The 57,029-nt window shown below is 42.9% G+C and overlaps 1 protein-coding gene across 2 annotated transcripts; it reads right to left on the minus strand.

Moving 5' to 3' along the window:
• Positions 1 to 4,943: 4,943 nt before the first annotated feature.
• PIK3CA (phosphatidylinositol-4,5-bisphosphate 3-kinase catalytic subunit alpha) lies at positions 4,944 to 42,654 on the minus strand. 2 transcript variants are annotated; one of them, XM_075268604.1, is made up of 22 exons: positions 42,488 to 42,654; positions 39,105 to 39,265; positions 33,774 to 34,196; positions 30,465 to 30,674; positions 28,711 to 28,961; positions 26,438 to 26,683; positions 26,261 to 26,346; positions 24,765 to 24,870; positions 24,277 to 24,429; positions 22,806 to 22,940; positions 22,128 to 22,252; positions 18,092 to 18,173; positions 16,959 to 17,123; positions 14,590 to 14,693; positions 13,814 to 13,985; positions 12,437 to 12,543; positions 12,231 to 12,352; positions 11,534 to 11,612; positions 10,196 to 10,366; positions 9,577 to 9,694; positions 8,087 to 8,238; positions 4,944 to 6,378 (listed from the first exon to the last, which is right to left on the minus strand). In XM_075268604.1, the coding sequence occupies exons 3-22, from the start codon at positions 34,123 to 34,125 to the stop codon at positions 6,108 to 6,110; spliced, it is 3,207 nt and encodes a 1,068-aa protein (XP_075124705.1). In that variant the 5' UTR covers positions 34,126 to 34,196; positions 39,105 to 39,265; positions 42,488 to 42,654; the 3' UTR covers positions 4,944 to 6,107. The 2 variants fall into 2 exon arrangements, with proteins under 2 accessions (XP_075124705.1, XP_075124704.1); XM_075268603.1 differs by having other exon boundaries at positions 42,456 to 42,654.
• Between the last annotated feature and the right edge of the window lie 14,375 nt (positions 42,655 to 57,029).

The following is a 57,029-nucleotide window of genomic DNA, read 5'->3' on the forward strand; positions in this document are numbered from 1 at the left end:
GAGCCGGGGGCCGAACCGGGGGTCGGAGCCTGGAGGCCCCTTTCTGGAATTGCCTTATAAGAGGATTCTGAGACAGTCTAGTCCCCAATAGAGCGGATAACGCCGAGACATGTACTCTCAAGGTGGCTGGGGACAATCCCTTGTCCAACCCTTCTTGTAAAAACTCCAGGACTGATTCGATAGATGTTGTATCGCACTGCCTCCTGGCTCCCCAATCGTTAAATACTTGGGCGATCCTCTGGTAACTACGATTGGTTGAGTCCGCTCTAGAGTGGGCCAGTGTTCTTAAAACGGCCTGGGACAATCCTCTGTCTCCACGTACGGTGCGGTCAACCTCCAGGCAGTGAGGTTGAACCTGTCCAGATCCTGGCAGAGCTGACTGTTTAGAGTTACCAGGTTTTGGACACACGGAAGCCTCCAGTAGGTCCCTCGACTCATTAACATGAGGTGGGTAAACCATGCCCTTTTCGGCCAGAACGGCATGATGACAATGGCCGATGTCTGGTCCTGCCTGAGTTTTGCCAACACCCTGGGAATCATTGGAATGGGAGGAAAAACGTATACTAGTTTGAAGCTCCAGGGTATTGACAGGGCATCGATCGCCAAGGGATTGCCGTCCCGGTACAGGGAGCAAAACCATCCCACCTTGGCGTTGTGTTGGGTGGCCATCAGATCCACCTCGGGGAGACCCCATATTCTGGTAAGCTGTTGGAAAATTTCCGGGGACAGGGACCATTCGGCTGTTGTCACTAGTCCCCTGCTTAGTTGATCTGCCAGGACGTTGAGGTGGCCTTTGATATGTACCGCTGACAGCCGGGACAAATTCTTCTCCGCCCATGAAAATATCAGGTCGGTCACCCGCATCAAGGAGGGGGACCTGGTGCCCCCTTGTTTGTTGATATATTGGACGGCTGTAGAATTGTCTGTTCTTACTCTGACAGCCTTCCCTTGGAGATGGGGAGTCAGAGTCCGTAGTGCCAGAAAAACTGCCGTAAGTTCTCGCCAATTGGAGGAGCGAGTTCTCTCCTGCGGGTTCCATGTTCCCCGTATTAGGGTCTCCCCCAGATGCGCTCCCCAGCCTGTTAGGGAGGCATCTGTGGTCAACAGGGTCCAGGAGGTCTGGACCGTGGACCTCCCGTCTTTGAGTTGGGACCACCATTGTAGTGATCGACGGGCACTGATGGAAAGCTGGATAGGCTTCTGAAGTCCCATGGGACTGTGGTTCCATACTCTCAGGATCTCGAGTTGTAACGGGCGCATATGCCATAGAGCCCAGGGAACTGCCTCGATGGTCGCGGACATGAGACCTAGGACCTTCATCGCTGTCCTGATTGTAACCTTCCTGGTTCGGGATAGGTAGTGAACCGCTCGACCAATCTTCTCCTTTCGAGGAGAGGGCAGGGAGATCGTCATACTGAGAGAATCCAGGTTGAACCCTAGGAATTGAATCCGGGTAGATGGAACCACTACTGACTTTTGCCAGTTTACTAGCCAGCCCAGTTCGCTTATGAATGCCACTGTGATGCTCAACTGCGTGGCGAGGAGCTCCCTTGACTGAGCTTTTATTAGCCAATCGTCTAGATATGGGACAATAAATATCCCCTGGAGGCGCAGGGCGGCTATGACCGGGGCCACTACCTTTGTAAAGGTGTGGGGGGCTGAGGTTATACCAAACGGGAGAGCTGTAAACTGGAAGTGATGTAATCTTCCGTTTAGATAAGTGGCAATCCGTAAATATTTTCTGTGTGGAGGGTAGATAGGAATATGGAGGTATGCGTCCCTCAAATCCAAGGTGACGAATAGATCTCCTGGCTGCAGGAAAGGGAGAACCGACCTTATGGTCTCCATCCGGAACTGGACCTTGCGGATAAATTGATTTACATACCTTAGGTCGATAATCATGCGCCACCCTCCGGTTGATTTTGGCACTAGAAACACGGGTGAGTAGACGCCCTGCCCTTGTTCGTTTAGGGGGACGGGTTCCAATGCAGCCTTGTCGATATACTCCAGCACAGATCTTTGCAGATGAAGTTGTTTGGTGCCCTGAAGAGGGCGGGTCCTCCTGCATCTGTCTGGAGGAAGGGAAAGGAAGTTGATTTTGTAGCCTTCCCGTATAAGTTGGAGAACCCAAGGATCCTGGATATGATGGTGCCAGGCGGTTAAATGTAAGGAGAGACGACCCCCACCTTGGCCCTGCAGGCAAGGGGGTCGTGACAGTCAGAAGGTGGATTTTTTCTCACCACCACGGGAGGAACCTCGACCGCCTCTTGGGCCCGAGGGGCGCCTACGGAACTGGCCTCTAGACATGCCTCTGGAGGGGGCGTAGCCCCGAAAGGATCGTTGCCTGGATCCTGTGGACTGGGGCAGGTTCTTACCCTTTGAATCGGCCAGACCCTCCATTATCCGGTCGAGTTCGGTGCCAAATAGCCTGCCGGGCTCGAATGGCAAGGCGCATAAATTAAACTTGGAGGCATTATCTGCCCTCCAGGGCTTAAGCCAGAGGGGGCGCCTTGCGGCGGTGGACAATGCCATGGATCTTGCGGCCAGCTTGACCTGGTAGAAGGCCGCCTCCGAGAGATAGTCAGACATGAGGGAAATATTTGTCATGGCCGACAGCAAGTCGTCCCGATGGACCCCGGAGTCAATATCTCTCTCCAGCTTAGAGATGTCTGACCGCAGTTTAGCGACCACCTCGCTAGCCACAATGCCCACTGAGGCCTGTGCCGAGGAAGAGGCGTATACACGCCTCAGGGACCCCTCCGCCCTGCGATCCATCACATCTTGGAGGTTAGAGCCATCCTCCGCTGGTACTACCGTGCGCTTTGACAGTTTGGAGACGGCTATGTCAACCTTGGGCGGAGGGCCCCAGGAGCTGGATTGTGCCTCGGATAGGGGAAAAAGAGACCTAAAGCGTCTAGACGCAATGAATGGGCGTTCAGGGAACCGCCATTCAGCCTCCAGCCTTTTTACCAAGTCTGGGTCCGCCCTGAAGGCTCTGAGAGAGGTAGATGGAGCCTCCTCAGCCGCCTCCTCCAACTCCTTAGCCCGAACCACTCTTAGCAGTTTGGGCATCCTATCCACCGAGAATACCGGTTTAGATGGGTCCAGGTTGTCCTCTCCCGAGGATACCTCGTCCAAGATCTGGAGACCCTCCATCGGTGGGAGAGGAGGCGGCGAATCCAGCCGTGGTCTCTTGGCCAATTGAGAGATTGAGAATTTCATCTCTTTCATCGACTCCTCGACGAATTCCCTTACCCAACCGACCACGTCACGGACAGAAGTGTCTTCTGAGGGGGGACCCCGACACCCGCGACAACATTGATAGGCGTAGCCATCAGGTAAGGGGACTTCGCATTTGGCGCAGGCAAGGTGGCGACGCTTACTGGAAGCCTTCCTTTTAGGGTTATCCGCCACTGAAGAGGAGGATGACATCTAAGGAAAAACATATTACTCATTATTTCCCTTACCTTTGCAGCCTCTACCCTGAGGGCCCACCAGGGGGCATACATCACCTTTTGAAAGGAATTTCAGAGCACCTGTAGAGTCAGGAAATTTCTTCTACCTTCTGGTTGCCCAGGGAGAGTAGGAACCTGCAAGCTAAGCAGACAGGCAACCTACTCTGGGCAGACCAGGAAGAAATAGGGAGAAACGGGGGCGGGGCGAACCTTAGCTCCGCCCCCTTCCAGCGCCTCGGCCAGAGCCAGGCTTGGGGGCACCATTTTATTCCTAGCCTAAGCTGGCTAGGAGGATGGAGCGGAGGGGGACACTATCCCCTTAAATCCAGTTCAAAGCGGGGTGGGAGCGCTGCTCAAGCGCTCCCAAAGTCCAGCCGAGCGGGGACGACGGTCCGCGCATGCGCGAACCGGATTCCCGCGCATGCGCGGGAAGAGAGGAAGTCCGCGGAGCACCGCAAGTAGTGCCCGCGGCGAAACAAGGAACTGCATCTACAGTTCCTCCCCGGCAGCCGGACGAGTGGCGCCGCAGCGCCGAGAACAGATACGCTGCCTCACCATCTCCCCCCCCCCCCCCGCAGTAGCACGAGATGGGGCCGCGCCAGACCGGAGAAGGGAGGAGGCGCCGTGAGGAAGGCAAAGAAAGCCCCAAACCCCCGGTAAGACCCTGACAGCAGCAGCACAGATGGGGGGAGGGGGGGGGGGGGCTAGAAAAGGGAGATTTCCTCCACAAAAAGAAAGAATGTGTGGGAGAGGAGGAGACCTCTCCCTCCACCTGTCCTGGTAACAGGACAGAAAAAAACACAGGGAGGGGGAGGTCTCCTGGACCTTTTATGGGAGGGTAACTAGTTAGTTTATTAAAAGTTCCACCTGTCCTAACAGTACACAGGGGCAGGAATACCCCATCTTGTGCTGCTGTTTGGGCGTAGGGGGAATTACCAGCTCCCTGCTGCTCTTGCTCTAATGCCTCACACGCCGGTTGCCCTTTTACCGAGTGCAGTCTCTCAATTCTTGTGTCAGCAGATGTGGACATAAAAAGCATTGGATGGGAGTAGTCGAAAATTTAGGGAGCTATTACTGCCATTTTTTTGGTAACCCTTTCAAAGATTTGTCAACATTTTTGTTTACCAACTGAACAACCTCTTTAGCCTGATGGCCAAACTTCAAAAATGGGCAGAATCAATTATTAGACAGCACGTGTATTAGATACTTTAATAACAGTAACTAGTGGGTCCTACTGCACTCATGGAAGAGACCCAAAATGGATGAAAAAAAGCTTAATGATTGAATGTCCAGGCTTTCTGCTGCTGTAAGGTTTTTTTTTTGTTTTTGTTTTTAAATTGTCAGTGGTCATCATACATCCTCAGAAATCATTCATAATAACGCATGCTGGATAAGGCTCAGATACTGCATATAAAAAAAATGCTACAATAAAACCTTGTAAGTGTACAATATGTAGATTTGGTTACCAACTTTTAAAATGTAGGAGTTTTATATAGTATAGAAAAAGTAATCTGTAAATTTATTTACGTACATCTTAAATGGATAAATGAATCTGTGTGCAAAAACTGTAGGCATACATATATAAACTCAGGTACACTCAAACCTGCAGGCATCAGAAGACAGCGGAAAATAACAAATAACATAACTGCATAACCTTTATAAAAACAAAACATCCATACAATTTACATGGATACATATTACACATAAGATAACTTCAGAAACAAAACAAAAAAAAAAAATTGGGTTTACAGGTGAGGTTTTGAAAAAAAATAAAAAATAAAAAATTCTTATGATAGCCTAGGAAGACTATTAAAAAATAAAACAAAAACAAAAAACATTCTTCAGTGCAATAAGCAGTTAACTTAAAACAATGCAATATCCTTCTGGTCTCTTATTTTGTAGTATTTGAAAAAAAACAAAAAACATATAAATGCGTGTGTTTATATACAGTGTATATATATACACACACAATATCTGTTATAAAGTTTCATGATGAAGTGCATGAGCGAGCACTGACCGCACACATCACAGTGTGCATCTCCGACACATCAGGAAAGTTGTGTTCTTAACAATGGTGCAACTTTTGCAAAGTATAAAACGTAGGCTTAGAAAAACAAAAATATTGACAAAACAAGACCATTATGCTTATTTCACAAGACTTGTATGGTATCACATTTTTCAAGAAAACAAAAAAAATGGACACTTGTCAAGCGCGTCTAAAGTTGCATTGCAGTTAAACAATACTGTGAGGCATTTGGGAAGGGTTGTGCACCCTTCGGTTTCCTAGTTATTACTGCACCAAGGTAGAGAAATCAGCATTCCAAAACACACATGGGAATCACAAAAATATTCTCTATGCCAAACTTCTATTTGTATCAAACAGACCATGACCATATACATTGGGTGCTAAAATGCAGTTAAGAGGGTTAGCCTCCTGTTTGACCTTAAGGCATAATATATGAAATCCAGACGGTAGCTCTTGAAATGTTTTCCTTTAGTGTTGTAGACCCTGTTAGTGTTAATGGTTCTGTGATAGTAATGCTCTTTGTGCAATTCCCATGCAGCTGGTCTTTGCTGCTTGTCTATAGTAACAGTGCAGTGTGTGACCCACAAAGTGGATGGCAAGACCACAGCCTGTGCCCGGCTTCCAGCTCAGTTCAAGGCTCGCTGTTTTATTGTGTGGAATATCCAGTCCACTTTCGTGGTCCAGCCACCGTGATGTGCGTCATTCATCTGTTTCATGAAATACTCTAGAGCTTCTTGTTCAGTTTTATCCAGTGCCAGTGTCTTTCTAATGTAAGCAATGTCATCAAAAGATTGCAGTTCGGGCATCCCAGAGCCGAGCATCATTGAAAACAGATTGATGAACAGATTGGCATGCTGACGAATGGCCAGATAAGCTTTGTAACACATCTCTTGAAACCTAGGAGGAAAAGATAGGAAAAGATTATCAACAGCAACTTCCATAGTTTCACTAGAATATAGTCAAGTACTTGATGCCAATGCAACATTTCCCCAAAAGCATCAGGTTACTAGAAAGAGCGTCTGTCAGAAGCTTTAACCACTTACAACTGTGGCTACTGCTACAGACATAAAGCACATCATGGATGGTCATACTGAGGAAAAGCAGCTTTAATCCACCTTATGCCCAATCCAAAAATGTTCCCGGGGCAGTCCTTCTGAAGTGTCCAAGCCTTCTGCAGACCTCTCCTATGGAATGACTGATCTAGTGTCTAAAGCAGTCACTCAAACCCAGATTGCAACAGGGCTTATCAAGTAGGGAACACCCAGGAGACACTTTGTATTGTGACGTGAGAAGGACTAAGGGCTCATTCACACGGAGCAAGAGGGGGCAGATTTTGATGCTGAATCCACGTCAGAATTCGACCCCTCACAATAGAGGTCTATGTAGACGGCTACTTCCTTTTTTCCGTGAGTGGTTTGTTCCTGTTCACAGAAAAAAGAAGTGAACTGCCCTTTCTTCAGACGGATTCCGCGGCTGATTCAGCCCCAGTGTTTGCCTCGCTGCAGCACCCTCCGGACTAGGCCCATTCATTTGAGCCTACTCCGGAGTAGGAAGCCGCGACAGGTGCATTTTGGCCCTATTCTGACACGGCTTCCCGCGTCACAATCAGGACAAAAATCTGCCATTCCATGCCCCGTGTGAACTAGCCCTAAAAGGTCTCGATCACAGAAGTAGTGTGAGCATCCATATAAGTGACAACAAGTTGTGAGAATTGTACCAGTAGTACGGCTCTCTTTACAGTAGACTAGGTGGTTGAAACTGTGGCATAGAATAGACAGATTTTCAAAGTGACTACAGATAAGAGATGCTGAACAGTTAATGGCTGTGTGACAAACTGTTTAACTAAAAAATGGCGCCGCCACTTACAATCCAACTGTTTAGAGCAGCAATCAATTAGAAAACCACTTTGATCTGCATGGTGGTGCGGTTCAGCCACAACATGACATTCTAGCCTGCAACTAATTCCAGATACATCTCACTAGCAGAACAGGATTTCTCTGGGCAGTGTAAGAGTAACGTTCTACTTCCTAAATGTTCAGATCTCAAAAACTATTGAATGCAAATTTTGTTTTCCTGCTTTTCTGGGACATTCATCTGTGGGAGAAGGAGCTGTCTTTACACAGCATCAGAATGGCAAATGGAGTATGTGCTTCGATTTGGCCAGGAGTCCAAGTGAATGAATAAATCTGACAAATATCAGACCTGGTGAATCTATTTGTCACTGTATTCTAATAAGCAGTAACTCAGAACAAACCACAAAATACAACTCCGGTGCAAAATAAATCTCAGCTTGCATAATGTTTTTAATGGTCATGTAATAAGACTGTCCTGCGTATTGTGCGGTCCACCTATGAGAAGGCGATGCTTGAAGGGGGTTAGTCTAAGCTTCTGACTACATACGTAGAGGGCCAGCAGTATCCATACGAACGGTACAGTGCATGAGAAAAACCTGTCAGTGACCTACTTTGCATATACTAGGTAACAGCGGTGACTCGCTCTCCTTGATACTTTCTCTCCCTTTAGGAATTGCTTTGCTTAGGACACCCCAATACCATCATGAGATTGCGCTGTGTAACCTTGGCCTCACTTCATCTTCATAACTTACCTTTCAAAGTCCCTGGTCTTTGTGCACTCTTGGATTCCCTTACTGATGACAATTAAAAAGTCCTGCGTTAAGACAAAGGGAACGCGCTCACGTTTGTAACCAAACTTTTTCTTCTTATGATCCAGAAAGTGCCCAAAATCTATGTGAAACAGCTGAGAAAAGACCAAATTGGTATTAATACAGGAATGCAGGCCAGAAACAGAAGAGCTCATATTCTATTCCTTTTTTTTCAAGTAGCATCTGTTCACTTCTTATCACTCCTTTTCCTTAAAGAGGACCTTTCACCATTTTGCACACAGGCAGTTCTATATACTGCCGGCAAGCTGACAGTGTGCTGAGTTCAGCGCACTGTCGGCTTTCCCGCTCTGGGCCCGGTGTGAAGAGCTTACTGTCCCGGTACCGTAGCTCTTCTATGGTCAGAAGGGCGTTTCTGACTGTTAGCCAGAGACATCCTTCTTCACAGCACAGCCAATCGCGCTGTGCTGTGAGAGCCGGGAGGAACGCCCCCTCCATCTGCTCGCAGTACTCGTTCATAGACGAGCATTATCAGGGAGGGAGGGGGGAGTTCCTCCCGGCTTTCACAGCACAGCGCGATTGGCTGTGCTGTGAAGAAGGACGTCTCTGGCTAACTGTCAGAAACGCCCTTCTGACCATAGAAGAGCTACGGTACCGGACCGTAAGCTCTTCACACTGGGCCCAGATCGGGAAAGCCGACAGTGCGCTGAACTCAGCGCACTGTCAGCTTTACGGCAGTATATAGAACTGCCTATGGGCAAAATGGTGAAAGGTCCTCTTTAAAGGAAAACCTTTTCTAAAAAGTTCATGTGTCTTATAGTCCAACATTACAAGGGCCTACCAGTTCCCGACTTCCCCTCTGACTGCTTCCTGTCACTTTTGTAGATTTGCAGAAAAAAAAAAAAAAAAGAGACAGGGCGCGGGCCTTCCGTCCCTGGCGTATACTTCTTTTGCAGTTCAGACCCCTGCCTGCACCACCTCTTCCAGTGGAGTTGACCCTTCCACTGCAGTGACATTACCCGTTCTACCCAAGCAGCAACAGCAGAATACCCGGCCCCAGTGCACCAATCTGCAGAAAACTTCAAAGCTGTTTTTCCAAATCTACAGACATTCTATACATAACAAAAGTATGGTGTTTATCAATGTAATGTGGTGGAGGCAGTATATGCTTGGGTAGGTGAGACTCCCTTTATGATCAGTAGAGGTGCTGATAAGGCGCGTTTCCTGATCAGTGAAAGCGATCTCTTCCCGCAACAGAGCTGGGACTGATCAGTACAGGACAGGAGAAAGAAGCTGCACCCTCCATATTGCAGCTAGGAGGCCTCCGACAACCTGGTGTCTAGTCCCCTGCCTCCTAGTCCTTTATAATGACAGTGGTCGGGAGAAACACTTAACGCTCCCCCCCCCCCCCCCAACAGAATATTGGTCCCTAATCCCTGCCATATAATATAATGCTCTATTAGTACTCAACATACCTGTCCATTGTCTTTCACCATAATGTTACTGTTGTGACGATCACCTATTCCGAGAATAAAAGTGGCAACACAGTAACCAGCACACGATCGCGTGAATAAGTCAATGGCAGCATCATACCTAAGGGGGGGAGAAAGGAGGAAGGATTAAAAGCTTAATACTAATTGCTATTACTAACCACTATATGACAATTATTATCCATGCCACACAATTAAAAAAAATAAAATAAAGGTGTACACGTGTACATGGAAACACAAAGTTTGTGTCCCATGAATGCTAGCATGCTCCAATGTACTGTGCACTACACAACAGCTTCTACACCTGCTGCACAGACCTCATGTATACCAGCAAACTATTACAACCGATTCATTGGGAATTTCCATCCACCTCTGCTATATGAGCTGTTGCGGACATTATTCGTCTCAGTGTGTTCAGCAACACAGTGTATAGTACAAGACCTGTCATCCAGGGCAGCTTCAAAGTGGTTTATTACCTTGATGGTTATAGCTGGCCTTTATAGCAACCTGAGGCTCAGTCATCTCACTCATTCCAAAGTCAAAGCAGTATATGTAACAGATGTCAGAGGGTCAAAGCCTAACTAGTTGTAATATTGCCACTCACGTTTCTCCCTTGTTTTTATCCCTGAGCCATTGATGTAACGTATGACTGTTGAACTGCAGAGCACCTTTTAATCCTCCTTTACACTGTATTTGCATAATGGTATGAGAACATCTGACCACTTCAATAAGTCCTACACAGTCTCCTATAGAGAGGCATCCATATGGTAGCATCCTGAAGGAAGAAAAACAAAATACACACGATAATATTATACACAATGGTAAAAGACTGCTACACGTGTGCAAATACGCTTGTTTGGGGTCTCATTACATTGGCCACAAGTGGTTGTAAACCTGTTGGGTTACAGCACCACAAATTCAATAGTCTTTCAGATTTTTAGGAAATCCTGCAGTGCCATTGTCCTGTGATACACCATGTCACCATGAAGTAATAAGAAAATAACACACTATAAGCTATTTTGCAAAATTATAAGTAGGGACACAACTTTTGTTTGTTTGGATGATAAAACAACTACAGTCTCTAAATAGCAATATGAAGCTTTGTGCTCAGACCTGCTAGGAGTTGGAGGATTTTTGCAGAATTTTGTTAATTTGCAATCAATAGGATACAAAGATTTGCCCTTTTTATATCTAACAAGTAAAATCTGTGGGTGTCATAGCCAACAGTGTATAATCTTACATTGCTGTTACATAACATGCAATAGATAAGGACAGAAAGCAAAACAGGTTGTCTCTGTAACCAATTTCTGCACACTAAGGGCTAGTTCAGACGTGGGGCGCCCACGCGGGTTTTGACACAGAAAGAGATGCGGCGAGCCATGTCTCTCTCTGGTCAAAACCCGCCTGCCACGACCATCGTGGTCGCGGCTTTCCCCTCCTATGTCGGCTCAAATGAATGAGCAGACACAGGAGGGTGCGGCCGCTAGGCGGAAGCCGCGGTCCAGCGTGCCGCGACTTCCGGCGGAAGAAAGGACATGTCGCTTCTTTTCTACGCTAGCAGCAGCCCGCCGCTAGTGGAAAAAAGAAGCCTGGCAGTCTGCATAAACCACCATTGTAAAGGGGCGGATTTTGAAGCGAAATCCGCTGTCAAAATCCGCCCCTTTGTTCACGTGTGAACGAGCCCTAACAGTCTCATCCTCAAAATGGGTTGGGCCAGGTCAGAAGTAGGACTGACTGTTCACTCCAGCATGTGATAATACAATTACAGCCACAAATACCTAGCATGGGTTTTATCTGCAAAGAACCAAATACCAACTAAGCAATTCCTGTTCTGTGGATAGGGACAAAGCTGTGAGGCCACCTCCCCATTATTCTAGAGATTGGAGATGTCAGTACCCCAAGAATCAGACATTAAATACCCACTCACTGTGCCCGGACTCACCGTAAATCAAGTCCCTGATTTTGCCAAATATTCTCCATAATCCTTAAGATTTGAAGTGTTAGCATGTCTTGTCGCAAATCTGAAAAAAATTAAAAGAAATAAAGGGAAATGCGCCTAGTTGTATTGCAGAAAATATAGTTTAAAGTTCTTTATTTCCAGCCCTGTGGCGATGAGGTCACCAACGTGATTGGGCTAATCTGTGATGTAACTACTGCTGCCCCAGAAAGGGGGGCAATGGAGTTGGAACGCAGGTGGGGATGAGGGAAACATAAATAAAACTTGTTTCTTTATTTTACAACATGCCCTGATTTCCCCTAACTTTTGAAACAGCGTTTGTTGGCTTGACATGATCATCATACAGTATAAATACCGTGCTTAGAGAACTGGTTTTTAGTCCACCATTTTCCAGCATGCACTACATAAAATTGACAATAGTATTAAATTATATTAACCTGTATTGTAATATAGCTTAATAATTGTGCACATTAATAAAAAGTATCTTCCCTCTTTGTTTTCATGGCCAATTTGTATCCATGAGGCACCAGTTTTCACAGACTCTCATAGTCTTCAGTCTACTGAGGGATCTGTGAAAACTAGCAAAAAAATAAGACACATTGGACTGTAAAAAAATAAATAAAAAAAGAATTATATATGTAGTATCATATACGACACATAATGGCATCTTTGTCTCACATACCATCTCCGTTTTTGAAGATTATCTCATTATTCAGAAACAGCATTTCAGACATAATATCGGGGTTCTCCCAGTTTAGCCAAAGTGGTCGTTTTGCAGATGACATTATTCTGCATTCTTCAAGCCTGAAAAAGAAAAATAATTTAGAAAAGAAATCTGCAGCCCAGCTATCAAATGACATTTTGAAAAGGATAATAACATGGAAATACCTGAGGTTCCCCAACTGATGTGCAGGATTGAGAGGTGAGGTAAAGCCTTGTAATGCATCCATAAAATCTGGCCTCTTCATTTGCTCAACAAGAAACTTCATCTGCACCTACAAGAAATATCTATTAATATACTATACACTTTGACCAATACAACAATAACACTATATTTTTCGGACTATAAAAGACACCCCCCCCCCCAATTTGGGAGGAAAGTGCTATTACATAGGATGCTGGGTCTGTAAAGATGATGGTGGTCCCTCTGCTGCAAAGTGGTCACCATAGTTACTGGGTCTATGCTGGAACTAATGCCCATGATCAGAGTCCACTTTGAAGAAAGTGGGTATTACTACTTCAAGCCACAGGTATTAGCTACAGGTAGTGTTCCTGTATATCTAGGGGGACTAGGAAGTAACGTTAGCAAGTGTTTGATCCAGGCAGCATTGGAACAGAAGCAGTAGAAGATTGGAATGTGGGTTTAACTCCTTTAGGGGGCGTTCACGCTACCGTTGGTGTCAGCTCAGCAGTGTCCGTGGTTATTATCCACACAAGGTTTTAGCAATCGACACTAGTTGGTCCATTTGCAATTTCCATTCATTTCAATGGGATTTAATATTGTGTCCTTTACTGTCCGTTTACACCCATGTTCGTTATTTCAAATGGACAAAAAAATCCTACATGCAGGACTTTTGTGTCAGTTTGAAAAAACGGACAGTAACTGTTTTTTTTAAGGTTTGTGTTTTTTTTTTTTTTTAAACACTGAGGTCTATCGGCAACAGACATATAACGAACAGTAACTGATAGCAATCAGTTACGCTAGGTTCACACCAGCGTTCGGGTCTCCGTTCTGAGCTTTCTGTCTTCTGCCGGCAGAAGACGGAAAGCTGTCAGAGCGGGTTCGGCCGTGAGCGGCGGTGAGCGTTTTATGCTCTCCGCCGCGAAACCGTTTTTTTTTTTAAACCAGACACAGAGTACTGCATGTCCGACTCAGTGTCCGATTTTAAAAAACCGGTTTCGCGGTGGAGAGCCTAAAACGCTCACCGCTGCTCACGGCCGGACATCTTTCAAACCCATTCAAATGAATGGGTATGAAAGAGTCCGGCAGGTTTCTGTCTCCCAATTCTGTTTTGTGCAGGAAACGGAAACCTGCAGAACGGAGACCAGATGTGAACGAGCGCAGATGTGAACGAGTCCTTACTGTGTTTGTGATGATAGGAGTCTGTTTTTTTTTTTTTTTCAAAACGGACACCCTCTGAGCGGACACCAACGATAGTGTGAATCCTACCTTAGATATAAATTGTTACCTGCGGAACCACCCCTACAGAGCAGCATTTTCTAGGAAAATATAAAGTTTTTAGGTAACTTGAATGCTGCACTTACTTTGTGAGGCTCATCCTTCTTCTCCTGCTTGAGGATGTCAGTGAGGTTAATGAGTTTCTCCATAGCCTCCACCTGTCGACTTAAATGCTTGAGGTACATGCCACAGGCTCTGCAGTAGGATTCCAGCAACAGTCCAAACCTCTGACTGACTGTTTTGTTGTGCATTTCTGACCTAGTGCAAATTAAACAGACATTTAAACAGTCATCGTCAGACAAATATTGACATCACATTCATATAGTGCTAGAAGTATAGAGCTGTTTAGCATGCATGTATTGTTCTTTAGTATTACATTTATAACCAGACTGTTTCATAACATCTGTAATGTATATGTATATTTATTTATTAGAATTTAGTGGGTGTTCGCCAACAGTCAGAATAATACACCACTCCGCCAAAGGGCTGGTTGCATCGCACAGATTTAAGCCCTGTCAGTGGAACTGATCAAATAACCAAACAATCAAAATAGTATATCTTACCGTATGTTAAAGTGCACCTGCCCCATTGTAAATGCCCTTTGAGTATATAAAGTTAATCTCCCTTATCCATAAATAAATGATACTAGTACTGTACCACTTCATGTAACTTGGAAATGATGGTGAATAACCCTGTATCGACCAGAAGTACAATACACACAGATTGAAGTAGAGCAGTCCATACACATTACACAGCTGAATATAAGAGACTGGCTGGCCCGATCAGAATCAGGGGATCCAGCCAATGCTTCTCTAAAGTCTATGGACAGCTCAAGATACAAGGCTTTATAGTCTTAACCTACTTCAAATGCCAGAAAAAGAAGTGTCCAATTCTCTGGTTGGTTAAGGCTTTCTTCAGCAGAAACCGAACTAGTAAGTTGTCAAGGTACTGTTCATACTTTAGGACCTGCACAAAACAAGAATATAATAGAAAGCAATGACTCAGTGAAGTGATCTATGCATGCGTATTTGTTAAAAGGGTTCTCTGTAATACTTATGACAGGTCACTGGGAACGCTCACTGCTTAGCTATTTGGAGAGACCACAGCACTCGACTAAGCCCTACGGTCTCTTCTCTAAACACAAAGCATGGCGTAAATAGTGTAGTACTGCAGCTCAGTACCATTCACTTGAATGAGACTGAGCTGCAAACAAGCCTGGTAAGTGGAAGCAGTGCTCACCCAAGCACCACTTCAAGCAGGTGATGTGCCTGACCTAAGGACAGGTCATAAAATGTAATTCCTGAAAAACCTCTAATGTTAAAGGGGTATTCCCATCAAATTGTAACTGCTTTACATTTTTTTCCCCCATTCTGTAGGGGAGCGCTTGCTGAACATTTTTGTAAAACAGTTTGCTAACCTATTTTAGCAGAAACAAAATTCTAGAGAGCTCAGTAGCAACACAATAAACCGCTGCTAGGAAGGTCTGTCCTGTATTCAACCTTTATTGCAAATTGAGGCAGAGTCATTTTAAATCACCGTATTTCAGGTTTTATATTACCAAAGCAGAATCTTCAGGAACCCCCCCCCCCCAAAAAAAAAAAAAAAAAACCCAAAACAAACAAACAAACAAAAAAAACCACACCACACCACTCAGACTTGTTTCTTGTTTGTACCTAATGATTTATCTATTTCTGTTATAACCAGAGATCGGGTGTGAAAGCTGAGACAAACAAATGATATGTCCATATTGGCACAGCAGGTTGAATAGGAGAAAGGCCCTCTTGGCAATGCTTTGTTATCGCACTGCTGTGGAAAATGTTAGAATTTAAATTTATTTATTTTTAGCAAAAATAATGTACTAAGGTTAATAAAGCTTAATACAAAACAGTGCAAAAAAAAAAAAAAAAAAAAAGTGATACAACAGTAAGAGTTGAGAATTTATCCCCTATCATTGGTGGAGATCTGACCAATAAAGCGCTATACTTTGGCATCTCTGGTGCTCCCACTGACATGAATGGCGTGGTGTCCCCAACCACTGATTCATTCAAAATGTGGGGAGAAAACAACTCTGTTCTCTAGATCATGGGGGTCTGATTGGTCAGACCCCAACCAATCTAAAAGCGCCAAGTTCTTTAGATGTGAATACCCTTTCACACATGAACATTTGCATGCAAAAACTCATTCAGTTCTAAATATGAAGCAACACTAAAAAGTTCAGTGACAAAAGAAAACATGACTGAATTGTAATTCTTTTGTATAACATTTTGCATCCATATTCCTGTGCGACGTTCCCTTCGGCTCCAAATGTTGCTCTCTCCTGTCTGTACTTGTCAACAAAATGACATCAATTCTTGTCTCAGTAACCACAGTAGCAGTACATACTAAATAAATAGGAGTTTCGTTAAACAGGTAATGTGAAAACTTTCTCTGAGGGCCACTAGACTTTACACCAGGGGTCCTCAAACTTTTTAAAGGGGCTCTATCACTGGGAAAAGTCATTTTTATCTAAACACATGCTTGCATAGGCTTTAGAAATGCTATTCCACACCTACCTTTTGTATGTAGATTGCTTCAGTGGTCTCTGAATAAGTCCGTTTTTATTCATATGCTAATGAGCCTCCAGCCAGTACAGGAAGTTCCCAGCAGCCTCCTCTCTCCCATTATCTTCTATATGTGTGAAGCAAACAGGAAGCGAGTCATCAGCAGCAGCAGGAGCTGTCTCCCATAGAAGACAATAGGAGAGGTGTGCACCTTCTATCTTGCACTAGTCTAATTAGCATATGAATATAAACTGACTTATTCAGAAACCAGTGAGGCAATCTACATACAAAAGGTAGGTGTGAAATAGACTTTCTAAGGGCTATGCAAAGGTGTGATTAGTTAAAAATGACTTTTCCTAGTGATAGAGCCCCTTTAAACAGTGAGCCGGAGGCAGAGCAGGTCGCACAGACATCAGGAGCGGTGCCCTCCAATAGGTAAAGTGAAGTGCGCTCCATGGCCTGGCCTGAGCTCCCTAGGAGCTTCATTATAAATGCACGCCTGCCGGCGTTGTCGGCGGGGCCAGACAGAAGTGCTTGGCAGGCCGCATGTGGCCCTCGGGCTGCAGTTTGAGGACCCCTGCTTTACACAGACTACACTTTTTGTGTAATGATATTCCAATTGCATAAGAGTTCTCCTAATCAACTCTCCAATGTTGTCTCCTATAACAGATTAGACGTAAAAGAAGCGTACCTGTACAAGCTGGATTAGATACTGGGACAGCTTGTCATCCGTCAAATACTTCTCCAGGCATGTGACTGCGAACGACCGCACCATCCTGTCTGGGTAATTAAAATCCAGCAGTTCCATTGCTTGTTCAGGTCGGATTGGAGGCCAGTCTTTGAGCAGACAGTACATCTGTGGATTATGAAAAGTTGGCCTTGTAGTTGTAGCAAAACATGACTTCATAATAAATACATTAGTGATAAACTGAAACAGAAAAAAGGGCCAATCTCACTTGCTACAAGGTTTGGCCAAGGGCCAGTTCGCATAGAACTGTACAAAAGATAACAGCCACTATATCAGTATGAATACTGAAACTACATAGAAATGCACAGGAAGAACAAAAGGAAGCGGGGGTGTGGAAGTTTAACTGAATAAAAAGAGGACTGTCCCCAATTAGAGCCATACAGTAAATATATTACAGTCATACAAGTGAAGCTATGTTCTCCAGAAAATTACATTTCCACTATAAATACTATACAAGCCTCTCCCAATGTGGACCCACAGTATTATTTGCAGGTATGGTGTGCTTGTTCTCTGGGATTTTTGTATATTTTATATTACTAGAGTGGAAGACAGTCTCTTATAGCCTGTATAGTGTAAAAGCTATGTGTTTTTTTTTTTATTTTTTTTTTTTTAAATGGAGTTGTATTTGCACCATTTTGGTGTACATATAATATTTTTATGAGCTTTTATTAAATGTTTTTGGGGGGTTCATATGACAATAAAATAAAAGTTATCAAATAATTGTTATCATCATGTCCAAAAGACAAAAGACCTTGCAGGAACAGCAAGCCCATAACGCAGCTAGGAAAAGATGGGTACAGAGGTCTGAGAAGTATCCAGATTCTGGGGAATGGGGAGTAAGGAACAGACCTCAACCAGAAAGAAGGAACACAACATAGGAAGGCATAAGGAGTACAAAGACAGCATATAATACCACAGTTTTATGAAGATATGAAAGGTCCTTTTTAAAAATGTAAACACCTAAGTAAAGATGTTCTCAGCTACCCCACCATGTTCTAGAGTGCACAGATTTCAAAATTCCCTATATGAAAAGTAGCAAAGTGATCTGGTACAAACCAATATCAAGTGGATTTTACCTGTGAAACGTCATCTCTGCAATTCCATTTCACAGCTAGGAGCAGCTTAGGAAGGATTTCTGGAGTATTTCGGCAATAATGTCTGCAAAACAGAGAACAGAATCACTATGAAGAAACTGAAAAAAGCTTAACCTTGACTATTGTTAGCTTTGCATTCACCACAGGTAACATCTGTTATCCTCATATTCATTACTTCTTAAAGGTAGTGTGTCATCAGAAAATGCTCCCCACCCCCCATCAATGTTTATGTTAAACATATTTATAAAGAATTTAAAAAGGTTTTCTGTATTATATTAAAAAAAATTCATGAAAATGTGACACTGTCCACTAGGTCATATAATATGCGGAGATTTCCTTTTTTCTGTAAGAGATTTCTTTGTAGAAGCAGCCCCCTCACTTATCTACAAATATATGATGGCTCACTTATCAGGAGTGTGCCAAGTCACAGAATCCACAAAGTGATCTACTCCCGCTATGCACAATGATGTGTGCCCAAGTCACAGAGCATGTCTAGAAAACTCTCCCATACAAGTGACTAGCGTCTGCTCCAGACCATCGCATCTGTGGCCCATAGTCCTTCTATAGGAAGTGACAGAGTTTTAGACTTCGAGGCAAAAGTTGGAACTGTAAGATTTTATTTTTATTTTTTAGCCCTCTTCCTGCAACCCACATTTTTGGACACATTTGGACAGGGTGGCATTTCAGTATCAGGGGACTTATGTAGTATATCTTTGCTGCTAATGCCAATTTCTCAGGATTTGTTAGGCTATGTAGAAGATCTTGGATTCATTTTAAAGATGACAATATAGTCTTTCAAACCGATACCAAGATCATGCCGATAGCCTTTCCAGAGCGATTTGCTGGTGAAAACACTGTTTGGGATGTAGATCCTAATGCAGAGCTCAATTCCTGACAGCGTTTTTAACAGAAAATCACTCAGAATTTGATTTGCTATCATTTTAAAGATGACATGCTCATCTTTAAAATGAGTCAAAGATGATCTTCATAGCCCTAATGGATCCTGAGATATGAGGCTCTGAAGTGTGCTCCCCTCCAACCTCAGGCAACATTTCAGAGGAAGAGGGGCAGAGCTGCAGACTGTCCCATTGTCTATATCATGGTTGTCTACATAACCTGTATGTGACTCCAGGGGAAAGTGTGTCCATGTTATCCCCTCTCCTACTAGCACATACTATACTTTTTCTCTCCGATTGTCACATAGATTTATAATGTAATACCCCTCTGAACCTATTCTTATGAAATACCCCTCTGAATATAACCAGGAAAGTTTACTGGCGCTGTGACTTAGACGTTTGGTGCAACTATTTTGGCGATGTGATCTAAACACTTACACAGCATATACACAAAGTCATCAATAAAGTTTACATTTCGCACTGTCCCTTTCCTGTCCATAACTGATCTTTATACAGAAAGATAAGCCGACTTACTTTTCAGCAATATCAATTATATGTTAAAATATTAGCAATAATGATTATCACTAGAGATGAACATGTAAAAGACATCTAATGGGTGGAAAAGTTCTATTAGTCAGATAACCTATTTTCGCCCATTGAATGTCAACATATAAAAACTCAGCATTTGGCACATTTCAAATGGGCACAATGGCAGGGTTTTTTAATTTATTTTTTTTAATTTATTATATATATATGAGAGAGAGATTATATATTTGTTTTCGTGTGATAGGAATTCCTCACGTCGTGCAATTTTTTAGAAAGTACATTTTGTTTGCAGAAAGGGATTGCTTGAGCTAGCATTTCGGTAGCAAATTAGAATTCTTGTGTACTTTTTGCTGTATTTCTGTATGTTGCAAAGTGGCATGTAGGTGGTCGTAGATACGAAATATTAAGTTGCGTTTTTATATGCTGTACAATCTCAAAAAAAGTTAGATTTTGGCATTAGACACCTATGGGCAGTAAATTAGTGAATGACAGCAAAATATTGCTTGTTTTCTGGATCAGTGTTTTTGAGAGTATGTGCTCTTGTTACTGTTAATGTTTGTGGTATATATAAATTTTGTACACCTTGATCCATTATTTGATGTGTATGATTGAATATGAGTTTTAGGTGCAAATATATGTTTTGGTGCATAAAAAAAAAAAAAAAAAAAAAAAAAAAAAAAAAGTACATTGTGATCCCTATATGGGGCTCACAATCTACATAAAAAAAAACAAACAAAAAAAACAAAAAAAAAGTGGCTTCAATTGAAGTTAATGGAAGCAGCGGATTCTCCATCAACTTGCCCCGTGTGAACTAGCTCTAACATTTACAGCTTCAAAGCAAATTTGTGCATGTAGGTGTAGGCCTAAGTGATATGAATAAGCTCTGTACATGTTGAATTTCTTATTTTTGGAGTTGTGGTGCATATTACTGTTTGGATTAAACTTTTTGCAACTAATATGAATTCGCATTAAAAAAAACCAAAAAAAAAAACCAACCAAAACACTTTATAAAAACAGGAATCTTCAGCCAATTTTGATTTAAGGTACCAAGTGGAAAATTTTGACAATGTTGCAGGCATTTACTCACAGGAAATGTGTGCGCGTGTAAGGGGGGGGGGGGGCTTGGGTTGGATCTTGCATAATTTTTTTTTTTTAATGTTTTCAAGTTTTATTTGTCAATCTAAAAAACTGTGGAATTTGCCCTACCAAAAGTGAAAAATACCCAAACAACCCCGGTAGTGAAAAGGTTAATACAGCTATTAATTTGGTAAATTAAAACCACCACCAAAAATTCATAAACATGAAAATGTGATTTAACAAATGGGTGATGTTCTGGCGACAATCCCTTTAAGGCTGGCTATACTCTATGAATAGCTTTTAGGTCAACAACTATTCCTCCGAACCACCCAAATAACCGCACCTTTCTCAACAATAAAAGAGAAATACATACTTAGTAGTGAAACCAAGTATACAGCATATTGAAATCAAACTGCAGTATAAACATGAGCCAGAAAATAAACAAAAACCATGAGCCAGAAAATAAAATGGGTTACAATTTTGCCTATATATATATATATATATATATATATATATATATATATATATATATATATATATATATATATTCTGAAACAAACAACTGACACAAAGGGCACCCACACTTTACCAATATAGCCATGAAAGTAATATTTCACAAAAGCTGCTAACAATTCACCTTCTCTGACTACATAGTTCACCTAGTCAGAGCTTTAGACACACAGCGCCCCCTAACAATAAATGATCAAGTACAACGTTCATCAATGCCACTTATGCCTGTATTCACATCTTCATGAGCATCAACATTAAAGAAACCTAAAACCTCTCCAATTACATATCCTCTTTTTTTTTTTTTTTTTTTTTTTTTAATGTAGATTGTGAGCCCCATATAGGACTTACAATTTATATTTTCCCTATCAGTATGTCTTTGGAGCATGGGAGGAAACCCACGCAAACACGGGGAGAACATACAAACTCCTTGCACATGTTGTCTCTGGCAGGATTTAAACCCAGAACTTCAGCGATGCAAAGCTACAATGCTAACCACTGGGCCACAGTATTGCCCCTACCAATCACATATCCTCCGTCAAGGATGACACCATGAAGAAAAGTTCCAGTACGATCTCCTGGAGAAACACAACATTCTGGGGGTCTTTCTGCATAGGAATAGAAAGTAAACCCAATATTCTGGTTTCTTGACTTCAAAGAAGTGCTGCATCTAGATTCTGGACAGTAGTATAATAGCCAGACTATGCTCGAGTCCTTATAATCTAGTCGGACAAGTGTTTAAAGTCCCCCGGTGTTGCATACGTCCCTGGCAGTAAATGAGTTCATGTATAATGCTCCTATATAATAATAAGATCTACACACTGGAAAGCATTTATGTGCCTTATTAATACAGATTGCTGTGCTTGAACACAAACCCGTATACATACTTACCCCTCACCCTACAATCATTTTGCCTTCGCTCAGTAGCTTTTGGAATACATTATGAAACTACATTTCTATGTAAACCCAACAAACAGAAGCATGAAAGACACCTGTGGCTCCATAGGAATTCTTTTTCTTGTTCAGTGATTTCAGACAGAGGGTCCCGGGTAGAAATGGCTTTGAGCTGCTCTTTATCACTTTCTCTGACTTCATTATCTCTGGCTATTCTGCTAGTCTGAAAAATAATATTACCATATCACATACACAATACTGAGGCTTTTATCCTCTCACCTTATCTCCTTAGGATAGGTCATTAATAGTCAGTCAGTCTTGGACACCCCTTTAACTTATTCTCAAAAAAATTATGTACTAAATATGTTGCACATTGTTAGAAAACTAAGACCACGCTTATGCTAGGGAGAGTTATACGCACAATGGCTGGATTTAAAAAATAAAGGGGACCAGACCATATATTGTTTATCCCAACAAAAACTCTGTCCATCACACAGTCAAATGGAAAAAGTAGAAACTTTAGTCAAAGCATATAAAAGACCACAGGGAGTGTGGGCAACCAGTACTGTAGACGCCTGTGCGTTTTGGACGTCAAAAAGTGTACTTAGTCATGGCAACGTATTCGCTTTGTGCCAAAAAGTACAAAAACGGCACATTAATGATGTGGCAAAAACAAAACCTAATGCACAATGTGCTTTTTACGCTAAATAAAGTTAGACTTGTACAATCTAAAAATCGCTTATGAATGAGATCTAGTAGTAACAATATTAAATTACCAGTCCGGAATGGCTGTAATTGTAGCCCATCTCCCGCTCTAAAACTTTGTTTGCATGATCTTCTATCGCCGTCATATCTGGGAACTTGACTGGGCTACTAAAACAGTCAAATTCAAGCTCTAGGCACGGAGTTTCCTAAAAATAAATAAATAAAAATTCAAACGTGAATAAAAAAAGTTTATATCTATATAAAGAAGTGATCATGAAGCCCTCATTGCAGAAGAACCAATTCATAAAAGGGAAAACACTGTTACGCTGGGCTCACACTAGCGCCCGGAGTACGTTCTGAGCTTTGCGTCTTCTGCATTCAGAAGACGGAAAGCTGTCAGACCGGGTCTGGCCGTGAGCGTCTTATGCTCTCCGCCGTGAAACCGGTTTTTTTTTTTTAAATCGGACACATTGTACTGCATGTCCGACTCTGTGTCAGATTTAAAAAAAAAAAACGGTTTCGCGGCGGAGAGCATAAAACGCTCACCGCCGGACATCTTTCAAACCCATTCAAATGAATGGGTATGAAAGAGTCCTGCAGGTTTCCGTCTCCTGTCTCGGTTTTGTGCAGGAAACGGAAACCTGCAGAACGGAGACCGGGCGCAGATGTGAACGAGCCCTTAGATAAGGTTAGGGTTACCTGAATCAACTTGCAGGGCTGGGTTGACATGCTAGGTTCTGTTGACAGACTCCCTTTTATTTGCACATTTTACATGTCTTAAAGCATACTTTAAACATTTGATTTTCTGGATCACAGTTCCAACTATGTCACAACCGGAGATATTGGATATTTGAAAACAGTTGGGACAGGAAGCTATCCATGTAGAACCACAAACTGCAATCTTGATGGCATATGAAAGCTGAGATTCTCTTGATACTTCCCCTATACAGAAGCCCCCCACCTTTACACTTAGTCATTAGCAGTTCTACAACATGTACTACTGGCAACATAGAGAAAGAAGAAAGCATACAGAAAGGAGCCAAAGTATGTTAATGAAACAGATTACAAAATTTATTAATGACAAATTAGGCAAGAAAATCGGATGTTCAAAAGTTTAGTTAGGTCTCAAGTTTTGTTCATAGAGAACCCCTCCTGTAAAGCCAAATCCACAGAACAAGCGATAAATGTGAGATTTATGGGGCTGCCATAGAACACAAAAACAGTTGTCCTCTATACAAAAGGAATAGATGAACATCGCTCCAATCACATCTATGGAGACAGGCAATACAAAGCTCTGTTGAACATAAAAACCAAATGAAGTGATGGTCTCATACACAATTCCCACAGGAGACTCAGGAACGCCTACTCATGTGATCAATGTGGGCCCCAGTGCTCAGACCACAGATATTGTAGGTGTATAGGTAATACATGTTGGTTATTGGAAAAGATCTTGATTTTATGTACAAGTATTAAAGTAACATTCAGAAAGTATGATACAATAAGCCAAATCATCATTATAATAAAGATGGGATAGTTTAATACCTTGTTTGGGTTGGACCCTGTGACGCCGATAGGGTTAAGCAAATCTTCTAATCCATGAGGTACAGGCCACAAGTTCAATGCCATTTTCCCAGAGACTAATGTATCTGTGTAGTCAAAGAGGTTTATATTGCCCCATGCCAATGGGCAGTGCTCCTGCCAAACAACAGAGCATATACATTACAAATGTCACATTATATTCAGGCAATTCAATGTAGAAAAATAAGATACAAATAAGTAAACTTGATATTTGTGACATAAAACATTGGCTCATGACCTAGAGGAAAGGGAAATCTGCATGAGTAGATGAAGGGGACCTGCAGATTTCCATACATACTACTGAGGGATAGAGGATAGATATACACATTGCTGTTAACAAAATATCAAATATAGAGTGCAGCAAATGACCAAAAGTAATTGCAGGTAAGAAATCACAAACTACACCCACAAGTGAAATATATGGAGAAATGACACAACATTATAGCACTCACTTCTTTAGCTCCTTTTCTTCCTTTTACTGAGCAGATAGAAAGACAAAGACGAGCTGCCCGGGGTAAATCTGGGATGAACATATCGTACAAAAGCCATTCATTCCACCTGGAAAGAGATGACATATTCGCACATTGAAAGCATTAGAAACAATGAGAGAAGTAGGAAAGGTTTAGCTTAAGAGACCTAGATATAAAATATTTACTGTATAGTTGTGTATGATTACAGTACTGATCAGGGGCGTAACTATCGTGGAGCAGGGAGCGAGACCGTGACTGGCATAGTACAGGGTCTGTGGCCAGCTGGACACGGCTGGGGCCAGGTACCACTATGACAGTGGTTGGGGAAAGCCTAGTTCCCTGCCCTCTATACATATTGTAAATTAAAAAGGGCCCAGTTATGTAGCTGGGCGCCTTTTTAATAGATACTAGCTCATAGGAGGTGAATTAAAATAGTTATTCTCACCTCTCCTGGGCTCCGAGTCCTCTCCAACGTCTTCCGTCATGTGACTGACGCTTGTGATTAGGCCCCAGCAGTCACATAGGGCATAGTGGTGTAATGACGTCAGTGCACCCCAACATGATTGCTGAGGACCAATCACAGGCCTCAGCAGAGACGTCGGGAAGATGGTCGAAGTCAGCCGGAGCCAGAATGCCCAGGAAAGGTGAGGAAAAGTTAGTATTAGTGTTTGATATTTTTATTCACCTTCCCTTTGCCTCCAATAATTATACTCTGGGGTCTAAGCAGAGGGGGTGGGGTAGGAGTTGACACTGCTGGACATATAATACTGTGTGTGTGATGGAGGGGGGTGGACACCACTGGGCCCGGACAAAAGTTTGCAACCGGGCCCACAAGACACTTCTTATGCCACTGATACTGACAGACTCGCTATTTACTTAGGTTTGCAAGAAGAGTATTCAAAGCCATGCCAATCTATATTTTCCATAAGCTCCAATAAAATGAAACCTTATAGTCAACAATGGGCACATTTTACATTGTGACATGGTGTCAACTAAAGAGCCTAATGTGTAGTTTTCACATTTTCTTCTATAGTATTTGATCATAGGGAAAATTACACAATAAGGGAGCCTTCACACGATGTAACGCTGCGCTCATTCTGATCGTAAAAACACGTTCAGAATGAGCGCGTAAAAAGCAGCTCCCATTGACTTGAAAGGGAGCCGGCATACATGCACTCCCCATTGAAATCAATGGGAGGCTTTTTTCCCCTATACTTTCAATGTATTACATTGAAACCATAGGGAAAAAAAGCCTCCCATTGATTTCAATGGGGAGTGCATGTATGCCGGCTCCCTTTCAAGTCAATGGGAGCTGCTTTTTACGCGCTCATTCTGAACGTGTTTTTACGATCAGAATGAGCGCAGTGTTACATCGTGTGAAGGCTCTCTTACAGCCATTTTTCACTAAGTGAAACGATAATACTGCATAGTAGGCAACAAATAACCAGAAAAGTTGACCATAGAATAAAATCAATCACCTTGGATTTGAGCAGGGAACCCGCTGAGTGTTGACATTGTCACACAATGGTTCAACTCCATGATAAATACCAGTTCGAACATAGATCTAAAGCAAAAGCAAACCTAGGTTACAAAAAGTTAAGAAAAAAATATATAATTAAATAAATAAAAACATACTACTTAAAACTAAAAAGTACCTTATCAATATCCCGAATGTTTACATTGACATAAGTGGCACAGAGAATTTTGATTCTTAGAGTACTGTTGATCGCCCACAGAGATTTAGCAGACGCTTCTCCATTCATGTAAGGGGTTGCTGTTGAAATTCTTCTTGAATAAGAGGGCATAGTGAAAGTGTCAACCGGAATCTGGTTGTATAGGCTGTCCTTGGCCATCAACATTAAATTGGGCATCCGGCCAAGCATAATGCAGCTTCTAATATACTGAAATATAATGAAGTTTTAATAAACCACTTATGTATACATAAAATGAACTTATATACTAACTACAGAACCTGCCACGTATGTTGTGAGAAACGCACATGAATTGCACAAAATATAACAATTCTAGAGCAGCTTTTCTTTATTTTTATTTTTTTAAATTGTAATTTTTATTGAAATTTTCAAATAAACAGTAAACAAACAAATCAGGGTAAAGATTACTGCCAGAGTCAGAAACAGCGGGTAAATCACATATTAGAGCAACAAAAACAAAGTTGCAATAAGAACCGATGCAAAAAGGAAAAATAGTCAAGAGACAAAGACAGAGACACAAGGAGGGAAGGAGGAAAGAAGGGAATCAGAGACCACGGGTAGCACAGTACAAGTCCCATGGTGCCCAAACCGCTCAAAACTTCTCAACTGTATTGCTTAGAGAAGCTGTGAGGTATTCCAAGCATCTAACATCTTTAATGCAGGCTAAAAGGAAGGGAATCAGAGGTAGCTGGGTAGACTTCCAATGGCGGGCTAAAAGGGATTTAACTGTAGTACAGATATACAAAAATAAAACAGAGGGACGTTTTGCTCAGGGAGCGAGGAGAAGATTGAGGAGGTACACCATAGGGTCCAAAGGAATTATATGGGAGAATCATCATAGTCTGGACTTCCTACCAAAATGGGCGAATCAGGGAGCAATCCCAGAAAATGTGTAAAAGAGTCCCCGGGGCAGACAAACACCTCCAGCAGACAGGGGAAATGCTGGGATTTAAGGTATGGAGGAGGGCCGGAGTATGATACCAGTGAAGCAGAATTTTAAATTGGGTCTCACGGTAGGAAATACAGGTGGAAGATTTATTGGTGCGCGACCCGATGATCTGCCACTGAGGTAGAGAAATCTGCCATCCTAGATCAGAGGACCAACGAGTCATATATCTGTGGATCAGGGGAGACCGTCCCGCTGGAGAGGATAACAGCTGGTAAATGTCTGAAATCAGACCTTTAGTAGAGGTGCCTGCACGACACAGCATCTCAAAACCGGTGGGGACGGAGACCCGCAGGCCCCAAACATAGTACATAGAAAATGTGCAATCTGTTGATAGTGGAACCACTCTGAACCAAGCATGCCCAGGGAAGAGATGAAATAATCAAAGAGTCTGAGTTCCAAGGAAAAGGGGTCGATGAGGTCCGCTACATGGAACAAACTGAGACCACCCCAAGAGCGAACCATGCGAGAGTCCAGTCACTCCGGGAGGAGTGGGTTATACAGGAAAGACACCATGGAGGAGCAAGGCGAGCAAGTGGGAACAACCTACTACATGTAGCCCAAATGTAATCTAGTAAATTGGATGGGACCTAAGAGGGGGACAGCCAAAACTTGGGGGGGGGGGGGGGGGGGAAGAGCGAGACCATAGAAAGGCATTAGGGTGGGTAGGGGCCAACCACAATTTTTCAATTTCTAATTTTCGAAGTTCTGACCGAAGGACGGCGACAGGAAGAGTCTCAAAAAAGTAAAGGAGTTTGGTGAGAACTCTCCAGCGACGCCTCCATCTTCTTCCCCACAAAACCCCTTCTCCTGTACTACCTTCGTGTCTTCAAAAGAGTCGGCTGCACATGTCCGTCGGCCATTTTTCTGTAGCCAAATGGGAGAGGCCACAGGAAAACGGCCAACGGACATGCGCAGTAGGTGCTTTTGGATGAAGAGACGAAGGTGACGAAGAAGAAGAGGTGGTCTGGGGAAGAAGGTGGAGGCGTCGCTAGAGAGTTCTCAAATAGCACAGGGGTCGCCCCTAGTGCTGTCTGAAAACTCATTTACATATGGAAGAAGAAGTTTCTCAAGAACAGAGGTGCAGATCAGAATGATAAAGGTAAGAGAAGAATGGCCTTTCTTAAGGCTACTCCTATGTGTACTTCATCAAAAAAGGGAATTGTAATGATAGAATACTTTTAAAAACCTACAGCTCATGTATGTTTGGAATAAGTGAAAATGAACTAATAAACTTTAGGATCAAGTCCATTAATAGAGGTCTTCTCACCTTATACTGACTGAGCGGATACTTTTCCAGCAAGTATTCATCACATCCACAAACTTTTAATATATATTTCCCCTGGTACTCCAGAACACAAAGCTTTAGCTGTTCGGTGGACAGTAGCATACTCCGGGTCTTCTTCCTAATGGCTTCTGCTATGACATGTTCCGGTACACAGTCATGGTTGATCTTTAAAGAGTATTTCTGCTTTTCATTGTTAGGGGATACAATGACCCAAATAACCACAATGATTTGCCCTGTAGGAATAAAGCAGTCTGTTAATGATGCTCAAAAGAAGTAAAATAAAGAAAAATTATACATATATGTGTGTGTGTATGTATGTATGTATGTGTGTATATATATATATATATATATATATATATATATATATATATATATATATATATATATATATATATATAAAAGTTTGTCTTACTGAACACATTTATTCAACAGGAAATATTTTGAGTGTAACCAACTTACTGCAAACATAAGCATTATAACTTCAGAGGTGTAAATTGCCTATTGCCAACTTACAGCAGGAGAATGAAAAACAACAATCTAATATTTAAAGATTTAATAAATTATCTCTTTTTGTGGCTCATTTTTCACATTAGACACGGGCTACAATATGGTTATGGTCACATGGCTCATAAACACGCAATTCTTTTCCAAACTCTCAAAAAATGTTGAAATGGAAAAACTACTGGTATGCTGCATGACAGATAAGTCACACACACGAATAGGATGTGACTAGTTCAAGTTTAAAGTTGGAGTGTAGCTAGCCTACCATTGGTCTCGATACATATAAAAAAAAAAAAAAAAAAAAAGTGAATGAAATTTACTAGGATATCCTCAGCCCATAATATTCTAAATGGTTATATACACCTTACATTCCCATGATGGGCAGGTTCTTTTACTTTGTTTCTCCAGGTTTACTTTCCTTGTTCTTGGCAACATTAATTTTGGTACCCAATAGGCTTGTATTAAAATGAACTTTCCTCTTCTGCCACTGCCCAATGAGAGATAACCGTGTCAGAGTGGCTCCACTAGTGAGATCATACAGTTTTCTTGCAGCTGCTCAATACGACCCGTGCAACCAATCTCCGGCCATCTCTCCAGTGAGTGAAAACAGATCACAAGACATCCTGCAGATATTGTATGATCTGGCTAGTAAAGTTGCTCTGACACTGTCCTCCCTGACCGGAAAGTTCATGTCCAGCTGACTGTCGGCAGCCACTACCACCCATGGCTGCCAATTTATTCATCAATTTTAATATGACACTAAATATTTGTCTACTAGTCACCAAAGACAAGAGACAGAAGATAAACAAAAATGACTAATAAATAAATAAATAATATATATATATATATATATATATATATATATATATATATATATATATAATCAGGTTTGGTTTCTGGCGTTATGAGCTGAAAGGTGGATCAGAGGCCAATAAAGATTTATAACCAGTCAATGAATTTTATCAATTGAGAATTTCCCAATACCCCCAAAGTTGCGGAAGAGACTACTATATCTCTAGAAAAATGCCAGGACACGATCAGTAATAAATATAAATTAAAATTACGGATCTGTACCCATTCTTATTTAGTCATATTCTCAATAATAGATATAAAATATAATACATTCTCCAGAATTGTAAGAATCAAAAAATTTAGTTCTGTCAAACCTAAGACTTGAAGTCTCCTGAAAACAGAGTTCTAAAACCCATCCCTGGTAGCCATCTGCTATCACTTACCTTTGTCTAGTTTGCTTTCTATGTGCTTGGGAAGCTCTGAAGAAGATTCCACATTGGGAGGGTAAACATAAAGTGCTCTACTAATGGGACCATTGGCATCACGAAGTTCAACAGCATCTTTACAAACATTGAGAATATTCTTCCGGAAATCCTGAACTTCAGGATCCTTTACCATATCAAACTCACATACAGGCATTCCTATTGCAAAACCTTAAAAAAAGCAGGGAAAATATATGTTACAGTAATTGACACAATACAATTTTACACCAGTTTGTACTGAACACACAGAATTGAAAGCATAAAGATCCCCCTCTGCCAAATGATCACAGACTCCGGTTGCAAAAACCACTGCCGTACAATTCCAGTAATGTGTGCTCCTGTACAGGCTACCCACAATACTGCATTTATTGCTCCTGCCATACTTTCATAGGGTCGATGAGGAGACCAGGTGACCTTACATCTGCTGTAATGTTTTGGACAGTTTTTTACAAGACTCAGGTTAGCAAAGGGACTACCTGGTGATCCAAAAAAACAAAACAAAAACAACAAAAAAAAAAACAAGCATTTTTTAGATTGCTTTTATCACTGTGTTTTTTTCCCTCTATAACAATGAGGTTTCAATTTTGATATTTTGCAATAGCAAAGGGGTTATGCAACAAACAATATTTATCCTCTTACGATAGGAGGGAGAATCAATTGCTGATCTGGTGGGGTTCTGTCTGCCAAGATCCCCACAGATTCGGAGATGTATTTTAACCCAGTTGTGAATGCAGTCATGAGAAAAGCAACCAAATCCTTGGTGGACACAGACATGCCCCTGCTCCCTATTAATGCAACGGGAGCACCAGATATAACCGAATGCTGTACTTCAGCTATTGCCGGCACTCCCAAGTCCCACAGATAAAGGATAAATATTGTTTGTGGCATAACTTTTATAAATGGCACACATTAATTTAAAAACCCCAAAAAAACAACAAAAAAAGCCACAAACTTACGGCTTATTCACATCTGCGCCTGATCTTCGTCTGTCGGGTTTCCGTCTTCTGCAGACAGAAGATGGAAACCCGACAGACAGTGTCCGGCCGTGAGCACTGGTGAGCGTTTTGTGCTCTCTGCGGCGAAAGTTGTTTTTTTTTGTTTTGTTTTTTTATAACCGGACAAAGTCCTGCATATCCGACTTTGTGTCTGGTTAAAAAAAATGGTTTAGCTGCAGAGCGCACAAAACGCTCACCGGCGCTCACAGCCAGACAGTTTCCAAACTGCAGGTTTCCGTCTCCTTTCCAGTTTTGGGCAGTAAACGGAAACCTGCAATACAGAGACCGGGGTGCAGATGTGAATGAGCCCTTAAATGGGTTATAAAATTATACAATATAGGACAAATAAAAATAAAAGCAGACAAAAGAGCTGTAGCATGCTTTTACTGGCTAAGTCCTAAAATCAGAAAATACAAGACTAGTAAGAGCCTCCCTCTCCAGTCACTCAGTAAACAAATGTTTGTTTTTACATGACTGAATGTACTTGCCATGAACGGCTTCCCACAGTGGTCTGGACAGAGCTCTCGGACACAATATTAGAAAAACAGGAAGTTGCTCCAATACATCACAGGAGTTTTAAGAGCAGTTTACAGCTGCTTTCACATTGGGGTAGATTTAGCAGGCATTTTTACGCAGATTTTATTTTTTTGTGCCACCTTTGCCACTTTCCTGGTGTGTAAGGGTTGGGTCCATCTGTGCCACCACAACCATTTACACCTGAAATCTGGTGTCTCTAAATGTATACATAAAGAAAAGACACATACAATGTCTTAAAGAGGACCTTTCACCTCCTGGAGCACATGCGGTTTTATATACTGCTAGAAAGCCGAAAGTGTGCCGAATTCGGCTTTCCTGTTCTGTGCCCCCGGTGAAGAGCTATTGGTGCCAGTACCGTAGCTCTTCACCGTCAGAAGGGCATTTCTGCCAGTCAGTTAGGAACGCCCTTCCTCACAGTAGCATCTATAGCTCTGTACTGTGAGCGGGGAGCGCCTCCTCCCCTCCTGATAGTGCTCGTCCATAGGCGAGTACTGGGGGGGGGGGGGGGGTGTTCCTCACCATTCTGCGTCATCGCTGGACAGTAAGCAACGCTCCTCTCACAGTACTGCGCTATAGACGCCCTTCTGACAGTGAAGAGCTACGTCTATACTGCAGTAAAAACAGCACAGATGACAAACAGATTTGTATCATCAGTATGTCATGCACTTGTTCTCACTGACCAATGTAATTTGGTCTGGACCCACAGCTGCAAAAACTAGGGCTGTTTGTCTGGGCCAACTGGAATGAATATGTCTGTACTTTTTGACCCGCAATTGGAGATCCAAAGTATGTTCGTGTGTATGAGGCCTTAGTATGTCCATAATTTTCTGTGTGGAATTGCACATGGATGATGTCCATTACAGTACCAAGAATAAGAATTAACACCCCCCCCCCCATACACACATTGCAGATTTTTTTTTTTTTTTTTTCCAATCACGTTTCTGCAACCGTAGAATGTAAACTGCAGCATAATGTTCTGCCATGTAGCCATACAAGTCAGAGGATGTTCACAAAATTATGCCATGCTGGATCAGGTGCAGTAGGAGTGGAAAAAGGGGTATAAATAGAGGTATGGCACCCTGAAAACCATTACTTTTTTATCTGAAAATTCAGGGTCCCCCATTTGGGTCATAATTGAGGAGAGCACAGTGCAGCCTCCCTGACTGTATATTTTCAGATTCTTCCATTATGTGGGAGTGTGCGTAAAAAAACCCAACAATTAAAATGCCCCCCCCCCCAATTAGCAGTAATGGCCATGAAGCTGCCCATGTGATGCTGTGCTGAAGAATCATGGGTTTGACAGCACAGAGAAGAGAGATATAAGGTCCCATGCATACAACAGAGTGTGCTACAGAATGCACTAGGATGACACCAAGTAACATCCAAGTGCATTCTCGTTCAATTTATGTCTATGGGGACTTCAGATTCATTCAGTTTCGTTGCCATGTGAGAGGTTTGCGTTAATGAGTGGCTTGTCATGTGTAAAGATCATCTGAAAACATTTCAACCAAATTGTAGGAAATAAAAAAAAAAAAAAAGTCTTATTTTAGGACGATCATGGAAAGATGAGACTTGGTTCTCTCTTACACCAACCGAGATCAATGTCATAGCTTGCAAGGTCAGTCTGATGAATCATAAATCTGACAGTAAACCCAATAAGTGCAGGAGTGTGCATGTACATTTCTAACAGTTGTAAATGTATGACAAAAAAAAAAACAAAAAACAAAAAAAACCTCACCAATTTCTCGATTTAGGATTTTCTCCTCTCTGTTGCCTACAGGCTCTATGACTTTGAGGAAAGGTTGGAACAGTCTAAGGTCACACAGGCGTCGGGTCTCGTCGAAGAATTCTTCTCTTTCTGCCTCTTGCGTGACGCTAACAAATATGTAAGAGGACTCATCTTGGAGCAAGTGGTGAAGCGGGTATTTCCGAGCTTCTTTAAATAATTCATGCTTAATGTTCACAAGAGTCGCCTCACGAAGGCATTCTAACGTCACCATCATGCCATTCGGTAATAGGCAATCCACCAGTATCCTGGGGGGCATTAGGTGGATGCCCCATAGTTCCCCGGAAGAAGGTCTTGGTGGCATGATTGCCAAGCTAAACTGGTTATCTCTCTATGAGAAGACTGGCTGCACAGTATATCTCCTGCATATGGATCCTGAAAAGAAAAAGAATAAATATAGATTGAAGATAAATGCACCTATAGAAGCAGCTCACAAAGCAGAGGAAAAAAAATACCGTATTTTTCGGACTATAAGACGCACCCAGGTTTTAGAGGAGAAAAATAGGGAAAAAAAATTTTCAGGCAAAAAATGGTAAAATATTTAATATATGGGAGTTGTAGTTTTGGAACAGCTGCAAGGCCACATTGACAGGTGACCCTGCAGCTGTACGAGGATGTATAGAGCGTTTTTTTTGTGGGGCCAGGTGTAGACCGGGCATTTTCAGACACAGGGATACCTAATGTATATGTTTCACAGTAATGTTATACTTTTATATGTATTCTAGGGAAAGGAGGTGAACATTTATTTTATTTTTTATTATATTTTTTTTAAGTGGTTTTTTTTTTTTTTTACTATTTTAATATCCCCCGCCTAGGGGGCTTGAACCTGCAATCATTTGATTGCAAGTCCCATAGACGGCAATATAAGTGTATTGCCGTCTATGGGAGATTCTATACATTACTATCGCGGAGTGTCATAGACCAGCCGCGATAGTAATATATATCTATGACAGGCCTGGGAGCCTTCATTAGGCTCCCGGCTGTCATCGGAACAGGCCGGCTCCTGCGGCCTCGTCGTGCAGGAGCCGGCCTGCATCACTAAAGGTATGAGGCCGGGGGGGGGGGGGGGGGGGGCTAACTAACTGTCGGGACCTGCGGAGGAGCAGTGGGTTTGCAGCATGGCCTTGCTACTGCCACCGCTGGTTTTCTTCAGCGGCAGTAGCGCAGCAATCCGCAGGCCCCGGCAGCTAAGACAGTCCCCGGCATCTGCTGTAATAGACCGGCGGATGCCGGGGAGTGTCTTAGCTGCCGGGGCCTGCAGTATTGTCACACTCCTGCCGCTGAAGAAAACCAGCGGTGGCAGTAGCGCGGCAATCCGCAGGCCCCGGCAGCTAAGACACTCCCCGGCATCCGCCGGTCTATTACAGCAGATGCCGGGGACTGTCTTAGCTGCCGGGGCCTGCGGATTGCCGCGCTACTGCCGCTGAAGAAAACCAGCGGTGGCAGTAGCGCGGCCATGCTGCAAACCCACATTCAGACTATAAGACGCACCCTCATTTTCCTCCGAAATTTGCGTCTTATAGTCCGAAAAATACGGTATATATACACAAAAATCAATCCTAAAGCCTCAAACAGCACACAATGTTCTGAGTAAAGCTCTCAGATCAAACACCAGCGTGTACGGTAATTGCAAGCTATAAAAAAACAAAACAAAAAAAAAAAAACACGTTACTGTCTGTTGTAGAAACCAGTTATAAAATGGTAAGGCTCTGTTCTGTTAGTGGTTCCAGTTTCTGGCCAGCAAGATTACCACAGTCTACCATGCCCTTCTTCTCATCAAAATGAAGCAATCTAAAGAGTATTCTTATCCATTATAGTTGTCATGACTCTGAAATTACCAGAAGCCATAACACGAGAGAGAACACAGCTTTAAAATGAAGACACCATTTCTGTTCACATGGTCTCTTCAGGAATATGGCTGTCACAGGAGAGATGCCCATCCGGAACCACTTTCTGTAAGCCAGGAGAAAAGCCATTCTGACCCATATTTTGCCATACTCGGGCCTGCAATGTAATAATATATATCCCTGCAGTATACAGGCTACACCATCCCTGGCCAAATTAACTGTGTGCCATGTTGCAGGGAGCAGGACCAAGGTCATCAGCTGACTGGCAAATGGAAGACGGTCAGAGTGAAATCAAACTATTCAAAAAAAAAAAAGAAAATAAAAATACCTTGACTGAAATTTTCTACAAATAATGCAGAAAATGAAATAGAATTACTAAGATGGACTGAAGAATTCCAAAAGTGATCAGACCGATTGTATACAGAAAGGAGTGACAGAGAGCGAGGTAATAAGTCAATGTGTTACAGAACATAATAGTGAAGTGTTGAGACTGCCTCTGAATGAAAGTTCTATCAAAGGGATTCTACCACTAAATCGCTTTTTTTTGTGCGTTAGACGTCGGAATAGCCTTTATAAAGGCTATTCGTCGCTTACCTTTAGACGTGGTCTCCGCGGCGCTGTCCCTTAGAAATACCGGTTTTAACTGGTATGCAAATGAGTTCTCTCGCAGCAATGGGGGCGGGCCCCAGCACTCAAATGGCGATGGGGGAGTCCCCACTGCTGCCACAGACCTCTCTCCAGCGACACCTCCATCTTCAACAGCAACCGCATCTTCTTCCGGCTGGGGTCACGCTCCGCTTTTGTGTACATACACAGTATGCTCTGTAGAACTACAGGAACTACATGCATGTACTGCGTACTGAGCGGAGTGTGACCCCAGCCAGAAGAAGACGCGGTTGCAGTTGAAGATGGAGGCGTCGCTGGAGAGAGGTCTCTGGCAGCAGTGGGGATGCCCCCATTGCCGCGAGAGAACTCATTTGCATACCGGTTAAAACCGGTATTTCTAAGGAATGGCTCCACGGAGACCACGTCTAAAGGTAAGAGACAAATAGCCTTTCTAAAGGCTATTCCGACATGGTAATTAGAAAAAAATGTTGGTTTAGTGGTAGAATCCCTTTAAGCACAAACCTCGACTATCACTATTAGATCAGAGCGGAACAGAATCACAGTACTCCCGCTGATCAATTACTGTATTTGACATGCAAGCACTAATCTATAAGTTTGCTATTGTATAGCCACTCCTGGCAGTATTGCATGTAAAAACAGTAGTGATGGAAAGGGGAGGGGGACAAGATGCTCCTTACCGTACATATCCACAGGCCAAGAGACTAATGGAAAAGGTGTTTCAGACATAATGTGATTATTAGCAGCAGAAAATGGTGAAATGACATAATGTATGAAGGCTCATACAGTCATAGAGCAGCCCAGCATTACCCTAAACAGATTTAAACTTTTCATGAAAACTCAGGAACCCTTTAAAAGGCCATGTTCTTTCTGTTTGAAGTCTATTCCATGCATATTCTGAAAACAGCAAGCATATTCACAGCCTATAAGTTGCATCTTTTTGGCATATATATGGCTAAACTATGGTTTACAGTAAAGATGCATCCCATAAATAATGGCCAATTCCATCTATCAAAACTGCCCACCCCTAATATTTTACTTAAGTATACAGAGTTCAGGGTTCCAGGAAGATCAGATATAAGAACATGTCTAGTATGGTCTGCAAGCTGTAGAGTTTTTGACTATTGATAGAGCTGAAGCAATTTTATTTCACAAAATGGGCGCTTTTAATTGAACAAATCTTGAGAGTCAGACCAATTATATATGAAGCAGCAACAAGCAGGGTCACACGATATTTTATCAGTTTTTTTCCACACCAAGGTGAAGAGGATTGGAAGTCTGAACAACTATTCGACTTTAGGCAATACATGTAATTAAAAATAAGCTTGCATGAATTTCAGGAAGAAAAAGGCTGAAATTAATTCCTGTAAACAAGTATATCCTGTTTGCAGATACCATACTGCATTCCCTGGTCCGATTTTTAGGTCACCCTAGCAATATCATGAAAGCTTTCATCTGATCAAATACATTTTCTTGTTATGCCACTGGCATAGCCCAATACCATATCAGATGCTATCATCTACCCTAGACAACCATAGCCAAGTTACCATTGTTAGACAAGTTATTCACCTCCTATATTATACAAACTCAAGCCCATAACTGCCAATGGCTAAATACTTTTTTTTTTTTTTTTTAACTCTTCTAAGAGATTACTTAGTTTCTGACAAATTCACTGGTGACAAATCTACTCCCTCAATGTGATAGCTGAAGCATGGGAACACTGCTCAAGAAAAGCTCTGCATAACATAAATTGGTCCTTCAGGTTATCTTCAGCATACACTGCTCTTTCCTGGGTAACCAATGTGAAACTGCAGACATTGCTTTTAACCCCTTAGCGACCCTGGACGTAATACTACATCCTGAGTCGCATGGGGATGTATGGAGAGCACTCAGGAGCTGAGGTTTCTCCATACAGGGCGGATGCCGGCTGTATAATACAGCCAGCACCCGCCGGTAACAGCAGCAGTCGGCTTCCAGGCTTGCCATAGCATTGGTTCTATTGCACGATGCCAGAGGCAGCGTCTAATAGAAGTGCTGTCATTTTGTAGTAGTATTGCAGTAGAAGTTGCAGTAGTAGTAGTAGTAGTAGTAGTAGTAGTGAATTACAGTAGTATTGCAGTAAATAGTATGAGCAATCAGACCCCCTAAGAACCTTGAAACCTAGATCCTTGAAATGTAAAAGAAAAAAAATATATTTTTTTTTAAGTATGCAAAAATATTTTTTAAAAATAAAAAATACAAAAGTTCAAGTCATCCCCCTTTCCCTAGATCAGATATAAAAGTAAATAAAGAAAAGTAAAACAAACACATTAGGTATCCCTGCGCTCCAAAATGCCTGAACTATTAAAATATTTATCCTATACGGAGAATGGTGTAGCAGCAAAAAAAAAAAAAAAAAAAAAAGCCAAATAGCCTTTGCCTCCTATAAAAAAAATTAAATAAAAAGTCATCAAACCATCAGATCTTTCCCCAAATGGTATCAATAAAAATGTCATCCTGTCCCACATAAAAGACACCACACCCAGCTCTATACATCTAAATTTGTAAAAGTTACAGGTGTCACAACATGGTGACAATTTTTTTTTTCTATTTTGTAAAGTTTTTCCACTTTTTTTTTTTTTTTTTAAAGGTATCAAAACATTACAAATACTATATAAATTTGGTATCCCCTTGTTTGTACTGACACGCAGAACACAGGTAACATGCCATTTCACCAAACAGTGAACGCTGTAAAAATTAAACCCATATGAAATTGCCGCAAATGCATTTTTTCTCCAATTGCACCTCATTCGCTATATAAAGTTATTATTACCTCTACTGCACAGGACAAGTATTTTCGATTCACCAGCCTCAGAAACCATAAGTTAACGTTACGTCATCTGGGAAGATTTCCATTCCTCTTCTGTGTTCTTGACCGACTCCTGATCGTGGCTTATGTTAATACTGAGCAAATTACACGAGTCTGAAGGAGGCCTGTCAAAAAAAAAAAACAAACCCCAAAAATAAATTTGTAACAAATGAATATATACGTACAAGCAACTCTATAGAGGCAGTAGTAACTACAATAAAACGTGAGACTACTCGGTAATATGGGAAAACTGATGAAGTGCATGAAACACTACAGGCAGTGGGAAGGGAGGTAATTTCCCTTTGTGATTGAAATGTCAACCATTGTAACATCTTGGAGACAATACTGCTGTGTGAGCTCTCCCAATGAATGGCATATCCTCAGCTGTCTCTGCTTCCTTTCACAGGAAAGTGTTCAGGAAAGTGTTCTACCTACAGCAGGAGAGGATAAAAACAAGGAGAAAACAAAAGCGGCTCTCACACGTCACTAGGAAAAAGCTTCAGCAGTTCCAGGATAGATAATAATCCTATTCTACATTAGGATTCTCTGAAAATATTTTGTTACGTAGGATGGGTTTTTTCTCGACTTTTTCCAGATAGGACAAGAATAGGTGGGGTACGGGAAAGACTCGGCATTATCAGACACAGCCCTGTAACGGTATAACAACTGTGCCTGGTGTTGCACATAGCTCAGTCCCATTTAAGTGTTTGAGACTGAGCTGAAGTAAGTTATAGAGCCGCTATAGCGTGTGGTAAATGACGAAGAGGCTGCTGTGTAGATCCAAGAGCCACAGCCCCTGCTGCCTGCACAGATGCCAGGAGGCAAACCCTAACTGACCTTATATTGCTGGTCTATCCAAAAATAGGCCATCAATTGGAAAATCACAGAAAATCAAGACATCAGTAGCTGCATTTCCTACCAAAACCTGCAGATAGCAACGAGGGATCACATCAGATGTGACAGTACAGTAAAAGAGGTGTAAGATATTGCAGAATTGATGCATAAATGTAAAGTAAAATATATGTGAATACTGGTTTTCCAAACATCACCCACATGTAGCAGAACAAATGTAAAGAAGTGAGGGCATGCTGCAAGACTTGTAATAAATATCAAACAATCTTCTGTTGCACACTTGTGGATTCACCAGCCTCAGAAACCATCAGTTAATGTTACGTTATCCACTTGCAATGCACGGTGTGAAGGTAACACCACAAGAAACATATGTAGACTTTGTTCTAGAATTGCCTTAGCCAACCAATGATTTAATGTATGGCAAGGGTTTCACCAAGACCAGGTCTACATGGCGGCACGAACTGTGCGGAATTAGCTGTAAAATTGCAGGAGAGAACTTTGGTTTTCTCAAGAAACCATTGATCTGTGTGCTATAATAGTATTAGACTTACTTGTGCATATTATCGCATTACGTTCACAGTATATGAGAGCTATTGAGTTTACTTAACATTGGTGCATCAGTATTTACTAGGCATCACTTTCTGCATTTATCACAGCGTATGGCAAATAAATTACCGGTATGTTACATATACTAAACAGAAAAATGACATAACTATACTCCGTAATGTGCCCAATAACATCTTATAGTGAACATGCAGGCTTTCGTTTTCTTAAAATTTCCAATAGGGCTGAAAAAAGAAGCAAACTAATTTGACTCACAATGAGTGGGCACAATTCGGAATTTCATCATTTTCATGAAATTAACGTTAGCCTTCCCCCAAAGTCTGATATAAACTATCGGCGCCAGCTACCCGCTATGAATAGCGGCTTCTTCATTGTAGCCAACAGTTGGGTGGTAGGACAAGGAATCCTGCATCAGATATATATGCCTCCTGCTCACTGAATTTATTGTAATCTCTATAAACTCTGGATTAAAAAACAAAGCAAAAAAACACCACTTTTTATTCTTAGGCTAAATTGGTCACTAATCCAAAGCCAACAATATTGGTGAAATAACTTGCTGGGACAAATCGGCTAGTATCATTTAACAGTTTTGTTGCAAAACCCATGGCAAAACCCACATGTGATACATAGGGATTTATCATAGAGTTTGCTGACTATTTACTTTAGGATCTCACCCCAATGCAATAGAAATGGTAAAACTCTACAGAATGAATTGACAAACTGCAGCTTAAAAATACACATTGCAGGACAATTTCTGCCAAGTATTTTTTTTCTACAGCATGTGGATGAAATCTGTTACAACCTTATCCACTCACTGCAGATTTTCAAGCAACAAACCTGAATGAATAAATCTGCAGCATGTCCAGTGACATGGCTGTACCCTAAAAGTGTCCACACTCCTCCAATAGTTCAGCTATCTGGTGTATATAAAACATTGGGCCACTAGATACGAAAGCGTCCTCAGTGGAGAGAGGGGAACACCAGTCGCAGTGTGTGCTTAGTAACACCAAGTCAGTGAAACCCCAGTAGCACCACACACTTGTGAATAAAATGGAAAGTGGAGCCGCAAAGTATAATGAAGAGAACCTATCAGGACTATGTGGTGCACTAATCCACATCCCAGCCTCGGTGCGCCAAAGCTTGGTCACATGCTCACTGAAGCCAACATATACTTCTGTATCTTTAGAGCAGGACCTGTGGGTGAGTTAGACCCGACAGCTTCACTTTAAAAACAGGTTCTATCAAAAAAACATTAAAAAGTTATGATTTTGGGTTAACTGATGGCCACCATGTTATATAAGGGGTCCTAATATGATAAATGTACATAACTACGTGGATGTGAAAGCAGCGCAGACACTAAGTGCTTGAGTCACTGCGATACCTTCTCTCACCAAGCAAGCCATGCAGCTAGCCTTAACCCTTTCAGCAACAGACAAATGGACATGGGCAAGGTCCGCAAGTTCCCACCTGTCACGATACAAGCAGCAATTTCTGTAGGGTGGCCATGAACTAGTACAGAGACTATGAGGAGGAGCTGCTCCAGCCAGGCTATATGAGGCATGACAGCACGTCAGCATCACTGCACTAGGAATAGATGAGACGCCTGCTCATGTGGCTTTGGGCTCACTAAGCGGGGGAGCCACAGGTTGCCTCGTGGACTCTCGCTTGAATTAGAGGGCGCTGCAGTAGTCTGGTCACTGTCACTATGGCAGATGTCACACGAGTAAACAAGATGCCCAGCCCGTCACATTGCCGGCTCTACACAGCACCGGGGCTCTACTGGCATGTCAGCACTCAGGTCACCTCCTCTAGCCCCGCCAGGCTGTATGACGCCAAATCCCACATGCTAGTCACTTACTCCATGATCTGCTCACCCGGTCCCTAAACTAAAGCTCCTACCTTCCAGCTCCAATTACTTCCAATGCAGTTACGGAGCTCTGTCCTTCCCCATCCTCCCCCGGCTAGGGGGGAGAGGAGGTCACCGGGATAAGCGGACAAACGTGGCCTCAGTTTCACTGCTGCTCCGGTGCCGACTCCTATACGCGGCTCGTTTTGTTATTTTTTCCTCCTCCTCCTCTGCCGCTCCGTTTCCGCTCCCGCTTCCGGCATCCGGTGACGTCATTCACCTCCACCTCACACGTTGTACTCTTCTTTTTTTTTTCTTTTGAATTTCTGGCACTTTATTGATATATGTCACGACTGATATTGAAGCATGATTTAGCTTTTGTGTGACTGGTGAATGGTGTGAGTCATAAGTAAAAAAAAAGTCAGCTGATGTGTCAGCAGTTTCATTTCAAAGTAAATATGACATCCTTATAGTACTTGAGTGACATTTACCATGTGACATATACACATTGGGGGCAATTCATTAAATGTGGCAGGCTGGGACATCCCATTCCTGTCCCACTCCTCCCACTGTCTAAAAAGTGGCTCAGAAGAGTTGAGCCATTGTGCACCAAGTTGAATCGCATACACTTATTAGGTGCAGCAACCTTAGTAAATGTTGGCCATTATTTTGACCTTAACTTAATTTATACTATACACAACTACCATACCCAAATCATATGTCCATGTACAGCTAATACCAGCTTATCATGACCAAGTAGTGCTGTCATACTACATCCAAGTTATACCATCACCCCATGCACTCATATTGTCATAGATTGCCTAAATGATAAAGTACCGTATTTTTCGGACTATAAGACGCACTGGACTATAAGATGCACCTAGGTTTTAGAGGAGGAAAATAGGGGAAAAAAAATTTTGAAGCAAAAAATGGTAAAATATTTAATATATGGGAGCTGTAGTTTTGCAACAGCTGCAAAGCCACATTGACAGGTGACCCTGCAGATGTACGGGGACGCATAGAGTGGTTTTTTTTTTTAGTAGACTGGGCATTTTCGGACACAGGGATACCTAATGTGTATGTGTTTGACATATGATTTTCTACTGTTATATATATTCTAGGGAAAGGGGGTGATTTAGAACTTTTACTTATGTCATATTTTTATTATAGATTTTTAAAGCTTTTTTTTTTTTCTTACTATTTTATTCCCCCACAGGGGGCTTGAACCTGCAGTCATTTGATTGCAAGTCCCATAGACGGCAATACAACTGTATTGTCGTCTATGGGACATTCTGTCTATTACTATTACGGCTGGTCATAGACCCAGCCGCAATACTAAGGGTGCATTCACACTGAGTAAACGCTAGCTTATTCTGAACGTAAAACACGTTCAGAATAAGCGGCGTCTAAAGCAGCTCCATTCATTTCTATGGGAGCGGGGATACGAGCGCTCCCCATAGAAATGAATGGGCTGCTTCTTTCACTCCGTGCAGTCCCATTGAAGTGAATGGGGAGTGCCGGCGTGTACGCTCCGGCATGAGCAGAGCTTGCCGTATACGCCGGCACTCCCCATTCACTTCAATGGGACTGCACGGAGTGAAAGAAGCAGCCCATTCATTTCTATGGGGAGCGCTCGTATCCCCGCTCCCATAGAAATGAATGGAGCTGCTTTAGACGCCGCTTATTCTGAACGTGTTTTACGTTCAGAATAAGCTAGCGTTTACTCAGTGTGAATGCACCCTTATATAGCAGTCACAGGCCTGGGAGCCTTCATTAGGCTCCCGGCTGTCACCCGAACAGGCCGGCTCCTGCGATATCGCCACGCAGGAGCCAGCCTGCAACTTTACAGGTATGGGACTGGCCCCGGGGGAGAAGGGGCCGCCAATACACACCCGGCATCCGCTGTAATAGAGACGCGGATGCCGGCGAGGGATAGACGCCGGCACAGGTGCCGGGGCCTGAGACATCGCTTTTTTGTTCCTGCCCTGCATGAAGCCAGCAGCGGCAGGAACGATGCTGACATTCCGCTCCTCCGTCCCCCCGCTGGGAATAGCAGCATTACTCCTCCCGCTGCTGGCTTCATGCAGGGCAGGAGCATAGCGATGTCTCAGGCCCCGGCACATGTGCCGGTGTCTATCCCTCCCCGGCATCCACCTCTCTATTACAGCGGATGCCGGGCGGCAACATTCGGACTATAAGACGCACCCTTCTTTTCCCCCCAAATTTTTGGAGAAAAAAGTGCGTCTTATAGTCCGAAAAATACGGTAATATCCTGCACATATAATACCATCATACATTTTTTTTAAATAATACTGTCGCACTATACCCAAAGAATCCCACTATACATTGCGAAAAATATACCCAGCCTAATTATACTGTTTCCATATGTTAGAATAATAATAGAATAGTAGAATAATATCATCATCTTTGCCTAAAGAATATTGCAAAACCGTTACCGATTGTTACTGTCTTGTCATTCTCAAAGTATAACCTTAAAAGTGTGGTCTAGGATCGGAAGGTAATTGATACTGATGATCTCTCCGCAGGATAGGTCATCAATTTCAGATTGGTTGGGGCTTCTGGTAGCTGACACCAGAAGCCATAGTCTAGTTATTCACCTTGAAGCAGCTCTGCTCCTATTCAAGTGTATGGAATCAGGGCTGTAGTTCTAGACGCCACCGAGATAGTGTACAGAGTGCCGTACAAAGTATACAGCTTCCAGTTTGTACAATGTTGCCGGAACACCTAGAACTACAGCCCCCCTCCAATTCACCTGAAAAGGATAGTGCTGCTTTTGGCCAAAACATATGATCAGAGTGGGGTACTATTCTGAGGAGAGGTCATCAGTATTAATTACTGTAAGATGTGCATTACACCCTTTAATGTTGTTGGCCTAAGTTATAAAGTCATAACTGCTGATCGGTAAGGAGCCAACTGCTAGAGATAGCCTGGGCGCTGTACTTGGTTATCTCCGGCAGTGCCACAGAAAATTATTATTATTATTATTATTATTGTTTATTTATATAGCACCATTAATTCCATGGTGCTTTACATTTGGGGGTTACATACAATACACAAAATATACAGGTACATATCATACTAACAGTGATCGGCTGGCACAGTGGGGCAGAGGGCCCTGCCCGCGAGGGCTTACAAAATGGATGGATAGGCAGTGTTAATGTCCGGCTTGATACTCCATTCAACCAAGGGAACTGATTGTAGCATGCAGGTAGACAGACCAGAATAAACAATGAAGAGACCACAAAGGTCATGCTACACCCTGATCCCTTCAAACAGCTGAATGGCAGAAGTGCCAAGGGTACGACCCTATTGATCTATATGAAAGGGGTTGCCCTGTTCCAAATAGATTTTTTTATAGTGATGACCACCTCTTACGCTCACCGGCCACTTTATTAGGTACACCTGTCCAACTGCTCGTTAACACTTAATTTCTAATCAGCCAATCACATGGCGGCAACTCAGTGCATTTAGGCATGTAGACATGGTCAAGACAATCTCCTGCAGTTCAAACCGAGCATCAGTATGGGGAAGAAAGGTGATTTGAGTGCCTTTGAACGTGGCATGGTTGTTGGTGCCAGAAGGGCTGGTCTGAGTATTTCAGAAACTGCTGATCTACTGGGATTTTCACGCACAACCATCTCTAGGGTTTACAGAGAATGGTCCGAAAAAGAAAAAACATCCAGTGAGCGGCAGTTCTGTGGGCGGAAATACGTTGTTGATGCCAGAGGTCAGAGGAGAATGGCCAGACTGGTTCGAGCTGATAGAAAGGCAACAGTGACTCAAATAGCCACCCGTTACAACCAAGGTAGCCAGAAGAGCATCTCTGAACGCACAGTACGTCGAACTTTGAGGCAGATGGGCTACAGCAGCAGAAGACCACACCGGGTGCCACTCCTTTCAGCTAAGAACAGGAAACTGAGGCTACAATTTGCACAAGCTCATCGAAATTGGACAATTGAAGATTGGAAAAACGTTGCCTGGTCTGATGAGTCTCGATTTCTGCTGCGACATTCGGGTGGTAGGGTCAGAATTTGGCGTCAACAACATGAAAGCATGGATCCATCCTGCCTTGTATCAACGGTTCAGGCTGGTGGTGGTGGTGTCATGGTGTGGGGAATATTTTCTTGGCACTCTTTGGGCCCCTTGGTACCAATTGAGCATCGTTGCAACGCCAAAGCCTACCTGAGTATTGTTGCTGACCATGTCCATCCCTTTATGATCACAATGTACCCAACATCTGATGGCTACTTTCAGCAGGATAATGCACCATGTCATAAAGCTGGAATCATCTCAGACTGGTTTCTTGAACATGACAATGAGTTCATTGTACTCCAATGGCCTCCACAGTCACCAGATCTCAATCCAATAGAGCATCTTTGGGATGTGGTGGAACGGGAGATTCGCATCATGGATGTGCAGCCGACAAATCTGCGGCAACTGTGTGATGCCATCATGTCAATATGGACCAAAATCTCTGAGGAATGCTTCCAGCACCTTGTTGAATCTATGCCACGAAGAATTGAGGCAGTTCTGAAGGCAAAAGGGGGTCCAACCCGTTACTAGCATGGTGTACCTAATAAAGTGGCCGGTGAGTGTATATCTTAATCTGTTAGATTGGTGACATCAGTCTCTTTTCCTAGCAAATTATATTCTCTTTACTGTGATTTTAGGCCAATGGAACTGTCTGTCAGCTCTCCAAAGAGAAGTCAGAGACCCTGCATTGTGCAATAATTGTCCCATGGAGACTAAATCAAGTCAAAGGCAGGGACTGTATTATTCAAGGAGGCAGTCAGGTATTCCACGTTGCGGCCGTAAAGTTGGAGACCTTCAAGGAGCCAAAGCAAGGTGAATGTAAAGTAGGAAATTTGACAGTAATGAAACCACTCAGCTTGAGTGATGTCCAAAGCTGCGAAGAAATAATCAAGGGGCCTGAGCTCCAGAGTCAGGGGGTCAAACATGTCAGCCAGTCGGTACAAACCAGCTCTAGACCATGGGTGGACCATAGAAGCAGACAGTACCTCCAGAAGGAATGGATTATACAGGAAGGAAATCATGGAGGAATTCTGGGAAGCATAAGGTAACAGCCTAGCTCAAGTAGTCCAGATTTCCTCGTAAAGAGTAGGAGAAGGGGGTACTGGGTCCACAGAAGAGCAATAGGGTGCACAGGAGCAAGCCACAACTTTTCTATCTCCACTAATTTGGTGTGAGCCTGTGACCCTGCCCAAAACAGAATACAATGCAAGTAATAGTGAAAAAGATTAGGAACCAATAAGCCCCCAACCCCTTTTTCCACCAACATCACAGACCTAGGGATTTGGTGTCGCTTGGCATTCCAGATAAAGTGGAAATGTCCCTCTGCAGGTCATGGAGATCTCTTCAGGGAACCGCCACTGTGAGGGTTTCAAAAAAGTACAAAAACTTAGGAAGGGGGGTTATTTTAGCTGCTGTGATTGTACCTAACAGGAAAACAAGTAGGGGTCACCACTTGTCCAACAGCGACTTAAGGTCACGGAACAGTTTAGGATAGTTCACAGAATAAGAGTGATGCATAGGATTCCCAAATATTTGATCGACTGTTCCCGCCATTGAAAATCATAATTATCACATAGGAGTTGGATTGTGACCATAGGACTATTCAGGGGAAGGGCTTCTGTTTTAGTAGGGTTAAACCTGTAGCCAGATAAATGACCATAGTCTCTGAAGACACCCATAAGATTGGTCAGGGAGGTGTGGAGTTTAGTAGGGGTGAGAAGAATGTCATCTGCAAAGAGACCGATTTTAAAGTCCCAATACCATACCCGAATCCCTGTCGTATCTGGGTTCATATGGATAGTAACCACCAGTGGTTCTATACAAAGTGCAAAATTGAGGGGAGAGAGAAAACAACCCTGACAGGTGTTGTTTTTAATAGGAAAGGAATCAGAGAAAAAATGGGTATAAAGGACCCACGGAAACCATAGGCTTCCAAAAAAGCCATCTCTGTTATCTCTGTATGAAGAACAGTGTGAAGTTTAGTCTGCACGTGAACTGAGAAAATCTGAGATAGGAAAGCACTTAAAGGGGTAATCTAGCAACTACAAATTACCCCTTATCTACTGTAGAGAGGATAAATACTGGATCTGTGTGGCAACTGTGGCAATCATGAAAACAGGGTTTCTATATCCTCGGTATGAGAAGAGCAGCCTGTTGTGCAGAAATACTAAGATGAAGCTGAGTTGAACACTTGCCTGTCTTTGGCAGTCCCACACAAATGAACAGGACGCTGAACACATAAACAACCTGCTGCTCCAGATATGAAGGACCCTGTTCTTGTAACTGATGGGGGTCCCAGTGGTTATTCTGCCACAGATTTAACACTGATAACTTGTAACTCATTTACAAACAGGCATTAAGTTTGTTGCAATGTAAGGGTAAACAATTGTTTGTGATAAAAACACAGCAGCACAAACTTCTGTACTATTTGGGGGGTTTCGCTGCAATGTATCAGTGTAGTTTTAATATACAGTATTATTTTAAGGATCAGACTCTGCTTTCTAGCTAATGAATCATTGCTTAGCCTAGATAAGATTTTAGCAAAATCTCAGCTGTGAAACATAATAGATCTGTACAGACTTGTGGTGCTTTTGTCTCTGCAAGTCAGTACAAATAATTCTGAATGCACTATAGACTATTCTGAGAGTATATAAGAGAAACCCCTAAGACCAAAGGGCACAGAGCTCTGACAAGAACTGCTAGTGAATGATGTGGGTCACAGTGCACAGATTGCAATGGTAGAAGTTGCATCCATTTACTCAGAATTCAATTTTTCTTTCTATTTTGGTCTTTGTAAAAAAATACATTTATCATTCATTTTCATTTCATTAGAAAGTAAACTGCACAAAGTACAGTCAGATGTCTGAAATATGTGTAAGACTGGGTTCACACTATCATTGTTATTGTCCGTTGCTGTCTCCCGAACACAGACTGACACAGTCTTACATGCACGACTTTATCTTCCATTAGAGATAGCATCCATCAAGTTGTTTACATTAGTGTCAATGGGAACGGACACAGAATCAGTCTCTGCAACAGCTTAATGTTGATGTTGATAACGTTGCTGTCTTCCTATGATGGAAGACAGCAACGGACATTCACAACGATAGTAACTGTAACCCTTAGTGAATACAACTGATCTTCAGCCTAGTGCAAGTTGAACTGGTGATCATGTAATATGTGATGGACATAGTAATGCCAACTGAGTTAGAAGCTAACGGTAGTTCATTGATGACATAAAGACGTACAATTAAAAAGGGTAAACAAACAAACACGATAATGTTAAAATGGTTTTCCCATCTCCCTCTCTCAGAAGCTTTACCTGCTTTCTCTTCTTCTCACTTCCTGTATTCTTCCACATGCTGGTGGGTGAGTTTCAATGGTTTCATGGACAGAACACCATAAAGTACCACAGTAGATATATATGTTACCTTGAGATATTTTTTATCATGATTATTAGTGGTACATCTTTGCCAGTTTGGGCCTCTGCAACATCATCCGATCTCGCACGCTTCAGTGCAGGAGGCGTGTTCAGTTGTGATCCTTTGCTCCTGTTATAGCACAGCTGAGGATCCATTGCTGTGTGTCAGTGCATTTGTTCCTTTGGCTACTAGGGAGTTAACTTAATGCTTTTGATTGACATTCCTTCGGTCCAATCATGTCTAGGGCAGATTCCTTTAAATATCTTTCCAGCCCACTCCCTAATGCTTGCTATTGCCTTGTGTATGCTGGCTGTATACTCTTTGCTGTTTATATTTATAACCATTGGCTTTTCTTCCCGCTACTCTCTTGGATTCCGATATATATACAGTGGAGGACACAAAACTGTGGAGGCAACCTGGGGTGAGGACATGATACTGTTGGGGCACCCTTAGGAGGGCATGACAGGGTGGGTGGACTTGATATTGTGGGGGCAACCTGGTGTGAGGACATGATACTGTGGGGGCAACCTGAGGGTGGCATATCAGTGTGAGGGGACATGATACTGTGGGGGCAACCTGGGATGAGGACATGAATCTGTGGGGGGCAACCTGGAAGGGGACATTATAAGGGGCATATTGTACGGAGCCACTAGGGAGCCATTATACTGTGTGAGAGCCACTAAGTGGTGATATGCTATGTGTGGGATATTGAGGGAGCATTATAATTTGTGCAGGTCAGATATTTCTAAGTTGTATGGATGGGGTGCACACTTATGAAATGTTTGCACAGAGCCCACCAATGTGTTAAAGCAGCCCTGGTTAGGAGGTGAATTACAGGGCAGCAGGGCATAGCTGTCTGAAGCACCGGAGACACCCTCGCTGCTACAGAAGTCTCATATTTAAATTTCTAAGTATCTTGGCAAAGGAGGCCAAGTGACAAAAGACATCGTATTTAGCTCACCTTAATCTATGTACTGTATATACTCGAGTATGAGCTGACCTGAATATAAGCCGAGGCCCCTAATTTTACACAAAAAAACTGGGAAAACTTATTGACTCGAATATAAGCCGAGGGGAGGATACAGCAGCAGCTACTGGAAAATTTAAAAAATTAAAATGGTGGGAGTTTTTGGGTGCAGTAGTTCCTGGGTGCTGGGGAAGGGGAGGGGTTGTTTTGGTTGTCTGTCTGCCCCTTTCCTGAGCTTGAGGACTGTTTTTTTTCCCCCTACTTGTAATTCAGCCCGTCTGAATATAGGGTATCTGCAGTGCTCCTTTTAACCCCTTTCCGACGGAAGAGGAGCACTGCAGATACAGGGGTGAACCATGAGTTTCTGCCGCCTGAGGTGGACGTCAGAAAGCCGCCCCCCCCCCCGGCGGAGCGGAAGGGGGCGGGGCCGAGTGGAGGGGGCGGGGCCGAGTGGAGCGAGCGTCTTTAGCAGGCAGAGAGCAGGCAGGGAGAGGACCTGCTCTCTGCCTGAGCGTGAGAGGCGGCCGCTGGAGCAGTGCTGCTCCAGTGGCCTCCCCAATCCACCGCTCAGTGACGGTGACCCTAAGCCAGTCCAGGACAGTAGACAACAATAAGAGACGCCAGCTGCATCCAAGGTGCCAATTTTGCCAATCCTGGACTGGCTTAGGTCAGCAAAAATGCCGCCCTCCCTGGGGCCCTGGCATAGCGCCGCCTGAAGCGGTCGCTTCAGGTCACCTCATGGGAGGTGCGGCGCTGTGCAGATACCCTGTATTCAGTAGATAGGGCACTTTCAGACACAGGGATACCTAATGTGTTTGTGTTTCACAGTCATTTTTTACTTTTGCATGTATTCTAGGGAAAGGAGTAATTTACAACTTTGTATTTTTTTAAAGCTTCTTTTTTTCCCCCCACCATTTTATGGGAGATTCTATACATTGATATTGCAGCTGGTCATAGACCCCCTCTCCTAAAAATAAATAAATAAAAAAATTTTTATTTTTTTTTTTGATGACAAAAACTGTGCTGAAAAATTCGGCTTATACTCGAGTATATACATAATTGCTGTTCGTTTCACATGGTCAACCCATGTAACAGACCCCCTTAAAATATATTAAATCCTTCCTCATAATTTTCGTTTTTGAATCACCACCTTCCAAAGGCCATAAGTTGTTTACTTTTCTGTTCACAAAGCTGTATGAAGGATCAATGTTTGTGGGTCGAATTGTACTTGGTAGTGGTACCAAATTCAGAATAGGTTTGGACTTTCTTATGAGCTGTGTTTTTACTATGCAGCCAAAATGACTTTTCACCTGTATTCTATGGGTTGATACGATTCCAGGGATAACAAATTTTTAAATTATTTTTCTCACCACGGCATTCACCGTATGGGAAAAATATTTTTTATTTATAAAAGTTTGTATGTAGACCAGGTTTTTTTGGACACAGGTGTACCTAATGTGTATGTGTTTGCCTTTATTTAAAGGGGACCTTTCATGGTTTGGGGCACAGACAGTTCTATATACTGCTGGAAAGTCTACAGTACGCTGAATTCAGTGCACTGTCAGCTTTCCCGATCTGTGCCCCAGGTAAAGAGCTTTCGGTCCCAGTACCGTAGCTCTTTACAGTCAGAAGGGCGTTCCTGACAGTCTGTCAGGTACGTCCTTATTCAAAGCAGCGCCTATCGCGCTGTAGTGTGGAGCGGAGAGGAACGCCCCCTCCCCTCCTGATAATACTCATCTATGGACGAGCACTGTGAGTAGAGGGAGGAGGCGTTCCTCCCTGCTCACACAGCACAGCGCGATATGCACTGCTTTGAAGAAGAACGTACCTGACTGACTGTCAGGAACGCCCTTCTGACTGTAAAGCGCTACGGTACGGGTTTAAGATATAAATAAGGTACAGCAGGGAAATGTTTGTTATTTAAACATAAAATAAACATGAAGACTTGGGGGCACAATTTGAAATTAGTTGGAACTCAGAACCAATGTTTGTGTCTTTTAGAGATGAGCGAACACTGTTCGGATCAGCCATTCCGAACAGCACGCTCCCATAGAAATGAATGGAAGCACCTGGCACGTACACTTTGCTGTTCGGAACGGCTGATCCGAACAGTGTTCGCTCATCTCTAGTGTCTTTCCACTTGCCAGTCGGACTGTGGTGCCTAGGGTCCCACTACACAGCTACATTCAAATATTGTTGCCCATATTTGCAAATTTATAAAACTGCGCTGACACACTTTTTTTAATCTCAGTTTTAGCCTACTGTCTAGCCCTTGCCTCAGACTGTTTGTGCCTTGGGGCCCTGTCAGTAGCATGCTGACTGGCTCTTCCTTTAGACGAAAGCTCATTTATTTCTGAATAATGGGAATATATGCTCAGGCTGCAGGCAGCAGCATTTAGCTGCAATATCATCGGCGTTGAGGGCCCTTGTAGTGACATTGTGCAGGTGGATTCATGGATGGATGGTGTGCCTCTGCACCTAAATGTCATTTCAGCCAGCCAATGCTTTCATATAGTAATAAGCCAGGCAGTTTGGCTGAGACACTGTCTGATGCCAATGTGTACGTAGTGCAATAAGCAATTGTTCAGCTCATGGAGGAGATGGAGGGCTGGAGACTCATGCAGACTTAGGGGTCCACCCTGCTTCCCCAGCATCCTGAGCCTGCTGTCAACAGATGTATACTGCCCTAGCTATGGGCAACATGAAATACCAACGGGCTCCATAATTACAATGAATTAGGTTTTACTTTACAAAGCTAGTAAGAGTACAAGTAGAATTTTAGTTACAAAAGCAGGGCACTGGTAGAGGTTCCATCAAAACTGTAGGAGGAATTTATTAAGACACTTCTTAACAAACTTGCATCTACTGGCTTATGCCAGAAAAACAAATTTATTTGCAGATTGGATTTACACCATGATTTATGTGAATTTCAAGAGAAAGTTATGCTAAATTTGTGGGTTAGTTTAAGGTAAACCTCCTGGTAAACCCACGTCTCTCATCACTTGTGAAAAGAGGTGAAAGTATCGTTCAAATTGCTATTTTTTTTGTGCAAATGTGGTTTGCGCTGAAATTTGTAATCTTTTTCTGCCAGTGGCGTACATCACTAGTGTACAGTCAATCTGGCATTCCAGAATTTTCTGAAAATATCCACTATTCATATGTTACTGGATAGTTAGTAGTATCTTATGAATAACTCTACATGCATTGCTTTTTATGTGGTGGTGTTTATTCTTAAATGTCCTACTGTTTTCTGCTTACATGTCTTTTTGACTGTAGAATGTTTTGGGTCTGACATTTTTTCAGATGTTTTCCTATATATTTCTTTGCAGAAAAACTTTTACTGCTTCTGACTGACCATTGCTGTCAGCCATTTATGAAATGTTGCAATAGTTAGAGTTGGATTGAGGAAAAATAGAGTCAGTTGTTTGGTCTACGGACGCCAGTACTAGTTTTTATGCCAGTCCTTTTTTCTTTGTATTTTTTTTTTATTTAGTAAAAATACGCTAGGGTATACACTTAGGGGGAGTTTACACGATGTAATGTGCCACGTGATATGGCACGTATACGGCGTGTGAGACTTTGCGCGCCGTAAAAGCTCCCATTGATTTTAAAAAAATAACGCGGCGTATACGATCCTGGCTCCCATTGTAATCAATGGGAGCTTTTACGGCGCGCAAAGTCTCACACGCCGTATACGTGCCACATCACATGGCACGTTACTCTGTGTGAACTTACCCTAAGTGTGTCAGAAGCCTCAAACATAGTTAAGTTTTTTACAGCTCATCCTACAAATGGTTGATAGGCTTGGAGTATAGAGGCCATATGAACACTATAAAATCTATATATCATTTTACTTAGATGCCCAAGGAAGTAAAAGGACCTAGCATTATGGTTCACAGGGCCCCTTTCCAATAGAACCCTGCCCAAGCAAGGTCTGTAAAAATAACAAACATTTTTACTCGCCTCTCCTGGACGTCTGGTGTCATCTTCTGGTCATTTCTGGCCTGTAACTGACGTCATTCATTCCTGACATCACTGCTGAGGTCTGTGATTGGACATCATAAGGTCAGCATGTCCCACGTGATAGCTAAGGCCCAATAAAGGCTACCTTACCATAACTCCTAGGGGGTATGCCTGCTGCCTCGGGGTTATGTTTGACACGGACCTTTCCTTCAACCCATATATCCAATCACTTGCACGTTCATGTTATCTCTACTTCAAAAGCATCTCCAGATCCCACTCTTTCCATGGAAACGTTAAGATCTTATCATTGGCCTGATTCACTCTCGCCTTGACTACTGTAACTTCTTGCTAATTGGTCTTCCCCTTAGTAAACTCTCCCCTCTACAATCTATTCTGAATGCAGCGGCCAGGCTCATCTATAGACCAGACCTGGGCAATGTACGGCCCGTGGGCCATATCCATTCCTCTGACTGATTGAGTTTGGCCCGCATAGCTTTGACTAGGGAGGCGTGTCTAGGGAGGCGTGTCTTAATGCCGGCAGGACAGTGCAAGAAGATGGAGACGTGTGGTGTGTGTCCTAAGGTGCTGAGAGGGGAGGGAGGGGGGGATGTGAGATGCAGGGTGGAGTGTGTGTGTGTGTTTGTATGTGTGTGTGCCTGTGTCTCAGTAACCTAGGGGCAGAGATGGAAGGGGAATGTTATACTGGGGCAGAGATGGAAGGGGAATGTTATACTAGGGCAGAGATGGAAGGGGAATGTTATACTAGGGCAGAGATGGAAGGGGAATGTTATACTAGGACAGAGATGGAAGGGGAATGTTATACTGGGGCAGAGATGGAAGGGGAATGTTATATTGGGGCAGAGATGGAAGGGGAATGTTATATTGGGGGCAGAGATGGAAGGGGAATGTTATACTGGGGCAGAGATGGAAGCGGATTGTTACTTGGGGCAGCGATGGAAGGGGAATGTTATACTGGGGCAGAGATGGAGGGGGAATGTTATACTGGGGCAGAGATGGAGGGGGAATGTTATACTGGGGCAGAGATGGAGGGGGAATGTTATACTGGGGCAGAGATGGAGGGAGAACATGAAACTGGGGGAGAGATGGAGGGGGGACATGAAACTGGGGGTATATGAAGGGGGCACTTAAACTGGTGGGACATTAAAATGAAACAACTGGAGGGGGAATTAAACCGTGGAGGTAGCTGGAGGGGGACTTGTCTGGCTCTAGTTGCCCCCAGTTTAATGTCACCCTCCAGCTACCCCTACGGTTTAATGTCTGCTTCCAGCTGCCTGAGTTTAATGTCCCCCTCTAGTTTCCACCATTTTAAAATGGGGCACCAGGAGAGGACCTTAATACTGTTGGGCAGTTGGAAGGGAACATTGTAGTGTGGGGGCATATAATGTACGGGTGACTGTAAGAGGATTATATTTTGTGGGGGCACATGAAAAGATGATTGAGAACGGGCGGAGTCAACGTAGAGGTGGGTGGGGCTAAATTTGCCACAGCGCACATGGCCCTCTAGAATAGTTTCAATTTCTTATGCGGCCCCATGGGAAAATTAATTGCCCACCCCTGGTCTAGTCGCTACTGTGATGCCTCTGGCCTGTGTCAATCACTGCTGACTGCCTATTCAATACAAAATACAATATAAACTTTTCACCCTCATCCACAAGGCTCTCCACAATACTGCATCTCCCTCATCTCTGTCTAACACCCAACCCATGCTCTCCGTTCACTCAATGATCTGAGACTTACATCCTCTATTATCCGGACCTCCCACTCTCATATATAAGACTCCTCCCGAGTTGCACCACGTCCCTGGAATGCTCTACCCCAGACAATCAGATTAACTCCCAATTTCTACAGCTTCAAACAAATCCTAAAGACACATCTTGTCAGACAGGCCTATCACAATTACTAATGTAAACCCTTCTGCAGTTAGAATCTCTAAAACTAACCCTCGACGCTCCCGCATTACCCCACAAGATATGATACCATATTGGACTGTAATTTTATTTGTCCAGGCTCCACTTGTACATTAAAGGACACTGACTAGTGACGGCTCTTATAACGCAATTTATCTGCGTGATGAAAATAAAAATAACCTTTTTAACAAAAACGGCTGGACCACTGTATAAACATTGATACCTCCTATTCTGTTCCTGCTACCTCTTATGTCACCCCATCTACCTTATAGATTGTAAACTTTTGCAAACAGG

This window comes from Leptodactylus fuscus, chromosome 3, assembly GCF_031893055.1.
Source record: "Leptodactylus fuscus isolate aLepFus1 chromosome 3, aLepFus1.hap2, whole genome shotgun sequence".
Taxonomy (NCBI): domain Eukaryota; kingdom Metazoa; phylum Chordata; class Amphibia; order Anura; family Leptodactylidae; genus Leptodactylus; species Leptodactylus fuscus.

What these genes read in the sequence shown, in the direction of transcription:
- PIK3CA (XM_075268604.1), bottom strand. Translation starts at nt 34,125, where the DNA reads ATGCCACCAAGACCTTCTTCCGGGGAACTATGGGGCATCCACCTAATG. An exon ending in ATTACAGCCATTCCGGACTG is followed by an intron (nt 22,253 to 22,805) that starts GTAATTTAATAT and finishes ATTATTTTTCAG; the next exon opens with ACTAGCAGAATAGCCAGAGA. An exon ending in CATCAGTTGGGGAACCTCAG is followed by an intron (nt 12,353 to 12,436) that starts GTATTTCCATGT and finishes TTTCTTTTTCAG; the next exon opens with GCTTGAAGAATGCAGAATAA.